Raw genomic sequence first — 71,578 nt, 5'->3', positions numbered from 1 at the left:
CAAAAAATAAACGTCTATATCTCAACATTAGATAAAGTATGACACAATGACCATACAAGAGTCATCAAAAGTCTACATTAGTGTATCTCAAGTCATCACAAATTAACACGAATAAAGACATACAACTGTATATAAACTTATAGGGTCATTGGCGCGGGTCTAGCGGGTTTGCGGGTGCGGATATCATTTTTCCATGCCCACGAGCAAATATTCATCGGGTTTAGAATCACACCCATGCCCGTGCCCATGGGCACAAACTTAAACCCATATCCATGCCCATCGGGTTTTCTATCCGCGGGCACGTGGATATTTTGTGCCCGTTGCCATCTTTAGACCAGAGAGCCGGAGTCTGAGTCACGGTCTCGATCATGGAGATGATAAGGCCGACTGGAAGTGGAAGATCAAGCATAAATAAGATGGACATGGTTTCTATATTATTTTAGAACCATCAATATAAATGATATTATAATATATACTCAAAAGTGGCAATACATGGCATTCATACATCCAATGGCTGATTACCTGATTGTGAAACTTAAATCTCTGTTTAAATAAGAACCCCAATCACATAATCCTTGAAAAGTACTCCCATTGTCCAACGGCTAAAGAACACGACTCTATAAACAAGAACCCCAATCATATCCACAGACAGCACTTATCCTAATTAACATTACATAAGAATAGATGTATAGGCTTCATTTCTGAATACAACTCTTCAGATGCTTGGTGGCACTACTACGAACAACGCTGCCCAAGTCCTCCATTCCAACTCAAAAACTAGCCACAACATCAACGATCAGAGGTAAGTAAGCTTATGTATGTACATGTTCACCTTAGAACTAGAAGGTAGTTTACAGTGACAAATCTTTAGTTGGTAGATACAGAGAAGTCTCTTAACAATAATCAGATGAAGCATTCAGCAGTGGAACTAGTAGCACCAGTAGGGAGACAGGGAGCTGAGAACAAATCATTCTGCTGACATGAATGCCATATCAAATGAGGCTAAGAAAATCTAGATTTCAGTAAACTACATAGACTAAATTGTGTTATCAGTTATTCGCAGCGGGTTGGAACATCACCATGAAATTCAGTCTGACCCACAGACAAACAAAATAATTTAACTAATTGATCAATGCAAGCAAATTACAACTATCGATGTAAAACAGGAAAACGTCACTGCTTATGAAGTAACATATAAAAGACAAATCAGCAGCAAAAATAAAATAAAATCTCTTCTTAATCCAGAAATGGGAGTAACCCACGCTGACAAAACATTATCGACTGTGCTCATCAGCTACTTTATACTAAAAATGCGAATGGATAATCTGGCCATTCCCTGTTCGGTTCTCAGCTATTCAAGTGTGAATTGTGGAACGTCAGAGTCGGATGCAGAGAGCAACCTCGACTCCTCGAGCTACACACAGTTCCACAAGCAAAGAGGAATTGTTGTGAAACTTGGCTGAAACTGGCTGAAAAATACTGTTTCGGCTGAATGGTTGTGAGAGAAAGATACTGTTCCGGCTGAAAAAAGAAGCCGTACAAGTCATTTTTAAGACAAGCGAACAGGGCCACAGGAAACAGCTCGCCTCGCTTGCAGGAAACAGAAGAGTAGCGAGCAATCAGGAAGGGAAAACAACATCAGAAGTCCCCACAGCGTTCCTGGATCCGCAAGGAGCCGCCGCCGTGGCGACGAAGAGCCTGGGCCTGCTTGGCTCTCTCCGTGTGGCACCGGCGCACCGCCGGTGAAGGGCAGCGGGAGGCCGGGTTGTGCATCACCGCCAGCCGCGGCGGGCACTCGGGGTCACGGGATACGCGAGATCCGTGAGCGCAGATGGATCCGCGTGCGTCGTCGAGACAAGAAGACGAGACATACAACGCTGCTCCTCGCCGCGCTTGGGCCTCGGAGCATAGGCCCTCGTCGTCGTCTCCTGAGACGACGGGGCAACCGTCTCCAAGCCAAACCGAGGACTTTTTTCTGCAAAAAAAAGAACACGAAGATAGAGACGGGCTGTGTGTTAACAGCCAGGGGGGTTGGGATCAGAAGAACTAGAATCGGGGATGGGTAGCAAGCATAGGTTTTGATTCAGATAGAGGTGTGCTTGGAATATTACAAGAGTTTACAGGTTCTTTCATGAATCCTCCCTCAGCTCTCTCTCGTGATACTAGTTTTTTTACCACAGAGGGCCGAAGTAGCGAGTACTGGGCTTCCTAGGACGGCGCACTCCTAGGCTCGACGTCCTGCCTTAGGTCGAAGCTTCTTCTGCCTCGAGTCGGCGCTCTCCTGGGCTCGACGACTCGGGCAGCCCATGATGATCGCGGCCCGGGTTAGCATTGGTGCTAACACTCCCTCCTCCTTGAGAAGCGGCATGACCCCATGCCGACGCCCGAGGAAACAACGCCCGTAGATGATCAGCAGCTTCCTAGGTAGCCAACGACACCGGCATATGGGACCATTTGGCAAAGACTTGTTCCACCGGGTGACCACCGGACGTCCAGCGGCGCTGCAAGATTTGCTCTGGCGCCTGGTACATCACAAGGTCAGACGGTAGCGTTGAGCTTACCTGATTGCCTCTGGGTGAGCGCTTCAACTGGGACACATGGAAAATGGGGTGCACCGAAGCAGTTGAAGGGAGGTCCAGTAGGCCACTACGCCAATTTTCTCTAGGATACGATACGGCCCAAAGAACTTAAATGAAAGTTTGTGATGGGGGCGACGAGCCACTGATGCTTGGACGTAAGGTTGAAGTTTGATAAAAAAAAAAACAAATCACCAACATCAAAAGAACACTCTGACCTATGCTTGTTTGCCTGTCGGCGCATACAGTCTTGAGCACGCTGGAGATGAAGACGGACCAAGTTATGCATAAGTTCCCGCTCCTCCAGCCACTGTTGCAAGTCTGGCACCAGAGCGGCATCAGCAACATCGATTCCCAGCAGGTGGGGAGGATACCCGTAGAGCACTTCAAACGGTGTACGGCCCAACTCTGAATGTGTACTAGTGTTGTACCAGAACTCCGCCACAGACAGCCAATGGCACTAGCATGTAGGACAAGCGTGAATGAAACACCGGAGAAAAGTTCCCAAGCATTGGTTGACCCTTTCTGTCTGGCCGTCCGTTTGAGGATGGTAAGACGGGCTCATGCGTAGTTGGATGCCAGCCAATTGGAACAGCAGCTGCCACAGCCGGCTTGTGAAGATCCGATCCCGGTCAAATATGATAGACTTTGGCAACCCGTGCAGCCTGTAAATATGGTCCATAAAGAGCCGAGCCATGGAGGCTGCAGTGAAAGGGTGCTTTTAATGGGACAAAATGGGCAAATTTAGTATATTTGTCGACTACCACCGGTATAACGTTGGCATTTCCAGACAGCGGCAATCCTTCTATGAAATCCATAGAAATGATCTCCCAAGCAGTAGATGGCACGGGAAGAGGCTGAAGCAAACCGGGGTAACGGGCCCTATCAGGCTTTGGCTTGTAGGCAAATGGCACAATTCTGCACAAAGTGTATGATGTCCTTGCGCATCCTTGGCCAGAAGAACAAACTGCGGATTTTCTGCAAGGTGGCTAGAGCACCTGAGTGACCCCCGACCGGACTGTCATGAAGAGCTGACATAATTTGCTGCTGTAAGGACATATTTGAGCCCAGCCAAATGCGCTGTTTGTAATGTATGATCCCTTGCTGCAAGGAAAAAGGAGGCCAAGCATCCAGTGCCAGCTGAGAAAGCAATGTTGCGGCTTTTGAATCCGTTGTATACCAGCCTTGCAAGGAGGACAGCCACTGGAGTGAAGGAGCGGATATAGCCAGCAGCGTCACAGAGTGTTGCCGTCGAGAAAGAGCATCAGCTACTCCATTATCCACTCCACGACGATAAACCACTTTGTATTGAAGGCCCAACAGCTTGTAGAAGACCTTTTGCTGCCGTAACACCCTCAGTGTTACCGCTTAAACAACTTGCTAAACTATGTCATGAGCATCATGTTTTTATGATAATGCATATGATAAAGTGTGTAGATCAATTTCCGTAACTCAAAAATGAGCAATAAAAATGCTAAACGAAAGTTGATTCAATAGTCATGTTATATCGCTTAAGGTTGAAAACCATTTTTTATTAAGCAAAAATGTTATAGAACATATATGTGACACCTTAATAAAGGTTGAAGTGCAAACTTTGTAGGTAACAATGAAATACTTGCTGAAGAAAAATAATGTTACTAACTGGTATTTCTAATAGTCTAGAAACGGAACTTGTAAACAAATCCAACTCAAAAACTTAAAAATTTTCAAGACCGTCAACAACTAGACATTGCTAGGTTTAGCAATTTATTGTGAGAGATTACGTTAAAGGGTGGTATAGTGTTATAGCTCAATTTGATAGTCTCATATGTCATCTTGAGCATGGTAAAGATGGTTTAGGTCCTAAAGCAACCGTTTCATCGTGTTGAGCGCTTTAAAATTCATGCGCGTCACTGTCTCGAGTTGGTTGGTGTCGGATGTGCGATCACCGCGCGGCCTCCTCACGCCACACACATGGTTGCGCCTCGCACGGTCGCTCTGCGCCGCCGCGCCGTTGGCCCCGCATCCTGCTGCCCTGCCTAGCGCTACCGCCATTGATGACGCCGTGGCCACGCTGCCGTTGCCGTCGCGTCCGCCACTGCTGCCTCACGTCGCGATGCTGTCACTGTCGTCGTGTCGCTCCCCTACTCACGTCTGCTTGCTGCATCGTGCTGCCCCCTCCTTGGTCTGGTTGGGTGCCGTCCGCACGTGGCCATGCACGCCGCCGTCGCTTTGTCAATTATGGCGCTGCGGCCGCGTGGGCCACGTCGATCGGACGTGCGCGCCTATCGGCTAGTGCCGGCGCGTGGGCCACCCGATCTTGTCGCTCGCGTCCCGCCAAGGCGAGGACGAGCCAAGCCCACCGTCGCGCCCTGTTTCTCTCTTTCTTCCTCTGTTTTTCCGCTGCCGTTGAGTCACGTCACGGTGAGCCAGAGAGCGAGCACCTCTCATCAATTCCTCTGCTCGCGTCTCCGCCTTCACATCCCCTCTCCAATCGCCCCTAGCCCGCTTTGATTGCAGCTCAGTCGAGCTCCAATTTTGGAGATTTGCCCGTCACCTTGTCGTTAAGGCCCGTCACCACCCACGCCGTGGCCAGCCTCCACCACTTCACCCCATGCAAATTTCTCTTCACCACTAGCTCGCCTTGGCTCCCTCTCCACCGTGCCTATGCCAGTGGGAGCGCTACCGCCTCCCCGCTACCGCTGACACGGCCGTGTCCGCCGTGGTTCGTCGCCGTGCTCATCGCGTGCATGTGGCCAGCACTGCTCAGGTAGTCGCCGGCCAAACCACCACTTCGGCCGGGTTCGCGGTGTGCCCCTGGTGCTTATCCCCCATCTCTACCATCCTGTTAGCGTTGTGGCTCACTGGAATGCGGTTACCGTCGTTGCAGGTCGCTCGCCATCAGGGAGAGCCCGCTCTGCTTTCACCCCTGTTCATGCCATCACCGCCAATCGTCGCGCGTCGGCCCATAGGTGAGCATCGGTTCCCTAGCTAGGTTAGCATGGGTCCTGAGTGCCTGGTGTTGTCGCCAGTGCCACCGCTCGCCGCGCCGGAGCGCGTAGGGGAAGCCAGGGACCACGCCGTTGTAAAGAGAAGAGAGTGCAAAGGTGTTTTTGCATAGACGTTGTCTCTAGAAATAGTAACGTGGACAACAGGTTGTTTTGTTCATAGTCTAGGGGCGTTTTTGCTAATATGCCAGCACGCGCGGGATTCCCCCGCGCGCGGGCCGCCTTGACTTGCAGGCCGGCCTCACGTGGGCTGCGCCTGTGGGCCATCGCACGCTTGCGCACGCGCTGCATCACGTGGGCCGTGCGTGTGGGCTGCGCGAGAGAATACGTTTTTCTTTTTCATAAGAAATTAGAAATAGTTTTCTAATATAATTTTTGAGCTGATCTTTGGTAAATCATATAAAATCATATAGGTATCCAAAAATTATGAGACAAATTTTGTTAAGTTTCTAAAATTGTGCTCTATCTGTTAGTGTATTTAGTTCATATATATACTTGTTGATACGAGGAGCTATTAAATCAATTGAGAGTGCTTAATATTATTAGGTTAATTATTATAGGAATTTTTGTGATAAATTGGTGATAGCAAAAATCCTAAAATTTTTATAGCAGCATTGTGGTATTATTATGTGCTAGCTATAATTTTTGTAGCCTTAGAACAGGCTAAGTACTAGGGTAGTTAGGTACTCCTTGTTGTAATATAAGTTAAATCGCTAATAAGATTAAGATTACATTTTAGTTGCTAAGTTAATACCTGTTAGATGAATCCATACCTGTTTTGTGGAAATGATAGGTAGTTAGTATCTTAACCATTAGAGCTAGGTTAGTGGCTCAGTAGATGTATTCTTATTTTAAGAATTGATGTTGCCTTAATATTAAAGTGTTGCATCATCATCGCATGTATGTAGAGAACAAGTTGGTGGAGATCGTGATCATCGGAGATCATGAGTTCGAGGAGGTGATCGAGGACTACGAGTAGAAGATCCTCGTGCAGGAGGAGATCTCGAAGCCACCACTAACTGACTCAGCTGACACCGCGGCTACCCAAGACAAGCCCCAGTGCATAACCCTTATTTTGAATGATCATTGGATATATATATATATATATATATATATATGTGTGTGTGTGTGTGTGTGTGTGTGTGTGTGTGTGTGTGTGTGTGTGTGTGTGTGTGTGTGTGTGTGTGATGTGCATTTACGTTACAGGATTTATATTGAAACTGCATGCATAGATAAACCTACCACGAGTCTTACTAGCATAGGTCGAGTAGCTGCTATGCTTAGGCTATCGGTAGCGTGAGTAACCTGTCATTACTCACAATAGGTGATTATTATTATTATAACTCTCATGATAAAATGGTGAAAGAAAATAGAGATCAGGCAGGGATATAGTATGGGTATTGGTGGGTGTAAAAGGTTGTGTCCCACAACCAATGAGGCATAACTTGGTTATATTGTTTTCCCTGTCAGTGTCGGTTAAGGACCGTTCATTGCATTGGATTCTAGTCAGGTTATAGATTTATTATCCTGAACACATACTTGCTTATGGGAGCGGGAAGACTCGTTGCTCTCTTGTCGTGAGTTCTGGCTCTTTCTGGACTGACTGGTTGAAGGCGAGGATGGTGGAGGTCTAAGCACCACACTGAGTCCGGGACTCAGGAGTGGAGGCTTAGAGTCCAAGTTTGAACGGAGACCTAGACCCCTTGACAGAAGAGTGGTGGGTTGGTCCTGCTTGTGCCTAGGGTACAAGCGGGTGAAAGCTCTAGTTTGGTTTTAGAGAATTGATGAAACCCTAAGTGCTAACCTACTTTATCAAGTGATCATGAGATAGGTAGCACATTCCAAATGATGAAGCAAATAAAGATCATGACATGAAGATGGCGATGCCATGGTGATGATCAAGTGCTTGGAATAGAAAAGAAGAAAGAGAAAAACAAAAGACTCAAGGCAAAGGTATAAATGGTAGGAGCCATTTTATTTTGGTGATCGAGACACTTAGTGAGTGTGATCACATTTAGGTTTGATAGCCGTACTATTAAGAGGGGTGAAACTCGTATCGGAATGCGGTTATCAAAGTGCCACTAGATGCTCTAACTCATTGCATATGTATTTAGGATCTAGTGGAATGCTAACACCCTTGAAAATGTTTGTGAAAATATGCTAACACATGTGCACAAGGTGATACACTTGGTGGTTGGCATATTTGAGCAAGGGTGAAGAAGTTAGAGGTGAAAAGGAGTTAGTCTCGCTGGTCACAAGGTGACCAGACGCTGGTCTCAGAGGGACCGGCGCGTCCGATCAGTTGTAGCAGCATAGACGCTGGCGTCGGTCAACTGACCGGACGTTGGGTCGCTCAACGACCGGACGCTGGAAGGCTGTGTCATGTCGTGTTGTCGGACAGCGCAAAAGAAAGTCACCGTGTGACCGAACGCTGGATGTGTCCGGTCAAAGAAATTCGTTTCTAGAACCTTACTGGAAACAACCGGACGCTGGAGGTTCAGCGTCTGGTCACTTATGCCGCAGCGTCCGGTCGACTATTGACCGTTGAGATCGGGCGAACAGTATTCAAAGAGAGGGGACACATGGCATATATCACGTGACCGGACGCTGAGATCTAGCGTCCGGTCAATATGACCGGAGCGTCCGGTCACCCCACGCTGTGCCCAGCGAAGGGGTACAGCAGCTCTATTTTGTGGGGGTTTCTATTTAAGCCCCAAGACAGGTTGAAGGTCACACTCTTGGCCATTTGCATTGACATAGCAACCTTATTAGCTTAGCCAAAGCCCTCCCACTCATCTCCATCATTGATTCATCATCTTTGTGAGATTGGGAGAGAATCCAAGTGCATTGCTTGAGTGTTTGCATCTTGAGGCACTTGATGTTCGTGTTTCGCTGCGGGATTCGCTTGTTACTCTTGGTGGTTTCCGCCACCTAGACGGCTTGGAGCAGCAAGGATCGTCGAGCGGAGGGTGGTGATTGTCTCCGGCTCCAATCATGGTGATTGTGAGGGGTTCTTGACCTTTCCCCGGCGGAGAGCCAAAAGGTACTCTAGTGGATTGCTTGTGGCTTGTGTGATCCTCATCTTGTGTTGGTTGTGTGGCACCCTATTGAGGGTTTGACGTGTGAAGCCAATTAGCGCGTGAACCTCCAAGTGAGTGAATCGCCACAACGAGGAGTAGCTTATCGACTAGCAAGTGAACCTTGATAAAAAATCATTGTGTTCATCATTTGATTCCGAGGTGATTGGTCTTCATTGTTATTCATCCTTGTGATTGATTGGCTCCATCATCTATACGGCGGTATAACTATCTTGCTTACTCTCTTTACTTTACCGTAAACTAGTTGTCAAGCTCTTTAGTATAGCTAGTTGTGAGAGCTTAATTGCTTGGTTGGTATGGCTCTTTAGTTAGCTTTTGAGAGCACACTTAGGGTAGTGTCATCGCTATTGTGTGGATAGATATTATCTAAACTAGAATTGTGGTAGGTGGCTTACATCTTGAGTAGGCTAGCGCAACACTTGCTTCGCCTCATAATTGTCTAACCCTTTTGTTAAGTGTTGTTGTAGAAATTTTTATTAGGCTATTTACCCCCTATAGCCATTAGGATTTTTCAGCGGGGCATGTGTTTTGGGGTATCCAACTGGGATATATTGATTCATGAATCGCCACGTGATACGGTACGACTTGTCTATGATCTAGCACCGTACTAAGAACTAGAAGATGAAAGAGAATGAATGAATCTGATTGCTCAACTCTTGCTTGAAAGTAGAACATGTGCGTACCTAGAATGGTTAGCTAATGAACTAATCATGACTGCTAATAAAACACATATATAAGGATTCACTACTAGTAATATTTTTCGCAAACAAAAAGGAAACCCAGCAAACCATAAAGCTTATCATATCCTTTAGAGTCAGGAAATTATTCCCACTAGTCAGGTAAGTCTTGCGAGTATATTGTATACTCAGGGTTATTTACCCCTATTGCAGGTGCAACTTGAGGAGTGGTTGTTGTGTGGAGGATTCTTCTGACGGACACAGACGAATCCTTGTATCTTATCGTTAGATGTTTATTTTAATTCCGCTATTTAAATTCTGCACTCTGAACTTGGTATTTTAATAATGTATTTCCGAGAACTCTTATTGTATGAAACGGACTAAGTATTGTAAGCTCGTTCTTATTATTGGATCTTGGAGGAAAAACGTGGATTGTTCGAGTTCTCCCTTGTGGTGTGCTCGATGAAACTATCCAATGTAGCTAACTTTCGGGGTGCTTAGCGTCTAGTGGAAGACGAGCGCCTCCGAAAACGTATTATTTTGGGCGGTTCTACCACGGCTACCAAGGTGTGTGGAGGCTGTCGATGTTTGACCACCGATAGCCTGCCACGGGGGTACCCGGGGCAGTATGTTCGGGTTTCAGCGTATGCGGAACTCGACGGTTAACGCAAGAGACAGTCGATTTATCCTGATTCGGACCCTCGATCGTTGATCGAGTAATAGCCCTACGCCTAGTCGACGTTAGCCTTTGCGTTGGATTGATCGTAAAGTGTTGTGTTGTAAAAGTCTAAGTCTCACTTGCTCTCCCGATCTAAGGAGCCTTACCCTCCTTTATATAGTCAGAAGGCCAGAGTCCTAATCGATTTACAATGTAGAGTCCTAGTAGGATTATAGGGTAATATTACTACTAGGATTACATGGGAGGAATCCTAATCAAACTAGATCTCCTCTCTTCCTTGCGGTGTATCCCGTGGGTCCTACACCGACAAGCCCCCGAGCATTTCATGGTTGAACTCCGGAAGCCTTGTCTTGTTTCTCCAGGTCTTGCCGAGCAGGAACAAGCATCGTCCGAGTACTTTTTTGAGTGAAACCATGTAGCGCTTCTTGGGATCTTCGGGTGGTGTGCACTTTTTTGAGAGTGATGTACGCTTTTTTGAAGAAAAAGTGCACTCACTGAGTGTAGCCCCAGAGCCTCTTGCTATTTGGAACAAAAAGTTGGAGGGTCTTGAATCTGAGTTGTTCAAAGAACTGAAAACCTATTCTGAGGATATGTAGGATCTTGCCAAGTAAGACAGCCAGCGGTGGGCGAGCTCCTTATTTGATGACGTGGTCCAGAAAATGGTTCCATGCAAAGTAATCATACAAAAGTATGTAATAATTGATATACAAGATATCAAGTTGGAAGTATGTCCAATATTATAAAATGCATATTAATTTTTTTCACGTCTTACTCTTATTAGGCTATGTAATTTCCCTAGGTAGGTAGCCTGTTACGTTTAAATACCTCTCGCACCTTTCCGACAAGTAGGCTTCACGGATTAAGGCCTCAGCAACCCGGGTAAATTAACAACCGTTAAGAGAAGACATTATAAAATGCATATTAAATTTTTTCACATCTTGCTCTTACTAGGCTATGTAATTTCTCTAGGTAGGTAGCATGTTACGTTTAAACACCTCTCACACCTTTCCGACGAGTAGGTTTCATGGATTAAGGCATCAGCAACCCAGGTAAATTAACAACCGTTAAGAGAAGACTTTAGTAGTCGGGGATACAACTATAGTAGAGCCACGGAGACATATGGATAATATCCGGAGATATATGATAATTAAAGAATATTTGAAAAAAAATATTAAATTATGACTTAGCTTGATTGACGGTCGTGTGGAAGAGTCGGTGAGCTGTAGTATCCAAGTAGATGGACGTCGTGCTCGTGGCAACTCGACAACTTGCTTGTGGCTCGATGCAGTCGGACAGCGGTCGGACAACTTGATGCAGTCGGACAGCAGTCGGACAACTTGACGCTCGCTTCCGGCTTGGACAGCTTGAAGCTAGCAGGTACATCACGCAGGTGTGTTTGAACCGAACTCAGGAACTCGCGCTGGTGGCTTGTACCTGGCATGTGGATTTGCTCCATACGCGCGTATGCTGTGTAGATGCACACGTACTCTTGGTGCGTATGGTGATTATAACCAATGACCATATCATGAAATCGAGACGGATGAGGTTAGCACATCCAAGTTGGACTTTTGACCCGTGTGATCCGTGTCCCCATCGGCTAGTACAGACTGAGGTTAGCACATCCGAGTTGGACTTTTGGCCCGTGTGATCCGAGTCCCCAACGGCTAGTACAGACCGCCTCGGAGTCCTTGTCGTGTGCTTGACACAACGCTTGATCATTGTTGCATGCCATGCACTCGTTTAGCATCTTGGCATCTGCGTGTTGATGTTTATGTGTTGGTGGAAATCACGTCCAATTAAAGGCTTGGACGATCATGGGGCTTCAATGTATATACTTTTGCCGTCCACCAATAATACTCGCAGGTGTTGACATCTGGATGAGACATCGGCCTGAGAACGAAGCACATCGTTGCTGAGCCAGATCTGTCGGGTTGATCCAATATGCGGCAGCCACGGGGTCGCTCCGGGGCTTCGCACACAGAACTCGCTCATGCGAGTTGTGTTTCGGCGTTAGCTGTCGGTCATAGTTGCCGTTACCTAGCATGTCGCCGCCATCAGCCGAGTTGTCATACATGATGTTGACTTGTCTGCTGAGCTCTCGAACGTCCGTGGATAGCAGGAACACGGAATAGCTTGAATAATAATCGAAACGGATTCCTGGTAGGACTCTGGCCCAATGCCGTTGCCTTGATCCTGCCGTGGACAGCGGCGGGTCAATTGCCTCTCTCCGGTCGGCCGTGGTATACGACCTCGGACGGCAGCACGTACTCAAGTCGGTCTTGTAATAACGGGGAATTTCATCCGGTCGGTGAGTTGTGATTGTCGGCACGTAACAGCAACCACGCCGTGCCGAGTAGATTGATCTTGATGACGAGGTCCTTCAAGCTCTCGGATGCAAATTCGCCGAAAGCCCCTACCTGGCGCGCCAGCTGTCGATGTTTGACCACCGATAGCCTGACACGGGGGTACCCGGGGCAGTATGTTCGGGTTTCAGCGTATGCGGAACTCGACGGTTAACGCAAGAGACAGTCGATTTATCCTGGTTCGGACCCTCGATCGTTGATCGAGTAATAGCTCCACGTCCAGTCGGCGTTAGCCTTTGCGTTGGATTGATCGTAAAGTGTTGTGTTGTAAAAGTCTAAGTCTCCCTTGCTCTCCCGATTTAAGGAGCCCTGCCCTCCTTTATATAGTCAGGAGGCCAGAGTCCTAGTCGGTTTACAATGTAGAGTCCTAGTAGGATTACAGGGTAATATTACTACTAGGATTACATGGGAGAATCCTAATCAAACTAGATCTTCTCTCTTCCTTGCGGTGTATCCCGTGGGTCCCGCACCGATAGAGGCGCCGTTCATTAAGGTGGACTAAGCTCTTCTGGTCAGTATGAATAATAAACTCACTTTGCATCAAATAGTGCCGCCAAGAGTCCACTGTTAACAAGATTGCCAAGTATTCTTTTTCGTAAGTTGAAAGACTCTGATTGCGTGGACTTAAAGCCTTGCTAATGAAAGCCAAGGGGTGACTGTTTTGCTATAGAATGGTGCCAACTCCATAACTTGAAGCATCTGTCTCCACATGGAAAGGAATGGAGAAATCGGACAGAGCCAACACAGGTGCAGAAGAAAGAGCCAGCTTCAAGGCTTGGAAAGTAGAAGCATACACCGAAGTCCAAATGAAGAGGGTATGCTTCTTGAGCAGATCAGTCAGAGGTCGAGCTATAATACCGAAGTGACGGACGAACTTGCGGTAGTAACTGTTAACTTTCTTTGGATCGACTAGAGTAGATCTAGGCAGATGAACTCATAGATCCATGAAACACATGCACATTTAGACCTAGAACACTACACCGAGAGGGAGATAGGGGAGAGAGGGCTGGTGATGAACCTGAGCCTCCAGATGATGTCGCGGTTGTGCTAGCCATCGCGGGTTCGGTGATGGAGGCAGCACACGGGCAGCGACGGGTGGAGTAGAGGTTGCACGGACGTCGATGCAGTGCGGTCGGGCGTAGCAGTGACGACGGCGAGGATCAGCAGAGCTTCCCATCGCTGGCTGCGTGCCCTCTCGAGATCGGTCTAGGGTTTGTCGGTGGGGTTTGCGGCTCACGGCGAACCTCGTACTTTGAGCCGCCGGCCCCCACCTCTTTATATAGCGCAGTGCGACGAGGGCCCACCAACCATGTAGGGTTGGGCGCTCCCGATCAGGGCGCGAGACCAAGGCCCAATAGGCCGTTGAGCTTATTGGTCAGGAGATCAATCTAACATTCTCCCCCTTGATCTAACTATTACTTTTATCTTTAAACTTTAAAATTTCAATCCTTTTATCCTTACTTATTTCTTCACAGATGATGCATAGAGCATGTCTCATCGTCACGGTCAATCGCCGATAGATTTAACAGCTACAATGCACGTCTCTGATCTGAAATAGTTACTTTAACTTTTGGGCCCTTTATAGTCCAGGAATCATAGGCTTTCCCTTAAACCCATGCCGGCTACATGTTCTCTGAACACGTTGGGTGGTAAGCCTTTTGTAAGCGGATCCGCGAGCATCTTTTCGGTACTTATATGCTCAAGACTTATCATTTGATCCCGGACTTTATCCTTCACAACATAATACTTTATGTCAATGTGTTTGGCAGCACCACTTGACCTATTGTTGTGGGCATACTGTACTGCTGGATTATTATCGCAGTATAATTTCAGTGGTCTATTGATGTCGTCAACCACCTTCAAACCGGGTATGAACTTCTTTAGCCAGTTCACCTGCCCCGTTGCCTCATAACATGCTACAAACTCGGCATACATTGTGGACGATATAGTGACGGTTTGCTTTGAGCTTTTCCATGAAATAGCTCCCCCTGCGAGAGTAAACACATATCCAGACGTGGATTTTCTATTATCTCCCGCATAATCAGAATCTGAATATCCCACTATATGGAGTGAATCAGATCTTCTATACGTCATCATGAGGCCTTTCGTTCCTTGCAAATAACGCAAGACTTTCTTTACTAATTTCCAATGTTCTATTCCAGGATTGCTCTGGAATCTGCCAAGTAACCCGGTAACAAAAGCCAAGTCAGGACGCGTACACACTTGAGCATATTGCAAGCTTCCGACAGCTGAAGCATATGGAACCACTTTCATTTGATCGATCTCATATTGGTTCCTGGGGCATTGAAAATCCCCATATCTGTCGCCCTTGACTATAGGAGCAGGTGAGGGACTACATTTGTGCATACTGAATTTCTTTAAGACTTTTTCTATGTATGCCTTTTGTGACAGTCCTAATACCCCTTTACTTCTATCTCAGTGAATCTCGATCCCTAGAACGAACGAAGCTTCACCAAGATCTTTCATATCAAATTTTGAAGACAAAAACTTCTTTGTTTCCAGTAGTAGACTGACATCACTACTAGCAAGTAAGATATCATCCACATACAGGACAAGGAAGATAAACTTCCCATTCTTAAACTTTGCGTAGACACAATTATCCTCAACATTATCTTTAAACCCAAAATTCTTTATTGTCTGATCAAACTTCAAGTACCACTATCTTGAAGCTTGTTTTAATCCATAAATAGATTTCTTTAGGCGGCATCCCAAACGTTCTTTTCCTTCCATGACAAAACCTTTCGGTTGTGCCATGTAAACATTTTCCTCTAAGTCTCCGTTGAGAAATGCCGTCTTTACATCCATCTGATGTAATTCCAAATCGTAATGTGCCACTAATGCCATTATGGTTTTGAAGGAATCCTTACATGAGACTGGAGAAAAGGTCTCATTGTAATCAATCCCTTCTCTCTGTGTAAAGCCTTTTGCCACAAGTCGGGCTTTATATCTCTCTATATTCCCTTGAGAGTCAAGTTTTGTTTTGTAGACCCATTTACAGCCTACTGTTTTGGCTCCTTTAGGAATTATCTCCAAATCTCAAACTTTATTTGCATTCATTGATCTCATCTCATCTTCCATGGCCTCAAGCCACTTTGATGAATGGTCACTTTTCATGGCTTCTTCAAATGAGGTGGGATCATCCTCCATTTGAAATTCTTCAGTGTTGTACACTTCATAATCAGCAGGAATAGCTGATTTTCTAACTCTTTGAGACCTTCTAGGGGCCTCCTCAATTGGCACATTTTCTGTTTGAGGCTGTTATTGCTCCCCCTCATGTGTGGCAATAGGTTCTATAGGATCCTGAGCCACAGGTTCCTCATCATCATTCATTGTTGCCACAGGCGGGATAACAACAGGTGCTGGCACCACAGTGTCTTGTACTGTTGGTGCAGCAACAGCAGGTAGTGAGAAAAATGGCTCATGAATGATCGGAGTGGGTGCATACACCCGCTTCTCTTCAAGGTCAATTTCTCGAGCTACCATGCTTCCCCTAATCATTTCATCCTCTAGGAAGACAGCGTGTCTCGTTTCCATAAACTTTGTATGTCTGTTAGGACAGTAGAAACGAAAACCTTTTGACTTTTCTGGGTAGCCAATGAAATGGCAACTTACTGTTTTGGGATCTAGCTTCCCAATGTTTGGGTTAAAAACTTTAGCCTCAGCAGGGCTCCCCCACACACGCAAGTGGTTAAGTGAGGGTACTCTTCCTGTCCACAACTCATACGGTGTTTTGGGCACCAACTTACTTGGTACTCTATTGAGAATATGAATGGCGGTTTTTAACGCCTCCATCCACAGACTCATGGGTAAAGTGGAGTAACTTATCATACTACGCACCATATCCATCAAGGTACGGTTACGCCTTTCAGCTACTCCATTCTGCTGAGGTTCGCCCGGTGTTGAATACTGGGCGACTATACCATTCTCCTGTAAGAACCTTGCAAAAGGTCCAGGAACTTGTCCATATGGGGTATGCCGACCGTAGTACTCTCCTCCATGGTCAGACCTGACTATCTTAATCTTTAAATCATGCTGATTTTCAACTTCTGCTTTAAATATTTTAAATTTATCCAACGCTTCTGTTCTTTCTTTAATTGGATAAATGTAGCCAAACCGAGAGTAATCGTCTGTGAATGTTATGAATGAATCATAACCATCCACACTTTTTACAGGAAAAGGACCACATATGTCTGTGTGAATAATCTGTAGAATTCCTGCGCTTCGTTTGGCATCTTTCTTAATTTTCTTTACATACTTTCCTTTTATACAATCTCTACATTGTTCTAACTCTGAGAGCTCTAATGGAGGAAGAATATCATTCTTAACTAGTCTTTCTATTCTCCCCCTCGAAATATGGCCTAAACGACAGTGCCATAATTTTGACAACGCATCTTGAGCTCTCTTTCGTTTTCTGTTTCCATTGTTCGATGAGGATACATTTTCATTCACATCACATACAGAATTAACATTTTCACGAAGTGATAACAAATAAAGCTCGTCTTGTCGGAAGGCAAGACCAATACATTTATTATTAAACAATATCTGACATTTGCCATTTCCAAAATGGCAATCATAACCATCATGATCCAACTTTGATACACTAATCAAATTTCTTTGCAAAGAAGGTACATAAAGAACATCTCTAAGAATAATTATGAAGCCATCAGCAAGCTCTAGCGGAAGATCACCAACGGCCTCAACATCTGCTTGTTCTCCATTTGCGACTTTAATGAAACTTTCGCTTCTTTGCAAAGTTCTCATCGAACGGAATCCCTATAATGAATTAGCAACATGAATAGTTGCACCTGAATCAATCCACCAAGTAGATTTTGAAAACTTTACATACAAGGATTCATTTACGAATGTAATAATGTTCTCACCTTTATTCTTCATTATCATCTTTAAGAAATCAGGACAATTCTTTTTATAATGTCCCGTCTTCTTGCAGTGGTGAAAGCTCTAGTTTGGTTTTGGTGAATTGATGAAACCCTAAGTGCTAACCTAGTTTATCAAGTGCTCATGACATAGGTAGCACACTTCAAGTAGAAGAAGCTAATGAAGATCATAGCATGACAGTGGTGATGGCATGGCGATGATCAAGGGCTTAAACTTGAAATGAAGAAAGAGAAAAACAAAAAGCTCAAGGCAAAGGTATAAACCATAGGAGCTATTTTGTTTTAGTGATCAAGACACTTAGAGAGTGTGATCACACTTAGGTTTGATAGCCGTACTATTAAGAGGGGTGAAACTCGTATCGGAATGCGGTTATCAAAGTGCCACTAGATGCTCTAACTCATTGCATATGCATTTAGGATCTAGTGGAGTGCTAACACCCTTGATAACATTTGTGAAAACATGCTAACACATGTGCGCAAGGTGTTTGCAGGGTTGAGATGGGTTTGGGTCCCTCTCTCCCTCCCGCCGAGCTTGCGAGGCGGGATTCGGCGCTTTTGGAAAAATGAAATGTCTATTTTCTATTGCGCCGGATGCAAAATTCTTGGTGATTGGCTCATTTGAGTAAGGGTGAAGAAGTTAGAGTTGAAATGGAGTTGGTCGAAATGATGCTGGCGTCGGTCTACTGACCGGACGCTGGGTCACTCAGCGACCGGACGCTGAAAGGCTGCGTCCGGTCGAGCTGTCAGACGGCACAGTGGATAGGGTTGAGCACCGGACGCTGGTCTGTGTCCGGTCAAGGTGGACCGGACGCGTCCGATCGGAAAAACATGCCTCGGGGAGCTTACTGGAAACGACCGGACGCTGGGGCTTCAGCGTCCGGTCAGTTTATACCGGAGCGTCCGGTCAGGTCAAGTGACCGTTGGAATCAGGACACGTGGTCGTCTGCGAGCGACCGGACGCTGGGGTCCAGCGTCCGGTCAACACGACTGGAGCGTCCGGTCAGAACGCGTTTTGCCCAGTGAAGGGGTATAACGGCTCTATTTGATGGGGGCTCTATTTATAACCCCATGGTCGGCTCAAGGGATAGCTCTTGCACATTTTCATTGACATAGCAACCTTGTGAGCCTAGCCAAAGGACTCCCACTCATCTACATCATTGATTCATCATCATAGTGAGATTGGGAGTGATCCAAGTGCATTGCTTGAGTGATTGCATCTAGAGGCACTTGGTGTTCGTGTTTTGCTGCGGATTTCTCTTGTTACTCTTGGTGGTTGCCACCACCTAGACGGCTTGGAGCAGCGAGGATCGTCGAGCGGAGGTGGTGATTGTCTCCGGCTCCGATCGTGGTGATTGTGAGGGGTTCTTGACCTTTCCCCGGCGGAGCGCCAAAAGGTACTTTAGTGAATTGCTCGTGGCTTGTGTGATCCTCATCTTGTGTTGGTTGTGCGGCACCCTATTGAGGGTTTGGCGTGTGAAGCCAATTAGCGCGTGAACCTCCAAGTGAGTGAATCGCCACAACGAGGACTAGCTTGCCGGCAAGCAAGTGAACCTCGGTAAAAATCATTGTGTTCATCCTTTGATTCCGAGGTGATTGGTCTCCATTGTTATTCATCTTTGTGATTGATTGGTACTTCATCTACACGGCGGTATAACTATCCTAATCACTCTCTTTACTTTACCGCAAACTAGTTGACAAGCTCTTTAGTGTAGCTAGTTGTGAGAGCTTGCTTGCTTGGTTGGTGTGGCTCTTTAGTTAGCCTTTGAGAGCACACTAACATAGGGTAGTGTCATTGCTCTTGTGTGAATTGACACTATCTAAACTAGAATTGTGGTAGGTGGCTTGCATTTTTAGTAGGCTAGCGCAACACTCGCTTCGCCTCTTAATTGTCTAACCATTTGGTTAAGTGGTGTTGTAGAAATTTTTATTAGGCTATTCACCCCCCCTCTAGCCATTAGGACCTTTCAAGTGGAGACACTGGTCTTTAGCCACTGGGAATTGCTGGTTCTGAGACTGTTGCATGGGACCTTTTCCAGATGATTTGGAGGAAGAACTGTTATTATAGTTCTTTTTCTTATCTTTTAGGTAGTTGACAGAACCACCTTGTGAAACTTTTATTCTTTCCTCCTCCTGCACACACATGGCAATGAGCTTTTCTAAATCCCATTTTTCAGGCTGTATGTTGTAATTAACAACAAAGGTGTCAAATTCTTTAGGCAAAGAAGGAAAAATCAAATGAATAAGAAACTCATCCTTGAGTGCCAAATCCATTGGTTTGAGCTTAGATGCCAGATTGCTCATTCTCAGTATGTGCTCTCTAATGCCACTGCCGCCACCAGAGTACCTTTCTGTAACCAGCTGCTTGATCAGCTGGGTTGCATATGTCTTTGAAGAGCTAGTGAACTGACTCTTTATTCTGTCTAGGTACTCTGTGACCGTGTCACAGTCTAGAATTGAGCCCACAATAGCAGGCTCAATTGTGTTCTTTATCACTGCCAGACACTTCTTGTTGGCAGTGATCCATTTCCTATGCTCAAGGTCATAGGACATCTTTACGGGAGCAAAATCCCGCTCTCTGTTCTGCCATGCAGCATCAGTCTCATCTGTCTCCCTCACCGGTGCCACAGGTTCTTTAGGGCACGGTGTGGTGACAACCCAGTCCACCTCAGCGAGGATAAAGGCCAGGTCTATCTTTTTCTTCCACTCAATATAGTTATCACCTTTTAGAGTGGGGATTTCTTTGATACAACTCATCAAGTTGTATCCTCCTGAAAACATAATTCAAATAGGGTGAGAACAGAAATAACAACAATAATTGCATGCCTTAATTTAACGTTGGTCAAAATTAAAACATACAATTATTTTCTACACTAATTCTACATCACCGTTGGGCAGAAATAGAATTAATGTATAACAAAACATTATAATATTGCCATTAATCAATGTTGGTCAGAATAACAACAATATTATAATCAATTTAAAACATATCCATTTTTCAAAATTAAATTCTCTCGTTGGTTCGAATTTAATAATGAAAATCACATCTTTAAATACGCAGCGGAAACTTTAACATTTAATAATCTTTTTCCTATTTTCCAGAAGCAAATTTACTATTTACTGAACAAAAAATATCGTTGGATAAATTTTGTACAGAAAATTATCATAAAAAAATCAATTCAAATTGATCAAACTGTTTTCTGGAAAATAAGAAAAACAAAAACTGTGACAATATCTGTTCATTTGACCATTTCGGCCTAGCCAGCACACGCGCGGCCCACGCGCGCGCGCGCGCCAGCGAAACCAGCCCAGCAGCCGCGGCCCATCCGCGCGCTCAGCGCACCCCCGCGCCCAGCCACGCGCGCTCTCTCCCCCGCGCCCAGGCCGCAACCTGGGCCTAGGCCGGGATTTTGGCCTTGTGCCCTATCCCGCCTGGGCTGCGGCGCTGGCCCAGTCGCCCGTGGCCGTCCATCTCCATCCGACGGCTGCCCGCGTGCGTCGCGAGATCAAAACCCCAGCGACCGGCGCGGCGCCCTTGACCTAGCATCATTCGGCTTCGCTCTCTCTCTCTCTCTCTTCGCCCCTCTCTCCTCTCCACTCAGTCCCGCCGCAGCAGAAACCGAGCGAGGAGCTTCGACGGCGAGAGAGCTCAGCAAGCCCCGGCGCCGTCTCCGGCCCCCTCGCCGGCGTGCGCGCTCCCCAGCGGGTGAACGCGCCGCCGTCGAGCGGCCTGGTCGCGGCGCCCTAGTGGCCGTTCCGGCGAGCAGATCACCCCCGGCCGGCCCTTTCTTTTCCCCGCGCGGTGGCGTGCACGACGGTGAGGTGAGCCGAGCCGAGCCACCCTCTTCCTTTTCTTTCCCCTTTCTATTTCTTTGATTCGGATTTGGCCCGATTTTCCGATTAGGGTTAGGGTTTGCTTTACCGATTTGAAATCGGTTCTTTTCCCCTTCTCAGTCAATCACCGAGCGGGTTAGGGTTTGGAGACGGCACTGTTTTCTTTTCCCCGAATCACCTTCGGGTTTTAGGGTTCGTTCTTTGCATGAAAACCGAGCCCTTCTTCTTTTCTCAGATCCGACGGATTGAGTTAGGGTTCAACCGAACGTCGGGTGACCCCTTTTCTACTTAGATCCACACTGGATCTAATCAACTTTTCCTTTTCTAATCGGTACCCGTTCTAGATCTACGTGCTAGTAGGCTCTGGTACCATTGTTAACTTTCTTTGGATCGACTAGAGTAGATCTAGGCGGATGAACTCATAGATCCATGAAACACATGCACATTTAGACCTAGAACACTACACCGAGAGGGAGATAGGGGAGAGAGGGCTGGTGATGAACCTGAGCCTCCAGATGATGTCGTGGTTGTGCTAGCCATCGCGGGTTCGGTGATGGAGGTAGCACACGGGCAGCGACGGGTGGAGTAGAGGTTGCACGGACGTCGATGCAGTGCGGTCGGGCGTAGCAGTGACGACGGCGAGGATCAGCAGAGCTTCCCGTCGCTGGCTGCGCGCCCTCTCGAGATCGGTCTAGGGTTTGTCGGTGGGGTTTGCGGCTCACGGCGAACCTCGTACTTTGAGCCACCGGCCCCCACCTCTTTATATAGCGCAGTGCGACGGGGGCCCACCAACCATGTAGGGTTGGGCGCCCCTGATCAGGGCGCGAGACCAAGGCCCAATAGGTCGTTGGGCTTATTGGTCAGGAGATCAATCTAACAGTAACCTCCTAAGCCTAGGAATCCCGGAACAGCGCAGACATTTGTTGGAACCAGCCAGTTAGTAATTGCCTTCACCTTAGCGGGGTCAGTTGCAACGCCGGCCTCACTAATAATATGGCCGAGGTAAGAAATAGAGCGTTGGGCAAATGTGCACTTATACAATTTGACTTTCCACTGATCTGCTGCGAACCAGGAGAAAACCGAGGCTAGATGCTGCACATGATCTTCAAATGTTTGACTGTAGACTAAGATATCATCGAAAAAAGACGATCACGAAACGACGAAGGCCCGACGCCAAAGTAGTGTTCATTGCGCCTTAAAGTTCCAGGGGCGCCTGTCAAGTCGAAGGCCATGACGTTGAATTCATACTATCCTAAGTGAGTTTGAAACATCGTCTTGAATGATTCCTAAGGTTGCATAAGGATTTGATGGAAACCAACACGGAGATCCAGTTTTGAAAACCAACTACCGTGAGCAAGCTCATCCATAAGCTGGTCAAATACTGGCACATGAAACTTAGACTTGGCTGTCAAAGCATTTAGCTGCCGAAAATCGACACAGAAATGGTATGAACCATCTTTTTTCTTGAGTAGCAACATCGGGGATGAAAAGGAACTTATGCTCGGTTGGATGATTCCCTGGTCTAGCATCTCCTTCACTTGCTTTTCAATTTCATCTTTCAAGTTCGGCGGGTACTGGTTGGGCTCCTAGCAGTAATGGAATTGTGTGATTGCAACTCCGAGACAACAGCAATGAAGTTGGTGGCTTGAATAATGATGCAAAAGAATCCACCAAATGCTAAATTTGAGGGTGGAGTGGAACCGGCGACTGCACAGGTTGATCCTTGTCCTCAACAGCAAACAACTGCAGACACAGAGAACTGGCCTATACAAAATCGAGGCCCTGCAGGACTGACCAATCACCCTGGTATGGAATAGCTATCCATTTTTTGCTCCTAGTGAACTTGCATTGGACTGAAGGCCTAAAGCCAATCCATGCCCACAATAGCATCAAAGGCAGAGAGTTCAAGGATTCTGAAATCCGAGGAAACCTGACAGCTATCCACCGACCACGGAACAGACTACAATGTTCCAGGACTGTGCAAGAACCCGCCTCCAACAACTTGAACTTGAGCACTCTAAGGAATAACGCTGAACTGCAGCAACTGAGCAGCTATAGACTGACTGGCAAAAGATGTGGAATTGCCAGAGTCAACCAACAACACAGCAGGAATACCCCCAATGGAACCCTAGAAGCGTATTGTACACGAAGCAGGAGTACCACCTGATGTAGCCTTAGACAGAGCCAAACACAGCTGCTCATCTAGACCGGTGAAAGTATCAGTAGTAGCCTAAGCAGACTGATCATCTTCATCAAGAAGGGACTCCCAAAGAATTTTCACGGTGTTCAATACCTCAGGGGAACACTTGTGGTCTTTAGACCATTTCATACCACATTTGAAACACAAGCCCAATGCCCTCCTGTATGACTTGATAGCGGCCAGCTTGGAATCAGTAGTTGGCAGTGCAGCTTGCATAGGTTGGAGATGCTTGTCCGAGCGAGGTGTTGGTGGTAGTGGCAATGGTAATTCTGTGCGTGGAATGGCAACAGACTTTGACGATGAAGAGTAATCACCAGTACAGAAATTCCGTGGCACCGACACTGCGCCTGCTTCCTCCTGCAACATGGCAACGGTATAGGCAGCATCCAAGTATTTGGGACGGAGAACTAGCATGATTGCTTTAATGTCAGCACGGAGGCCACCAATGAAACGCATGATATAAAACATGGGATCAGTGGTTTGAGAGTAAGCCTTCAGCTAATCGACAAGCTCGGTGAATTGCTTGACATAGTCAGCCACAGAGGTAGTTTGTTTGGCTTGAAAAAGCTGGCGAATGAGAAGTTCCTTTTGATCGCGGTCGAAACGATCGTGAAGGAGGTGGCAAAAGGCTTGCCAATCGGAGAAATCAAGCTCGGGTTCGATGGATTGAAACCAACGAGCTGCTGCGCTGTCAAGATGTTGTTTGGCAGTTCGAATCCAGAGCGAAGGGTGAACACTGTACATCTCAAAATAGTCAGTACAGAGGGAGTGCTAGTGACGAGGATTGTCACCGTCAAAACGAGGGAACGATGGCTTAGGAAGACGTCCGGTGGCATGTGGTGCGGTGGGGTTAGCGGCAACAACAAAGTCATGGTGGACGAGAGGTGGCATCGGTGGAGGCGGGTGGATGTGTGGCGGCGTGCAGGGATTAGGATGTGGTGACGGTGGTGGAGGAGGAAACACAAAACCAGGCGGATCAACTGGAGGAGGTGCGGTGAAAGGCTTACCCATGGCCGGGACATGCATCCAGGGCATGATGACCCCGGATCCCATATCTTGTGTAGTCGTTTCGACGCTGGGCCCCTTGGGCGATTTGATGTCGGAGCCGGAAGCAGCATTCGCGGGCGCCAAAGTTGGATGACGGAGAAGACCAACGCTGTGAGGCATATTGTCGAACACCACCCGGCCACACTTGGAGTCTATCTTCTCGAGCGTCGCCACCCGCTGTGGGGGTTATACCCCCGGGTACCATAAGATGGTACATGGGCCGCACCATCCGAGGTGGCCCGACCCGTAAGATCAAGGCGTGCACGGCAAGATTACAAGTTGTACTAGATATTGTAATAGTACCAAATAGGATACTTTACTTGTAACCCTCCTCCTCCAGAGTATATAAGGAGAGGCAGGGGTCCCCCTCAGAGATCACCTCAATCAATACAGAATAACAGGACACAGGACATAGGTATTACGCCAACACAGCGGCCGAACCTGTATAAATCTTGTGTCTTGTGCCTTCTGTAACCATCTGGTTCGTGTCTTGCGCACCATCTACCAACAATCTACCATCATGGGCATACCCCTAGATGGACTGCCAACCATATTTTGTCGACAGTGGCGCGCCAGGTAGGGGTCCTCTAGGCAAATAGGGGGTGTGCGTATGGACTCCCAGACGAGCCACATGGCGTACTTCAAGATCAGCCCACGTCGACAACAAGCTACGGATTACGTCAGCAACATCAACAACTCGTCATGGTCTCAATCGGCACAACAGAGTCGGTGACTTTAGGCACAACAGTTTTCGTCAAATCCGATCATAATCTTTCCTGAAGTGCATGCGTTTGTGCCCTATTCGACATGCGATGTGACTCCTCTAGACTTCCGTCAAATTGCATTCACAAGAACATAAGAGCCATGTAGCTACACGTACCATTGTTCCAAGATGAGATCCAATCTACATGCAAGACTAACCATCAGACATGCGCAGCGGCAAGGTGCACCACGTGTGAACTTAGGCCCACGAGGATGCTGAGTTCGACTCCGACCCATGCACGCTCGCTAGCCTGCCGAAGACCAATTCCGAGTTCAACTCAAGTCCAGCAGATGCCGACTACAACTCCAACCCAGACAAGACAGCATTAAAGACAGCAAATCAATCTAATTATGGATATGCATGTGTGTGTTCGTTCTCATGCACATGTATATCACGGAGCCAAGACCGAGTACTTCACAACTACAGCAGGCCAGATCCGTACACCATGCAAGTCAATCAATTACTAAGGAGCTCTACTGCACTCTTCATGGCCATACATTTCGACCACGTCTCGAGCGACTCCGTGGAGCTCCGACCACATCGACCACGGACCACGTCTCGAGCGGCTCCGCCGAGCTCCAACCACGTCGACCACGGACCACGTCTTGAGCGGCTCCATCGAGCTCCGACCATGTCGACCACAGACCACGTCTCGAGCGGCTCTGCCGAGCTCCAACCACGGACCACGTCAACCATGTCTCGAGCGGCTCCGCCGAGCTCCGACCACCTCAACCACCAGACCACGTCGCGATAATGATCGCCACGAAGAATGGTGCTATGACAACCGCGACCACCGCCACAACAGGCCGAAAAGCACGAGGACCGGACAACTTTATCGCCATCGACCAGATTTCTCTCCAAAGATAAGTACACTTCTAATATTTATATTTAATATAATTTTTTATTACGACGTTTTTCCACAAACGTCCTCATCATGATTATTCTTCAAATAACGTTTGTCCATGTATACAATCTTAAATATAGCATACAGCTATACTTAATGCAAATCCTCGAACAGTCTTGTTGACGCTCAATGTCTCCAGAAGTGGCCCTATCTCTGGCTCCTCCCTACACGTGCACGAGCGTCTGCCCTCTGCGTTATGGGTGGTCAGCAGCGGCTCCTTAGCGACGCTTTGTTATTCCTACATGTGCACAGGCTCCGCGCCCCGTGTTATAGTTAACAGGCTAGCTTGGGCTGGAGATTTAGCTACATACTAACTGGTCAGGCAGTTTATATTAAGTACAAACACAAACTTCACATTAACATTGATGTTTACAAAGCACCAACTGCTTTATCACATCATGCTCATTTGCAAATGACTGCTGAGCGTCATACGCTATTTCTTCACCGCTGATTTTTTCTCCATAATTTATTATTTTGTACATCATGTACTACCATTCTACATATTTATATTGCAGGAATTTCGAGCTACGCACGGGGACTTCGTTGCTCCCTCCTCGACCTATGCTCGGGGACTGCCTCGATCACTCTCCGACCACAGCTTGGGGCCTTCGCGTCTCGACTACATGCGACTGGCGACTCGCATATAGTTGGGATATTTTTTCTCACTTAGACCTTGCTACAAGGCTCATGCCTCGCCTTCTAGCAAGCTCGGGGACTACATCGGTATGATGCACCTGCCGGTGCAGCTCGTATCGCCTATACGACGATTGGATTCTCAACTTAACTGGAAATTCTTTTTAGACCCTGGCACCACGTGCCTACGTCACCTACTACCAGGCTCGAGGACTAAATGAGCACACTTCACCTTACGGTGAATGTGCTTGTTTTTCGACCTCTACGCCTCTGATGATCAAAGACGCTACGCTTCAAGACACCCTTACGTTTCTTCACATAAACCCAAGTGGGCACACTTCCCAGGACAGAAATCTTTTTCTTTCTTCTTAAGAGCACCATACATTCTTCGGACAACCGGAAAGTGCATCTAGCCCTTTAGTGGGTTTTGGATGATTGAATGACAATGTGATTAAAGGACTAACCCGTTTGCTAAGTGTGGACAGGTAATAGGTTATCTCATAGGTACTTAGTGAAAGCCAAAATGATGTGTTGTTGTATAAACAATCTAGTTCAAGCACAAGACAACAATACAAATAGAATTCATGTGAAGGCTTATTTATTGTGGGATTTCCATGTACTATGTGAAAGCAAGCTCGTGATTATTAGTTAATGAGATATGAGGGATTGCATATGGAATGGTCTCATATTTGAAGCTTGCTAAATTAAAATAAAAAAGATAACAATACATATGAATGGATGATTCAACAACAAGATGTGACTTGATGGCTTGAGATGGTGAAGATAGCAAGGAAAGGCTTTGAGGTACTAAGCAAGGGTGAAGGGCAAGCGATAGCTTGGCGGCCGAAGAACCTAGCTAGGGTGAAGAAGAAAGTACTTGCATTTAGTTGAGGTACTATTCAAGCTAAAGATGGTCATATTGATGTGAAGAATCAAATCTATAATGAAGTATTTGATGAAAGTGACTTGATACATTTGGGATTATTCAAATTTGATGAATGGAATCAAGTCACATGCTCAAGATGGCTATGCTAAAGTAAAAAGATCAACATCAACTTGTTAGCACCCTTACTTGATGAAGATTGGAAGGGACGGCATCAATTCAAAAGAAATCAACTCAAGTGGTATAAATTCATTTTTCCTTTGATCTTGAGTTTAATAGGTATGCCGTACTATTAAGAGGGATGCATCATATTGATAGATAATGTTTCATAAGTGCTCAAGCCAACCCATGTGAGTTTTGAGTATTTGAGCGACAAAAGAGCTAACTGATTTGTTGCTGGTCTGGCAATACCGGACGTATCCGATATTCACACCGGACGTGTTCGGTATTTGTCCAGCAGCTGTAAAATTGTTGTTCTCGGGTTGGTTCGTCAGGAGTTCCGACATAGGTCGGGAGTCCCGGCATGGGTCGGGAGTTCCGACGTCTCGCACTTCAATTAACTTGGAGGGTTCACTGTCCTGGTCATACCGGACGTGTCCGGTATGGATGACCAAGAAGCCAACGGCTAGTTTTCAAAAGCCTTGAGGGTCGGGAGTTCCGACGTGAGTCGGGAGTTTCGACATGCGTCGGGAGTTCCGACACCTCACTAACTTTAACTCAGTTACATGTTTTTCAAAATTGCTGAGGGTCGGGGGTTCCGACTTGAGTCGGGAGTTCCGACGGTCGGAAGTCCCGGCATTCTTCGAGAGTTCTGATGCCTCACAACATCACTGTAACTTAGTTACCGTTGGCGCAGTATGAGTCATACCGCATACCGGACATGTCTGGTATTGCAACGGCTATAAAACAGCTAGTTTTCTAAGGGGGCTATAAATACCCCCAAGCCTCCACCTTTGGATGCTGCTGATTCTGCTGAGATAGACACACGTTTTTCAGCCTTGCCAACTCTCCTAAACCCTCTCTTAGTGAGTGTGTCATCCAAATTGCAAAATCAATTTGTGGGTTGAGAAAGAATTTGAAAAAGAGAGCAAGCCACCACTTGAGCACTTGTGCATATTGTCAATCTTGTGATTCGCATTTGTTACTCTTGGACTCTTCGGTCCTAGATGGCTAGGCGTCGCCGGAGAGCAACCGAGAGATTGTGGTTGCTTCGGAAAGTTTGTAATGGTCGATTCCACCGCCTCGGAATCATCTAGTGGAAGGAGGAAAAGGAGTTGGAAAAGACTCCGGCTAGAGTGACCTTCGTGGTACCCTCTAGGGCTGACCTTTGCTGAGTTACCCGCAGCCCCCTCAACGGAGAGTAGGACTCGAACGAGTTCGAACTTTGGTAAAACAAATATCGTGTCTTAATTCGTATTTCATTTGATATTTGTGTTGCTTTAGCTATTCTGCAGGTTCTCTGTGTATTTTACTATCTCTAATAGTTTCCTGCAATTTGAATTGAAGATAGAAATCAAAAGGAGCAAGTTAGGGGCTGTTCCACTAAAGTCGTGAATACCGGACACATCCGGTATACCTACCGGACACGTCCGGTATTAACCCCTGCGCCAAACTGAATTGAATTGTGTTCTAACTCTTTGGTTGTAGGCGTTTGACTCCTAGATTCATTTAGTATCTTTTATATACTCTGTGGCTAACTTGTGAGGGGTGGTACTCTTTATTTGGAGTTTTTATTTTTGGAAACTCACTTTATTAATCGTTTCCGCTTTTAAAGGTGTTAATTTTTAGAAACGCCTATTCACCCCTTCTCACCTAAAGCTTCACCGCCGTGAGAAAAGGATGTCGACGCCTATCGAGTTGAAGCCGGCGCTTCTCCAAAATGATGGTTCAAACTTTCTAACTTGGTCAATACATGTACTCAATGCTTTTAGAGATATTAGTCCTCTTATTGAGCATATTATGGATGCAAGCATACCTCTTCCTATAGTTGATTGGAGCAACTATAAAAATTTGTCAAAAGAGGAAGAGATATGCGTGCAACTCAATGCTCAAGCTATTAATATTATTTTGAGTACATTGAGTGTAGAGGTTCAAGATGAGGCAATCTTCAATGGACAACCACCTCCGGAGAGTGCTCATCTCATTTGGACTAGACTTTTTGATTTATATGGAAAATCCAAATGTGATGATGCATTTGAGATCGAGTCAATGAAAAGTATGTCCATTGTGTCTTCATGCAGCGAAGAAGCCTCACAAGACCTCAAGAGTGCCGAGCCGGAGCAAGAAGTGTAAGCAGCGCATGACTTGCTGTCTACCTGCACATACCGGACGTGTCCGGTATGGCCGAGGCAGCAGACCAGCAAACATCTATTTGCAACGATGCTCAAGCCCGGTGGCAACCAAGTAAAGAGTCAACCTCAGTATCTCATGATTCTCATCACTTGTGTCTCATGGCCAAGAAAAGCAAGAAGAAGGTTAACAAGAAAGATCAAGAAAAGGAGAAAGCACAAGTAGATGATCAAGATAAGAGTGATGTTGAAGTTGAAGACAACTACAACCTTGATCATCTTAACCATAAAGACAAGTTCATTATCATGAAGATAGTTGAAAAGAATGATGAGCTTGAAGAAGAGATAGAGAAGCAAGAGCAATCGCTTCAAAATCAAGAAAAGTTTCTCATCTCCAAATTGCAAGAGCTAAAGGCAATAAATGAGAGGTATGAAAAAAATATCAATTGAGCATGCTTTAGTTACTAAATCCTCTTCTAGTGTTCCACAACTAGAGAAGGAAAACTTCGAGCTCAAGGCAAGGCTAGATGAACTATCAAGCAAGTATAATGTGCTACAAGCAAATTATGTTCATCTAAAGTGCTCTCATGAGGAAGTAGTAGAATCAAGCATTATACTTGAGGTGGCTCATGAGGTTGTGATTACATCGGTAAAATTTTGTCAACCTCTCACACATCCGCTCACTAGTACTCCATCTCAATTAAATATTTCTTATACTAATGAGTATGCTTCTCAAGTAAGCCAATCTTCGATTGAGCTAAATCTTATAGAAAACATAGAGCTCAAAGAAGAAGTGCAGAGATTAAAGAAAGATGTGATTCGGTTGAAGGGTAAGGAGAAAGCACAACCTTCTCAAGATAACCATGATAACATGGTAAAGAAGCTTGAGAAGGGTTCAAACCTTGCTTCCTCCAAAGCCCAACAAAAGAATCACATCTCAAGCAAGGCCAACACAACCAAGAGCAAGAAACATGGAAAAAGGATGTGCTATGGTTGTGGATTGTATGGACATGAGTGGGCTATGTGTCCACACAAGAGTTGGGCCGACAAGGTTGAAGCCACCAATCAAAAGGCTTCTACCAAGGAGGCCAAGCAAGTGAAGAGTCATGGACAAAGTGCTTGTCTCATGAGCAAGAAATTGGGGCATCCTATCAAGAAATGCTCAATGTACAAAGAAGCGAGAAAGGAAGCCCAAGTTGCAACTAGAAGATGCTATGGGTGCAATGAGATGGGCCACAAGGTTGATAGATGTCCATACAAGCAAAGCAAGCATAGAGCACACAAAGGCCGCATATGCTATGCTTGTAGAAGAAAGGGGCATCTAAGCTATGAATGCCCAAATGGTAAAACTCCTAAGCCAAACACATTTGTTTATAATGATATGCTTAGGAAGACCACAAATGGAGTTAGCACTAGTAAGGTGATGTGTTCACCATAAACTAATGCTAAAGCCATTTGGGTGCCTAAGCACTTGTTGACTAACTCAAAAGGACCTAACAAGAGTTGGGTACCAAAGTGTGCTTAGGTTAATGATATAGGTACTTGGTGATGAGATGAAGGTTTCGGGGTGGTTGAGCAAGCAAATTGACAATATTCACTCAATCTATCAACCAATTCTCATCATAATCTCTTATATGGTTAACCCGAAGATAATTCAATGAACATATTATATATTTCATCCTCACCATTGGTAACAAGTACCTAAACCTTTTAGGATAGTCACTTTGTTCGTTTCGTGTTCTATAGTTCACAAATAGGTACATTTGTGAAATAATAAAAGTGGCTAATTAGATTCAATTAAAAAGAATTTTACTTTGTCATATGATGCTTTTAACGGCTCTCTAGTAAACCAATTCATTTGTTGAGATGCAAGTTTACAATAAATACTAGAGCTAAAATTACAAGCAGTGAATTAATTGGTTCTGTCATGAACCTATCGGACATGTCCGGTATTACTATCGGACGTGTCTGGTATGGCCAGTTACAGAAAGTCAGTGTTTCTGTTGTGTATTCCGGACGTGCCTACCGGACGTGTCCGGTATTACAGGAACCAGAACACTGATTGGATTCCAACTGAGTTTTTGATTCATATATTTTTATATATCACTAATTCACTAAGAAGCTTGTGATTTTATTAAATCTAAGTGGATTGTGAGCATCTCCCGAACTTAATTTTAAATCTGGCAATTTTATTTGATTTATGGTCAAAATAGAAAATTGACTCCCAAATTCTTAAAAGAATAAAGTGCTTGTTGAAAGTCATTCAAATTACTTGAAGCACTTATTTAGGGGGAGCTAAATTTCTATTTTGCACCATTGTGAACTAACAATTTTATCTGGCATCCTAGGTCCTTTCAATTGGCATCCTAGAATGAAAATATTTGATGTGATGCCTTTATATTTATTCTTGTATGATATATCTTGTCATATGCATCACAGTTTCTCTTTGTCACACACACATGCACCCCACGGATGCAATGATTTAGGGGGAGTCTCCTATTTGTTTTAGTATGTGCAATTGACATTTGAGGTCAGTTTGTGAATTCTAATCATAAGCACATATTAAGGGGGAGCCTCTCATAAATCATTGAACCCAAAAGTTTAAATGTTTATATCATTTTATAAGCTTTAATCAAGTTGTCATCAATCACCAAAAAGGGAGAGATTGAAAGTACATCTAGCCCTTTAGTGGGTTTTGGATGATTGAATGATAACATGATTAAAGGACTAACCCGTTTGCTAAGTGTGGACAGGTAATAGGTTATCTCACAGGTACTTAGTGAAAGCCAAAATGATGTGTTGTTGTATAAACAATCTAGTTCAAGCACAAGACAACAATGCAAATGGAATTCATGTGAAGGCTTATTTATTGTGGGATTTCCATGTACTATGTGAAAGCAAGCTCATGATTATTAGTTAATGAGACATGAGGGATTGCATATGGAATGGTCTCATATTTGAAGCTTGCTAAATTAAAATGAAAAAGATAACAATACATATGAATGGATGATTCAACAACAAGATGTGACTTGATGGCTTGAGATGGTGAAGATAGCAATGAAAGGCTTTGAGGTACTAAGCAAGGGTGAAGGGCAAGCGACGGCTTGGCGGCCAAAGAACTTAGCTAGGGTGAAGAAGAAAGTACTTGTATTTAGTTGAGGTACTAATCAAGTTAAAGATGGTCATATTGATGTGAAGAATCAAATCTATAATGAAGTATTTGATGGAAGTGACTTGATACATTTGGGATTATTCAAATTTGATGAATGGAATCAAGTCACATGCTCAAGATGGCTATGCTCAAGTAAAAAGATCAACGTCAACTTGTTAGCACCCTTACTTGATGAAGATTGGAAGGGACGGCATCAATTCAAAAGAAATCAACTCAAGTGGTATAAATTCATTTTTCCTTTGATCTTGAGTTTAATAGGTATGCTGTACTATTAAGAGGGATGCATCATATTGATAGATAATGTTTCATAAGTGCTCAAGCCAACCCATATGAGTTTTGAGTATTTGAGCGATAAAAGAGCTAACTAATTTGTTGCTGGTCTGGTAATACCGGACGTGTCCGGTATTCACACCGGACATGTCCGGTATTTGTCCAGCAGCTGTAAAATTGTTGTTCTCGGGTTGGTTTGTCGGGAGTTCTGACATAGGTCGGGAGTTCCGACGGTCGGGATTCCTGGCATGGGTCGGGAGTTCCGACGTCTCGCACTTCAACTAACTTGGAGGGTTCACTGTCCTGGTCATACCGGACATGTCCGGTATGGATGACCAAGAAGCCAACGGCTAGTTTTCAAAAGCCTTGAGGGTTGGGAGTTCCGACGTGAGTCGGGAGTTCCGACGATCGGGAGTTCCGACATGCGTCGGGAGTTTTGACACCTCACTAACTTTAACTCAGTTACATGTTTCTCAAAATTGCTGAGGGTTGGGAGTTTCGACTTGAGTCGGGAGTTCCGACAGTCGGAAGTCCCGGCATTCTTCGAGAGTTCCAACGCCTCACAACATCACTGTAACTTAGTTACCGTTGGCGCAGTATAAGTCATACCGGACGTGTCCGGTATGCATACCGGACATGTCCGGTATTGCAATGGCTATAAAACGGCTAGTTTTCTAAGGAGGCTATAAATACCCCCAAGCCTCCACCTTTGGATGCTGCTGATTCTGCTGAGATAGACACACGTTTTTGAGCCTTGCCAACTCTCCTAAACCCTCTCTTAGTGAGTGTGTGATCTAAATTGCAAAATCAATTTGTGGGTTGAGAAAGAATTTGAAAAAGAGAGCAAGCCACCACTTGAGCACTTGTGCATATTGTCAATCTCGTGATTCGCATTTGTTACTCTTGGACTCTTCGGTCCTAGACGGCTAGGCGTCGCCGGAGAGCAACCGAGAGATTGTGGTTGCTTCGAAAATTTTGTAATGGTCGATTCCGCCGCCTTAGAATCATCTAGTGGAAGGAGGAAAAGAAGTTGGAAAAGACTCCGGCTAGAGTGACCTTCGTGGTACCCTATAGGGCTGACCTTTGCTGGGTCGCCCGTAGCCCCCTCAACGGAGAGTAGGACTCGAACGAGTCCGAACTTCGGTAAAACAAATATCGTGTCTTAATTCGCATTTCATTTGATATTTGTGTTGCTTTAGCTATTCTGCAGGTTCTCTGTGTATTTTACTATCTCTAATAGTTTCCTACAGTTTGGATTGAAGATAGAAATCAAAAGGAGCAAGTTAGGGGCTGTTCCACTAAAGTCGTGAATACCGGACACGTCCGGTATTAACCCCTGCGCCAAACTAAATTGAATTGTGTTCTAACTCTTTGGTTGCAGGCGTTTGGCTCCTAGATTCATTTAGTATCTTTTATATACTCTGTGGCTAACTTGTGAGGGGTGGTACTCTTTATTTGGAGTTTCCATTTTTGGAAACTCACTTTACTAATCGTTTTCGCTTTTAAAGGTGTTAATTTTCAGAAATGCCTATTCACCCCCCCCCTCTAGGCGGCATCCTAGGTCCTTTCACAACCTACTTCTCCGGCGACAACGGTGGTCGAAGATGTCAAGAACTCAAGCCTCACTGTTCGGAGAAGGTTAAAATGGCGTGTCGCATCAGAATACATGGCGCTCGGGGACTAGCTGTGGGGGTTATACCCCCGGGTACCACAAGATGGTACATAGGCCGCACCATCCGAGGTGGCCCGGCCCGTAAGATCGAGACGTGCACGGCAAGATTACAAGTTGTACTAGATATTGTAATAGTACCAAATATGATACTTTACTTGTAACCCTCCTCCTCTAGAGTATATAAGGAGAGGCAGGGGTCCCCCTCAGAGATCACCTCAATCAATACAGAATAACGGGACACAGGACGTAGGTATTACGCCAACACGGCGGCCAAACCTGTATAAATCTTGTGTCTTGTGCCTTCTGTAACCATCCGGTTCGTGTCTTGCGCACCGTCTACCGACAATCTACCATCATGGGCATACCCCTAGATGGACTGCCGACCATATTTCATCGACACCCGCTCATCGCTACCATCGGTCATGTGGGCGACGCGGAGGGCTTCGAGCTCGGTGAAGCGACTGGAGAACTCGGTGTCGCAGTCGATATAGCTGGCTTCGAGGGCGGTGAGTCGCTGCTCCAACGCGGCGACGGTGGAGGTTACCACTGATGTGGCCGCCGCCTGGTGGGCTGCCAGCAGGTCGAAGCGTTCGTCGACTGCCGCGGCGCGAGTTGCTGAGGCGCTGTCCCGGTCAGCGAATCAACGGTCGAGGTCGTCAAATCGGCTGTTCATGGTGCCCAGGATGAGCTTGAGGGCAAGATCCATGGCACCACGACGGCGTTGAAGACGAGTAAAGTGATGGTGAGGAAGATGGGGTTCCAGGATCGAAGGAATCCGATACCAACGGTTAACAGCAAGGGGATTGGGATCAGAAGAACTAGAATTGGGGATGGGTAGCAAGCATATGTTTTGATTCAGATAGAGGTGTGCTTGGAATATTAAAAGAGTTTACATGTTCACTAGCTATTCCATGTCACTCTAGTTGTTGGACCACAGAGGGCCGAAGTAGCGAGTACTGGGCTTCCTGGGACGGCACACTCCTGGGCTCGACATCCCGCCTTGGGCCGAAGCTTCTTCTGACTCGAGTCGGCGCTCTCCTGGGCTCGACGACTCGGGCAGCCCATGATGGTCGCGGCCCGGGTTAGCATTGGTGCTAACACTGAGACGACGCGTTGTACGTATGCCATGAATACTCATGACTCATGAGGTACTCATGTCATGATAACCGTCCCTCTGTTTTTTTTTTTAAAAAAAAATTACCGCCAAAAGGCTCCAGAATCCAGATCTATCGCAACTGACGACGCGCATCTCGTAATCTTGAGGAACGACTCATGACAAGGACAGACAGGCTCTGTTCCAAGGAAACAGAGACCTCACCAGTCCCCTGTTGGGTTGTTTCAGGCCACCTAAACTAACCGCCACCTAACCACCCGAACTGGAAGCCGTTTTTTTGTGCGCCAAATCTCAGCGACCCTTCTGACTCACGTCCAGCCATCCATAGCTAGCTTAGCTTTGCTTGCGTACACACGGTACACGGACGGACGAATGCCGGACAAGGTGAAAAAAAAAACTGGCGAGAGTAGTGAGGAGACCCCTGTTGGTTTAGCTACCTTCAATCTAGCTGACTGACTGACTGAATTAGATGTTACTACTAGAGACCACAACCACCGTCAGACGACCAAACACCTGCACCCGCACACTCCCTCAGTCTCCCCTCCCACATCAACCCAGCCACGGCAAGGAATCCGATCGAGAACAGTTCATCCATCGTCCAGCGAGCCATCTCTCTGTCTGTGTCCTTGGTCCTTGCTCCTATTTCCATGGAGACCTCGACCTCGGACTAGCAGCAGCTAGGAGGCCACAGTCCGGTCACCTACTCCCATTCCCATCGTTGTCTGCCTAGCTATATACCGCACTCAGCACAGGCCTGCTTCCTGCAGTAGCCTGCGCGCCTGCAAGGAGTGTCCACCAGAAGCTAGCTAGCATGGTTCATCGAGCGGTGGCGATGGCCGCCGTGGCGGCGGTGCTCTTCGTCACCGCGGCGGCGGCGGGAGTAGGAGCGGCGGAGGTGGTGAACGAGTTCGGGGGCGGGGCGTCTTTCATCTTCGGGGACTCACTAGTGGACGCCGGCAACAACAACTACATCCCGACTCTATCCCGGGCCAACATGACCCCGAACGGCATCGACTTCGCGGCGACGGGCGGGACGCCCACGGGTCGCTTCACGAACGGGCGGACGATCGCGGACATCATCGGTGAGATGCTGGGGCAGGCGGACTACTCGCCGCCGTTCCTGGCGCCCAACACGAGCGGCGGCGCGATCCTGAACGGCGTCAACTACGCGTCGGGCGGCGGCGGGATCCTGAACGGCACGGGGAAGGTGTTCGTGAACCGGATCGGGATGGACCTGCAGGTGGACTACTTCAACATCACGAGGCAGCAGCTGGACGCGCTGCTGGGGAGGGACAAGGCCCGGGAGTTTCTGGGGCAGAAGGCTATCTTCTCCGTCACTGTTGGGTCGAATGACTTCCTCAACAACTACCTCATGCCCGTGCTGTCTACTGGCACAAGGATCAGTGAGTCGCCTGACGCCTTCGTGGACGACCTCATCTTCCACCTCCGGGACCAGCTCACGGTATGTACGTGCATTCACCAAGCATGGCATGTAGTAAGTGGCAGCAGCTAGCAGTGGCCGGCTGCGCCAGACCCTGATCCTCCCATGGATATGATGGATGCAGAGGCTGCACACGCTGGACGCGCGCAAGTTCGTGGTGGCCAACGTGGGGCCGCTGGGGTGCATCCCGTACCAGAAGACCATCAACCGGGTGGGGGAGGACGAGTGCGTGAAGCTTCCCAACCAGCTGGCGGCGCAGTACAACGCTCGGCTCAGGGAGCTCATCATCGAGCTCAACGACGGCCTCCCCGGCGCCAGGTTCTGCCTCGCCAACGTCTACGACCTCGTCATGGAGCTCATCACAAACTACCCCAACTACGGTGAGCCGCCGCGCGCCGTGAGCATGCATTTCATTATTCAGCAAGCAGAGAATAAGGACATGGATGCATGAATGAATCCATCACATGCATGCATGTTGCAGGGTTCGAGACGGCCAGCGTGGCGTGCTGCGGCAACGGCGGGTCGTACGACGGGCTGGTGCCGTGCGGGCCGACGACGAGCCTGTGCGACGACCGGGACAAGCACGTGTTCTGGGACCCCTACCACCCCAGCGACGCCGCCAACGTGCTGCTCGCCAAGTACATCGTCGACGGCGACACCAAGTACATCTCGCCCATCAACCTCAGGAAGCTCTACTCCCTCTGATCTAGTTGCCCGGCCCCTCGCTCACCGACCATTTCATTTGGCCGCCGTCGACGCGTCGAGCCAGCTTTCATTTGCATTTTCCTGCGTGCAATGCAATGCAACTGTGTGCAGTGGTATCTTAATTGTTGATCTTGGGCAAACTCTCAATTGGGACCTGTATTTTTTTTGGTGCGAGGAAATTAATTTAGCATGTGATTTTCGAGTGTATGTAATTTGTACGGTAGCCAAACTAATATTTGCTTTTAAAGACATCGAAGGATATGAAACAAGTTTTGGAGAAAACATAGCAAAAACCAATGAAACATCTCCAGAAAATATATAATTCAAACCATCAAATGTGCTTTCTTACAAATGGATCATTGCCCACTCGAAAAATGAACCTACGGTATGCAAATCATGGAGGAACACAATCTTACTGATGGCAGAGACCAACGCCGATGCCCAATGACCAAAAAGAACGGTGACCTTGATGCTGCAATGCTATACCGTGCACTCAAGAGTGCACGTGGCAGGGCCGTCCCGGGAAAATCCGAGGCCTTGTACGAAATTAAAAAATAAGGCCTACTAGCTTGAGAAAAAATAGGACTAAAATAAGATGTATGATATAATATATTACATTGCAATAAGTTATTTCAAGAATGGTACCTACGTTGCATAATCTTTACTTGAATAGCATCATTCTTTTAGTGTTCTTTGAATTTTTTTGAGATTGGATTAAATCCTCTATTCTTTGTTTTTTCTTACGCTTTTCCCAACCTGATTCAAATTTTGTAGACCGATTTATAGAAGACATGGCTTCAATATTTGAACACAATTGCAGTAAGCGTCTAGATGAAAATATCAAAAGAACAAAATTTAGAGATCGACCCACTACTCACTATAGTTTGCTGTGATTGTGAATGAATTGAAAAAAATATATACAAATGATTAGTATTACCTTTAGGGCCTCAGCGCCTCGCCTCGCCTGGGGTCTAGGTCTGGGTGCCTCGCCGCTGTCAGGTCAGTTCATCACGCTCGACCCGATACACGGCCGATAGGGCGTCAGGGTGATAGGAGACGTCGAGTATAGGTTTAGGAATTGGGATCGCAGCAATCCGGAGACAAAACAACGTCCGTCCGGCGATCAGGAAATCATTTTCTATTAGGTTAATAGGCTTGCTAATAGCGATGTTGCTATTGGGCCAACGCTACTGTGCTTACTGCTTAGCTATATGGGTAATGAACTATATATTTGAAGGCCTATGGGATTTGGAGGCCTTGCGCGGTCGCACAGGCTGCACGCCCCAAGGGACGGCCCTGCACGTGGGTCTCCTAATCCATGGGCAAAGTTCGTGTGTCAAAACAAAGCACCGCCGCGCGTCAAGTTCTTCGCGTGGCTGCTGTCACAGAATAAAATTCAATCCAAAGTTGCTTTGAGAAACAAGAACATAGTGGACAACACAGTCTGTGAAGTTTGCCAACATCCAGAGGAGACGGCTGCACACATCATATTTGGATGCCCCAATGCAAAGCAGTTCTGGAGCGCCCTACAAATACCTACCGAAGAAGATTGGCCGATTCAAGCAATTTTAGAAATCCAAACGCCACCTCAACTTCCAAGCAAACACTTCAGCACCTTTCTGCTCCTCTGCTGCTGGCACATCTGGAAGCGGAGAAACAACAAAGTATTCAGAGCCGAGCAGACTTCCATCGCCGCAACAATAACAGCCTGCAAGACTGAAGCTTATCTACCGCGGGATAGTAGAGACATTGCCACAGCTTGGTGCTCAGCGTTGTCTAGCGCAATGTAATAATTCAGCAGTTGTTTTCAAAACTGAAACCAGCATGGCTAATTGGGCAGCCAGCCAATCATCAATATATCCCAGGAGGGGGACTTTCCTACGGCCCATTAAGTTGAGCCCAATTACCAAAATGACACGAACCCAATTAAACTCACAGCCCAACTCCTCTCCTCGCCCTCGGCTGACTTCGGTTCGGACTTGCCCAGTTTCTCCCCTCCGGCCGCCGCACGGAGAAGCAGAAGCAGAAGCCATGCAGGCCGCCGCCGGGCGCGCCCGCCGCCTCCTCGCTTCCCCGGCGGCCTCGGGGATCCCCGGAATACTCTCCGGACCGATCCCAGGGCGCGCATCCTGTGCCGAGGGCCTTCTCCTTCACCGTCTCGATGGCGCCCCCGCCTCGCCGTCCTCTCCGCATCATGCCAGGGGCTTCTCCTCCTCCTGCTTCGCCTCCCGATCGCCCTGTGAGCTCCCTCATCTCTTACCTATCAAATGTGTGCTCTGCGCCTTGCTTCCCAGTGCGCTGCTCGCGGGTTTGCCTGGCGCTGCATTTCGTCGAACTGGTGGTGGGCGCGCGGAGTGGCATGCCCACCGGACGGCCTCGAATGTCGAAGGGATCTCGCTTTCGCTTGGATTTCATTTTTCTTATTCTGACTGGAAATGGTACAGGTTTTGGGCAGCGGAGATGTTGGGCAGTGCATCATTCTGTCGACCTTGTGGCTAGCGCGTGTGACTATGTCATAGTTTTAGATGCGTGTGCTCCATTAGTAGGTTCCTTGGGGATTGTGGTCTACAGTTGAGGTCAGGTTTGATGAGAGACAAGTTCGTGAATGTAATGAGCATGAGTCAGCTGTTGCCTTACGGGACTCTAATTTGCTTCATTTCCTTGTACTGATATATGCTTCCGTCCTATCACTTTAAACATCCTGTGGCCTCTTGTCCATCTTGAGCATTTTTTGCTTGCTCTGGATTATACTGAACTTTCCTTAAAGAAAGAGGGTGTTCCAAACACTCTGCAAAGCATCTGAACTAACTGACCTTTAAGTGACTATAGCTATTGCAGTGAAATGTTTCACTAATGAACAATTTTTTGGTCCATCATTGATTAGAATAGTTTTGATTGATTAAACCATGCTGACTAATTATTGTTTTTATTATTTTAGGTAACCTCCTATCGCCGACCATAGCTTCTCAATGGTTGAGTGAGAAATCAGTACACTATCACATGACAACAGCACACTTCTCAACGGAAGCAAGTGACATGGACCACCCTACAGGTTATTTATTAACTTATTCGGTTTATTCAAAGAAGGTCCACTATCGAGATAAGTAGCAGCTTTTCCATACCATTGCTAAGTTAGCAACAAAAGATCCCTTGCATAGGAATTATCTAACCAGCAACCATTTGCTAACTGGACGTTTCGATGTAGACTCATCATTCTACTTTACCATCTTGCTTGTTATCTTTGTAATATCTTTGAATCAAGATTTTCTCATGCAGTAATACATTATTGTAATCCAGAAAATGCAGTGTTTTTTTTTCTAACCCTAATGCTAATTGAAGTTTATGTGTGATCTTCTAATTTGCCCCAGTTGGCTCTTGCTAGATCCATGAAGTGACATTTTGTTTTTGTTTCTAGATGTTTTTATTTGTGTAAAGTTACATTGTTGCAGATAAATCCAACAAATACAGAGTTATTAAGTCTTTGAGATATTCGGTTGAATTTTATTATGTATTTCTTTTCATGTACATTTTTCTGCATGATTGCTATAATTATTCATAGAATGGATTTCCTGAAGTTCAATACTACCATTTGTCCATGTCATGGTTCGCCACAGAAGCTGTAGAGGAGATGTACCAGAAAATGTTGAAATCTGTTGAAGCTAAGACCATGCCTCCAAATGCCTGGTTGTGGTCGATGATCGATAGCTGCTCCAATAAGGAGGACATCAAACTTATTTTTCAAATTTTGCAGAAACTCAGAGTATTTGTAAGTCTCCTTCATATTCGTCATACATGTAGAATGGTTCATTGTATATTTTGTCTACCAAGTTACAGTACCAATTATGAGTGCATATGCGAATTTGTTGGTATCATCATCACTCTTGTGGTGATGGCTACAGATATCCAATCTTGATCTCTAGAGTTATTTTCTTTATTTATTTGCAAAGAAGTGTTCATTCAGCTGAGTTAACAGAGTTTCTATTACATTTAGCCGTATTGATAAATTTCAACACACGTATGGAATAAGGGTATGTGGTCTGGAATTGTGATGTTGACTGAATCATCAAGATCCTTTTAGATTGGTGACGCAGGATAAGAAAGATAAATGGTTTCTCTGTCTGTCCTTTTTATTCCTTGTACTTAGGACTTAGTAGCTTTCATTCAATGTAATTGTTGTTCTCTGGAATCTGGACATAGATGAGCAAGTATGTTCTTTCTCTCCTAAATTTTGTTCTGTTACTATAAGCTATCTTAAATTGACACTTATTGATCCAGAGACTATCTAATCTTCGCATCAGCGCAAACTTCAATGAGAATCTCTGCAGGAAAGTAACTGAGGCTTGTGCTCATGTAGGCGCCATCGACTATGGTACAGTCCCTTTTAAACACCAACGAGATTTTTTTATTTATCTGATACAGGCTGAGTGCATATTTCCATTTTTTAACCATTTCTGTTGAATCTGGTTTCTAATGGATTTTCTATGTATAGATGTAGGATTTGCTGAGAGAAACTTGTGCCTTGCATCTTAATGAAAAGAATGCTGCATCTATTTTTTCTGCTAATGATATGATATATTGAAGACATTGCTTTTTCTAATAATCTTTTCATGTGTTATCAAGTTCATTTTTTAGATGATAATATTAGATAAGGTCGAAATGCTAAAGGATATATGACATCTATTCTGGTTCATAAAGGCATTAACTTTGATGTCATGTCACTTCTCAGTTTTGTGTATTCTATAATAACTATTACTTAATTACACCCCCCCCCCCCCCCCCCCCCCCCCAAAACAAATCATGACAAAAATAATTCAGTAATTCAGTTTGATTAAGGAATGTGATTATGCAGGGTTGAAGGCTTTATGGAAGCATAATGTCTATGGAATAACACCAACGATTGGTTCTACTCATTATCTATTGGTATTCTGTTCAAGAGAAAAAGTCTTCTGGTATCCATTTTTCCTAGTTACTTGGTTATGATTCTCTCCTTTTGCAGCAACATGCTAAAGAGCAAAATGACACCAAACTAATGGAAAACGTAATTCATGTCCTATTGAGAAATTCCTTACCGCTGCAACCAGGCACAGCTGATATAGTCTTCAGGTATGTCATTGTCTGTTCTCAGTTGTTATAATTTTCATATTACAGTACACCATGACCTAGCCTCTATAAAATTGATTTCAATGTTTCATTGCATCATATTAGTCCTATCTTTTTGCAATATAGTTCGGACTCACATTAGCCGTGTAACAAAATAAAGACTCGAAATATTATTATGATACACTACTAATTAGGTATCTTACTCAATAAGTCAACATTTCCGTGATATGTCTAATTAGCAATTATGTGAATTTAGCAGAAATGGTAACCTCGAGAATTTGTTGCGGTTGATTTGTATTTTATTTTTTCTTGACTCGTTCTTTCCTTTCAAGATTTCATGCTCCTTTCAATTATTGATTTCATGGATTTATATTGTCTTGTGCAGCATCTGCTATAATGCTGATAGATGGGATTTACTCTCAAAATACGCGGAGAGATTTGTTAAGGCAGGTGTCAAACTACACCGTGCTGCATTTGACATATGGATGGACTTTGCTGCCAAAGTTGGTAAGCAGTTTGATTCTTCTTACTGATCTCAGCTAAATATGACAGCCGACCTAAACCTAAAGCCAGCATTGGAGGTGCATTGCCATTGCAACTGCAGCCAAATTAGTTATGGATGAACTGAACATCTTTCATTGCTCGTTTCAAGCGGTATGGGTTTGGACCAGGGGCAGTTACCTACTTACCTTACCTGCATGATGAAATCCAGGAGGGATTGTGATGTTGTTAATTTTATTTATGAAATAGTAGTTTTTGTTGTTGTTTGGTAGTTAAATCTTAGTTTCTCTATAACATTGTTGTTAATGTATTAAACCATGCTTCTGCAGGGGATTCTCAGTCTATTTGGAACATTAATAGTCTAAGAGGCAGGTCTATCAAACATTATACTCTTGCATCAGGTTTTGCATGTGCAAAGGTAATTGTACCTGGAATGGACATTATTACACAAGAAGCAATAAATTACAGTATTTCTTCCTTTTGTTTTATTTTGTGTCAAATTGAACTAACTAATCTAAATCTGTTCTCCAACGTGCCATGTTAAGTTGCAATAGCACATTAAGTGGTTCTGTAGCATATCATACTAATTCATGATCCATAGTCTGTAGTTAGCACTTTGGCCTTTTGTGAAACATAGCTACATAGGCACTGTTGGTGATTTGTTCAGTTGTGTGCACTGCTTCAGGTTTCTGTTCTCAGGCTTGTTATTTGTCTTATTGCAGGGGTCTCTGCTTGATCGGAAGCCAGAAAATGCCGCTGCCATGATTAAACTCCTTTACAAGGTTTGGCACAGGATTATTATTGCCATCAGACCTGTATTACTAAAATACTGGATTTGCTTCATGCCAGCAGCATATTCCAAAATATTTCTGGATAAGAGATATTTTTTCCTTACTCTGAATATCCTGCTGCATCTATGCTGGCCATGCTGCTCAAGCATATCAAACTCAAGCTATTTTTTTGTTTGGCATTTTGAATGTTAAAATAATACATTTCACTATTTTACAGAATCCTTAAGCTAAAATAGTTTGATAGAGATGATTTTTACATATAAAACCTTGAATTGGCGTGATCACCTGATGAGAATTTATGGTTGGGCGCAGCATTTGCCTGATCAGAAGAAACCATTTGTGAAAGATGAACTCGAGAAACTTATTGCTGAATGGCCTACAGAGGTGGTAAAAAGGCAGAAGAAAGATAATAGGAAGGTGAGATACTTGATCATCTTTGGTTCTATTCCTCCACAATCAGGCATTTGGTTAGTCTTGTATTCCCCAGCCCGGCAGAAGTACACTTTCTCCTTGTGACACTACATCTTGGTAAATCTGACTGGGGAGTGCCTTTTTCATTATTTATTATGTTGAGCAAACTCTTGCTGCTTTTCAAAACTGCTGAGCACTCCGTGTTTATCCTATCTGTTATATACGAACCTATCTATCTAGTAACAAAACATCTCTGCATCTATCAGGCGTTGGAGGAAGCTTTGATCAAGGACATCCCTACGATGGTTGACTGCCTGACAAAGTCCGGCCTCGACATCCCTGTGGATCTGGACAAGCTTGCCACCCCACAGCTCCAAGTGGCGTAGCTAAACAAGACGCATGGCTCGCCAGATGAATGGATGATGTTACAACTGGAACACACTTGAGTCTCGCCAGATGATGTTACAGCGGGGATGCAGGCACAGACAGCGCAGATGGGCGGCCGGCCATTTTGATCCCATTTGTTTTGATTGATGTAAGTGTAATTGTAGCGCTCGCTCAGCTTCTGGAGTGGGGATAATACACGCTTGTATGCCCGTGCGTCCTAGTTGGCGTGCCCTGTTTCTGTTGTGCGTTGGCCGTTGAGGATTTGTGATAGATATAATAACATGTTTATTTTTATTTGTTTCTGAGAAGCAAATGCCGTCGTACCCTGGCATTGTGGTGTTACCGCACTGATTACTTTGAATTTGTACGTGCTAATCAACAACACTACGTACTTTTTTTTTTTAAACTAACAACACTACATACTTGAGGTGATGATACTCGGCCTTAAATCCAGGGTGTAAAGTTTTGGGGCGTCACATCGGGTGTTACATGAGGGTGTGGCATGAGATGTTCGAATATTAATAAAAAAATAAATTACAGAATCCATCAGTAAACCGTGAGATGAATTTATTAAGCCTAATTAATTCGTTATTAGCACATGTATTACTATAGCACTATATTGTCAAATCATAGCCTAAGCCTAATTAGATTTAAAAGATTCGTCTCATAAAGTAGTTGTAATCTGTTCAATTAGTTATTTTTAAGTCTATATTTAATACTTCATCTAAATATTTAATGGAATAGGGTGTAAACTGGAGGAACTAAATAAGGCCTCAAAAGTGCAGTTGTCAGTAGTAGTAGAACCAAACCAACACCTGTGCAGTGCAGTGCTACGGTTGCGCGTTGCCCGACGAGCATGCAGGCCTGCCGGGCATTGCGGCCAGCCGTTGGCCACTCAGACATGAGTTGTGAGTTGTGACCTGCATGCTAGAAGAGAAGCGCAGGCAGGGGCGACGAGCTGGCAAACCATGGCCTGATAGCCATGCCTGCCGGCGACGCGTGAATGCCGCCTTTGGGTAACCGGCGGCGTCTCTCCAGCCTTCCAGCCTCTAGGGCGGTGAGAACGCATCCGCCCGACCCGACACATGAGTCTCCTCTGTAGTTGGTTTCCTCCAGCACTTGAGTCAGTGGCAGGTGGGCCTGCCCGCTGCCGCCGGCATAGCACCCCGGTCCCCGGTGGCCTCAACCGACGACGAAGCAGAAGCTAGGACTAGGACCGTTGTCGCTCCGTCTCCTTCCTTGCCGGGAACGCGCGTGGCAGCCGTACGTTCCCAACTGCTTTGGCCCACGATCGAGCCATCGAGGCAGCCACCCAATTAACTACACGACCAACTGTCAATGAACGAACGCCCGGCCCAACAGTTCTCTTAACAAAAAACTCTACCCGCCCATTGTAAGAGTCTGTTTGGATCCTATTACGATTACAATAATTAATTCAGATAAAATTATTTAATTGGTGGGATCCAAAAAGACCGACTAATAGGGATAATAGATAGTTATTACTCCGCGTTCTAAAAAATATATATAATTCTCACTTCCCGACGAGTCAAAATTTCGGCCTCTTTAGAACGCAGGATTTAGAAACACAAGAATAGAAAAAACTTGGAATAGAATGCCCTGACATTTTGAATCCTATATATTGAGAAAACATAGGAAACATAAGATGTTTGGGTGGAGTGCAAGAAAACACAAGAATTCGATGAGAGAGAGTGACACAAAGGAAATTCCTATTAAACAAGACATTTCATAGGAATTTCATAGAATTCCTAGGAACCAAATCCTTTGTTTCAAAAGGGCTCATAGGAAATTTTCCTATAGTATTCCAATCCTCTAATTCCTCCATTTTTTCTTTGTTCCAAAGGGGGGCTGAATGTAATTCTTACGTGACCAAATGACTAGTACACAAATTGACCAAATTGTCCTAACCTTTTCATTTCATGTGTGCTTTGCAACTAAGCACTGTGTAACTGTCATACCGGTACAGATCTGACCGAGCTTCCCTGGTCCAGGAGACATGGCGTGTGGTGTGATCCATACAGCTCAGAGGGTGACGGAAGCCTTGGCAGCTACTCCCTGGTCCACGAGCTGCAGGACGAAGTGGACAGCAGGATCGACCTGGACTTCGTGCAGCCCCAAGGAATTCGCCCCCAAAACGGCGTCTTGCTACAAGAAAGCTGCGAAATTTTTCCATCACCATATCAGAAGACTCAAAGGAGATACATACAACCTTCGGCCACGCATTAGGCCGCGCTTGTAGCACACAGATTACAACATTTCTGGCATAGAACTTGACAAATGTCAGATCTGGGCTGTAGAACATAACAGCAGAAAGCATTTGAATTTTGCGACGCTTTTGATTCTGTTTGAAGATCTTGTAGATGAAACAAAGGAAAAACTGATGATGTAACTTACTGACAAAATAGCAGGTAAAAATATTCAATTGATTGGAAGTAATCTATGTAGAGTGATGACTTGCTAAGTTGACCTAACAGTTCCATTCCTCACTCAAATTAATTAACCTAACATGACATGTTGCTGCTTACTAGCTATTCCCTGTCACTCTAGTTGTTGGACCACAGAGGGCCGAAGTAGCGAGTAACCGGGCTTCCTGGGATGGCGCACTCCTGGGCTCGACGTCCCGCCTTGGGCCGAAGCTTCTTCTGCCTCGAGTCGGCGCTCTCCTGGGCTCGACGACTCGGCAGCCCATGATGATCGCGGCCCGGGTTAGCATTGGTGCTAACACTGAGACGACGCGTTGTACGTATGCCATGAATACTCATGAGGTACTCATGTCATGATAACCGTCCCTCTGTTTTTTTTTAAAAAAAAATTTACCGCCAAAAGGCTCCAGAATCCAGATCTATCGCAACTGACGACGCGCATCTCGTAATTTTGAGGAACGACTCAAGACAAGGACAGACAGGCTCTGTTCCAAGGAAACAGAGACCTCACCAGTCCCCTGTTGGGTTGTTTCAGGCCACCTAAACTAACCGCCACCTAACCACCCGAACTGGAAGCCGTTTTTTTTGTGCGCCAAATCTCAGCGACCCTGCTGACTCACGTCCAGCCATCCATAGCTAGCTTAGCTTTGCTTGCGTACACACGGTACACGGACGGACGAATGCCGGACGAGGAGAAAGAAAACTGGCGAGAGTAGTGAGGAGACCCCTGTTGGTTTAGCTACCCTCAATCTAGCTGACTGACTGACTGACTGAATTAGATGTTACTACTAGAGACCACAACCACCGTCAGACGACCAAACACCTGCACCCGCACACTCCCTCAGTCTCCCCTCCCATATCAACCCAGCCACGGCAAGGAATCCGATCGAGAACAGTTCCTCCATCGTCCAGCGAGCCATCTCTCTGTCTGTGTCCTTGGTCCTTGCTCCTTGCTCCTATTTCCATGGAGACCTCGACCTCGGACTAGCAGCAGCTAGGAGGCCACAGTCCGATCACCTACTCCCATTCCCATCGTTGTCTGCCTAGCTATATACCGCACTCAGCACAGGCCTGCTTCCTGCAGTAGCCTGCGCGCCTGCAAGGAGTGTCCACCAGAAGCTAGCTAGCATGGTTCATCGAGCGGTGGCGATGGCCGCCGTGGCGGCGGTGCTCTTCGTCACCGCGGCGGCGGCGGGAGTAGGAGCGGCGGAGGTGGTGGACGAGTTCGGGGGCGGGGCGTCCTTCATCTTCGGGGACTCACTAGTGGACGCCGGCAACAACAACTACATCCCGACTCTATCCCGGGCCAACATGACCCCGAACGGCATCGACTTCGCGGCGACGGGCGGGACGCCCACGGGTCGCTTCACGAACGGGCGGACGATCGCGGACATCATCGGCGAGATGCTGGGGCAGGCAGACTACTCGCCGCCGTTCCTGGCGCCCAACACGAGCGGCGGCGCGATCCTGAACGGCGTCAACTACGCGTCGGGCGGCGGCGGGATCCTGAACGGCACGGGGAAGGTGTTCGTGAACCGGATCGGGATGGACCTGCAGGTGGACTACTTCAACATCACGAGGCAGCAGCTGGACGCGCTGCTGGGGAGGGACAAGGCCCGGGAGTTTCTGGGGAAGAAGGCTATCTTCTCCGTCACTGTTGGGTCGAATGACTTCCTCAACAACTACCTCATGCCCGTGCTGTCTACTGGCACAAGGATCAGTGAGTCGCCTGACGCCTTCGTGGACGACCTCATCTTCCACCTCCGGGACCAGCTCACGGTATGTACGTGCGTTCACCAAGCATGGCAGGCATGTAGTAAGTGGCAGCAGCTAGCAGTGACCGGCTGCGCCAGACCCTGATCCTCCCATATGGATATGATGGATGCAGAGGCTGCACACGCTGGACGCGCGCAAGTTCGTGGTGGCCAACGTGGGGCCGCTGGGGTGCATCCCGTACCAGAAGACCATCAACCGGGTGGGGGAGGACGAGTGCGTGAAGCTTCCCAACCAGCTGGCGGCGCAGTACAACGCTCGGCTCAGGGAGCTCATCATCGAGCTCAACGACGGCCTCCCCGGCGCCAGGTTCTGCCTCGCCAACGTCTACGACCTCGTCATGGAGCTCATCACAAACTACCCCAACTACGGTGAGCCGCCGCGCGCCGTGAGCATGCATTTCATTATTCAGCAAGCAGAGAATAAGGACATGGATGCATGAATGAATCCATCACATGCATGCATGTTGCAGGGTTCGAGACGGCCAGCGTGGCGTGCTGCGGCAACGGCGGGTCGTACGACGGGCTGGTGCCGTGCGGGCCGACGACGAGCCTGTGCGACGACCGGGACAAGCACGTGTTCTGGGACCCCTACCACCCCAGCGAGGTCGCCAACGTGCTGCTCGCCAAGTACATCGTCGACGGCGACACCAAGTACATCTCGCCCATCAACCTCAGGAAGCTCTACTCCCTCTGATCTAGTTGCCCGGCCCCTCGCTCACCGACCATTTCATTTGGCCGCCGTCGACGCGTCGAGCCAGCTTTCATTTGCATTTTCCTGCGTGCAATGCAATGCAACTGTGTGCAGTGGTATCTTAATTGTTGATCTTGGGCAAACTCTCAATTGGGACCTGTATTTTTTTTGGTGCGAGGAAATTAATTTAGCATGTGATTTTCGAGTGTATGTAATTTGTACGGTAGCCAAACTAATATTTGCTTTTAAAGACATCGAAGGATATGAAACAAGTTTTGGAGAAAACATAGCAAAAACCAATGAAACATCTCCAGAAAATATAAAATTCAAACCATCAAATGTGCTTTCTTACAAATGGATCATTGCCCACTCGAAAAATGAACCTACGGTATGCAAATCATGGAGGAACACAATCTTACTGATGGCAGAGACCAACGCCGATGCCCAATGACCAAAAAGAACGGTGACCTTGATGCTGCAATGCTATACCGTGCACTCAAGAGTGCACGTGGCAGGGCCGTCCCGGGAAAATCCGAGGCCTTGTACGAAATTAAAAAAATGAGGCCTACTAGCTTGAGAAAAAATAGGACTAAAATAAGATGTATGATATAATATATTACATTGCAATAAGTTATTTCAAGAATGGTACCTACGTTGTATAATCTTTACTTGAATAGCATCATTCTTTTAGTGTTCTTTGAATTTTTTTGAGATTGGATTAAATCCTCTATTCTTTGTTTTTTCTTACGCTTTTCCCAACCTGATTCAAATTTTGTAGACCGATTTATAGAAGACATGGCTTCAATATTTGAACACAATTGTAGTAGGCGTCTAGATGAAAATATCAAAAGAACAAAATTTAGAGATCGACCCACTACTCACTATAGTTTGCTGTGATTGTGAATGAATTGAAAAAAAAATACAAATGATTAGTATTACCTTTAGGGCCTCAGCGCCTCGCCTCGCCTGGGTCTGGGTCTGGGTGCCTCGCCGCTGTCAGGTCAGTTCATCACGCTCGACCCGATACACGACCGATAGGGCGTCAGGGTGATAGGAGACGCCGAGTATAGGTTTAGGAATTGGGATCGCAGCAATCTGGAGATAAAACAACGTCCGTCCGGCGATCAGGAAATCATTTTCTATTAGGTTAATAGGCTTGCTAATAGCGATGTTGCTATTGGGCCAACGCTACTGTGCTTACTGCTTAGCTATATGGGTAATGAACTATATATTTGAAGGCCTATGGGATTTGGAGGCCTTGCGCGGTCGCACAGGCTGCACGCCCCAAGGGACGGCCCTGCACGTGGGTCTCCTAATCCATGGGCAAAGTTCGTGTGGCAAAACAAAGCACCGCCGCGCGTCAAGTTCTTCGCGTGGCTGCTGTCACAGAATAAAATTCAATCCAAAGTTGCTTTGAGAAACAAGAACATAGTGGACAACACGTACAGTCTGTGAAGTTTGCCAACATCCAGAGGAGACGGCTGCACACATCATATTTGGATGCCCCAATGCAAAGCAGTTCTGGAGCGCCCTACAAATACCTACCGAAGAAGATTGGCCGATTCAAGCAATTTTAGAAATCCAAACGCCACCTCAGCTTCCAAGCAAACACTTCAGCACCTTTCTGCTCCTCTGCTGCTGGCACATCTGGAAGCGGAGAAACAACAAAGTATTCAGAGCCGAGCAGACTTCCATCGCCGCAACAATAACAGCCTGCAAGACTGAAGCTTATCTACCGCGGGATAGTAGAGACATCGCCACAGCTTGGTGCTCAGCGTTGTCTAGCGCAATGTAATAATTCAGCAGTTGTTTTCAAAACTGAAACCAGCATGGCTAATTGGGCAGCCAGCCAATCATCAATATATCCCAGGAGGGGGACTCTCCTACGGCCCATTAAGTTGAGCCCAATTACCAAAATGACACGAACCCAATTAAACTCACAGCCCAACTCCTCTCCTCGCCCTCGGCTGACTTCGGTTCGGACTTGCCCAGTTTCTCCCCTCCGGCCGCCGCACGGAGAAGCAGAAGCAGAAGCCATGCAGGCCGCCGCCGGGCGCGCCCGCCGCCTCCTCGCTTCCCCGGCGGCCTCAGGGATCCCCGGAATACTCTCCGGACCGATCCCAGGGCGCGCATCCTGTGCCGAGGGCCTTCTCCTTCACCGTCTCGATGGCGCCCCCGCCTCGCCGTCCTCTCCGCATCATGCCAGGGGCTTCTCCTCCTCCTGCTTCGCCTCCCGATCGCCCTGTGAGCTCCCTCATCTCTTACCTATCAAATGTGTGCTCTGCGCCTTGCTTCCCAGTGCGCTGCTCGCGGGTTTGCCTGGCGCTGCATTTCGTCGAACTGGTGGTGGGCGCGCGGAGTGGCATGCCCACCGGACGGCCTCGAATGTCGAAGGGATCTCGCTTTCGCTTGGATTTCATTTTTCTTATTCTGACTGGAAATGGTACAGGTTTTGGGCAGCGGAGATGTTGGGCGGTGCATCATTCTGTCGACCTTGTGGCTAGCGCGTGTGACTATGTCATAGTTTTAGATGCGTGTGCTCCATTTGTAGGTTCCTTGGGGATTGTGGTCTACAGTTGAGGTCAGGTTTGATGAGAGACAAGTTCGTGAATGGAATGAGCATGAGTCAGCTGTTGCCTTATGGGACTCTAATTTGCTTCATTTCCTTGTACTGATATATGCTTCCATCCTATCACTTTAAACATCGTCCATCTTGAGCATTTTTTGCTTGCTCTGGATTATACTGAACTTTCCTTAAAGAAAGAGGGTGTTCCAAACACTCTGCAAAGCATCTGAACTAACTGACCTTTAAGTGACTATAGCTATTGCAGTGAAATGTTTCACTAATGAACAATTTTTTGGTCCATCATTGATTAGAATAGTTTTGATTGATTAAACCATGCTGACTAATTATTGTTTTTATTATTTTAGGTAACCTCCTATCGCCGACCATAGCTTCTCAATGGTTGAGTGAGAAATCAGTACACTATCACATGACAACAGCACACTTCTCAACGGAAGCAAGTGACATGGACCACCCTACAGGTTATTTATTAACTTATTCGGTTTATTCAAAGAAGGTCCACTATCGAGATAAGTAGCAGCTTTTCCATACCATTGCTAAGCTAGCAACAAAAGATCCCTTGCATAGGAATTATCTAACCAGCAACCATTTGCTAACTGGACGTTTCGATGTAGACTCATCATTCTACTTTACCATCTTGCTTGTTATCTTTGTAATATCTTTGAATCAAGATTTTCTCATGCAGTAATACATTATTGTAATCCAGAAAATGCAGTGTTTTTTTTTTCTGACCCTAATGCCAATTGAAGTTTATGTGTGATCTTCTAATTTGCCCCAGTTGGCTCTTGCTAGATCCATGAAGTGACATTTTGTTTTTGTTTCTAGATGTTTTTATTTGTGTAAAGCTACATTGTTGCAGATAAATCCAACAAATACAGAGTTATTAAGTCTTTGAGATATTCGGTTGAATTTTATTATGTATTTCTTTTCATGTACATTTTTCTGCATGATTGCTATAATTATTCATAGAATGGATTTCCTGAAGTTCGATACTACCATTTGTCCATGTCATGGTTCGCCACAGAAGCTGTAGAGGAGATGTACCAGAAAATGTTGAAATCTGTTGAAGCTAAGACCATGCCTCCAAATGCCTGGTTGTGGTCGATGATAGATAGCTGCTCCAATAAGGAGGACATCAAACTTCTTTTTCAAATTTTGCAGAAACTCAGAGTATTTGTAAGTCTCCTTCATATTCGTCATACATGTAGAATGGTTCATTGTATATTTTGTCTACCAAGTTACAGTACCAATTATGAGTGCATATGCGAATTTGTTGGTATCATCATCACTCTTGTGGGTGACGGCTACAGATATCCAATCTTGATCTCTAGAGTTATTTTCTTTATTTATTTGCAAAGAAGTGTTCATTCAGCTGAGTTAACAGAGTTTCTATTACATTTAGCCGTATTGATAAATTTCAACACACATATGGAATAAGGGTATGTGGTCTGGAATTGTCATGTTGACTGAATCATCAAGATCCTTTTAGATTGGTGACGCAGGATAAGAAAGATGAATGGTTTCTATGTCTGTCCTTTTTATTCCTTGTACTTAGGACTTAGTAGCTTTCATTCAATGAAATTGTTGTTCTCTGGAATCTGGACATAGATGAGCAAGTATGTTCTTTCTCTCCTAAATTTTGTTCTGTTACTATAAGCTATCTTAAATTGACACTTATTATTGATCCAGAGACTATCAAATCTTCGCATCAGCGCAAACTTCAATGAGAATCTCTGCAGGAAAGTAACTGAGGCTTGTGCTCGTGTAGGCGCCATCGACTATGGTACAGTCCCTTTTAAACACCAACGAGATTTTTTTTTAATCTGATACAGGCTGAGTGCATATTTCCATTTTTTAACCATTTCTGCTGAATCTGGTTTCTAATGGATTTTCTATGTATAGATTTAGGATTTGCTGAGAGAAACTTGTGCCTTGCATCTTAATGAAAAGAATGCTGCATCTATTTTTTCTGCTAATGATATGATATATTGAAGACATTGCTTTTTCTAATAATCTTTTCATGAGTTATCAAGTTCATTTTTATATTAGATAAGGTTGAAATGCTAAAGGATATATGACATCTATTCTGGTTCATAAAGGAATTAACTTTGATGTCGTGTCACTTCTCAGTTTTGTGTATTCTACAATAACTATTACTTAATTACCCCCCCCCCCCCCCCCCCCCCACACACACACACACAACAAATCATGACAAAAATAATTCAGTTTGATTAAGGAATGTGATGAATGCAGGGTTGAAGGCTTTATGGAAGCATAATGTCTATGGAATAACACCAACGATTGGTTCTACTCATTATCTATTGGTATTCTGTTCAAGAGAAAAAGTCTTCTGGTATCCATTTTTCCTAGTTACTTGGTTATGATTCTCTCCTTTTGCAGCAACATGCTAAAGAGCAAAATGACACCAAACTAATGGAAAACGTAATTCATGTCCTATTGAGAAATTCCTTACCGCTGCAACCAGGCACAGCTGATATAGTCTTCAGGTATGTCATTGTCTGTTCTCAGTTGTTATAATTTTCATATTACTGTACACCATGACCTAGCTTCTATAAAATTTATTTCAATGTTTCATTGCATCATATTAGTCCTATCTTTTCGCAATATAGTTCGGACTCACATTAGCCGTGTAACAAAATAAAGACTCTAAATATTATTATGATACACTACTAATTAGGTATCTTACTCAATAAGTCAACATTTCCGTGATATGTCTAATTAGCAATTATGTGAATTTAGCAGAAACGGTAACCTCGAGAATTTGTTGCGGTTGATTTGTATTTTATTTTTTCTTGACTCGTTCTTTCCTTTCAAGATTTCATGCTCCTTTCAATTATTGATTTCATGGATTTATATTGTCTTGTGCAGCATCTGCTATAATGCTGATAGATGGGATTTACTCTCAAAATACGCGGAGAGATTTGTTAAGGCAGGTGTCAAACTACACCGTGCTGCATTTGACATTTGGATGGACTTTGCTGCCAAAGTTGGTAAGCAGTTTGATTCTTCTTACTGATCTCAGCTAAATATGACAGCCGACCTAAACCTAAAGCCAGCATTGGAGGTGCATTGCCATTGCAACTGCAGCCAAATTAGTTATGGATGAACTGAACATCTTTCATTGCTCGTTTCAAGCTGTATGGGTTTGGACCAGGGGCAGTTACCTACTTACCTTACCTGCATGATGAAATCCAGGAGGGATTGTGATGTTGTTAATTTTATTTATGAAATAGTAGTTTTTTTTTTGTTTGGTAGTTAAATCTTAGTTTCTCTATAACATTGTTGTTAATGTATTAAACCATGCTTCTGCAGGGGATTCTCAGTTATTTGGAACATTAATAGTCTAAGAGGCAGGTCTGTCAAACATTATACTCTTGCTTCAGGTTTTGCATGTGCAAAGGTAATTGTACCTGGAATGGACATTATTACACAAGAAGCAATAAATTACAGCATTTCTTCCTTTTGTTTTATTTTGTGTCAAATTGAACTAACCAATCTAAATCTGTTCTCCAACGTGCCATGTTAAGTTGCAATAGCACATTAAGTGGTTCTGTAGCATATCATACTAATTCATGATCCGTAGTCTGTAGTTAGCACTTTGGCCTTTTTGGCTTTTTGTGAAACATAGCTACATAGGCACTGTTGGTGATTTGTTCAGTTGTGTGCACTGCTTCAGGTTTCTGTTCTCAGGCTTGTTATTTGTCTTATTGCAGGGGTCTCTGCTTGATCGGAAGCCAGAAAATGCCTGCTGCCATGATTAAACTCCTTTACAAGGTTTGGCACAGGATTATTATTGCCATCAGACCTGTATTACTAAAATACTGGATTTGCTTCATGCCAGCAGCATATTCCAAAATATTTCTGGATAAGAGATATTTTTTCCGTACTCTGAATATCCTGCTGCATCTATGCTGGCCATGCTGCTCAAGCATATCAAACTCAAGCTATTTTTTTGTTTGGCATTTTGAATGTTAAAATAATACATTTCACTATTCTACAGAGTTCCTTAAGCTAAAATAGTTTGATAGAGATGATTTTTACATATAAAACCTTGAATTGGCGTGATCACCTGATGAGAATTTATGGTTGGGCGCAGCATTTGCCTGATCAGAAGAAACCATTTGTGAAAGATGAACTCGAGAAACTTATTGCTGAATGGCCTACAGAGGTGGTAAAAAGGCAGAAGAAAGATAATAGGAAGGTGAGATACTTGATCATCTTTGGTTCGATTCCTCCACAATCAGGCATTTGGTTAGTCTTGTATTCCCCAGCCCGGCAGAAGTACACTTTCTCCTTGTGACACTACGTCTTGGTAAATTTGACTGGGGAGTGCCTTTTTCATTATTTATTATGTTGAGCAACTCTTGCTGCTTTTCAAAACTGCTGAGCACTCCGTGTTTATCCTATCTGTTATATACGAACCTATCTATCTAGTAACAAAACATCTCTGCATCTATCAGGCGTTGGAGGAAGCTTTGATCAAGGACATCCCTACGATGGTTGACTGCCTGACAAAGTCCGGCCTCGACATCCCTGTGGATCTGGACAAGCTTGCCACCCCACAGCTCCAAGTGGCGTAGCTAAACAAGACGCATGGCTCGCCAGATGAATGGATGATGTTACAACTGGAACACACTTGAGTCTCGCCAGATGATGTTACAGCGGCGATGCAGGCACAGACAGCGCAGATGGGCGGCCGGCCATTTTGATCCCATTTGTTTTGATTGATGTAAGTGTAATTGTAGCGCTCGCTCAGCTTCTGGAGTGGGGATAATACACGCTTGTATGCCCGTGCGTCCTAGTTGGCGTGCCCTGTTTCTGTTTGCGTTGGCCGTTGAGGATTTGTGATAGATATAATAACATGTTTATTTTTATTTGTTTCTGAGAAGCAAATGCCGTCGTACCCTGGCATTGTGGTGTTACCGCACTGATTACTTTGAATTTGTACGTGCTAATCAACAACACTACGTACTTTTTTTTTTAAACTAACAACACTACATACTTGAGGTGACTGATACTCAGGCTTGTTTAAATCCAGGGTGTAAGGTTTTAGGGACGTCACATCGGGTGTCACATAAGGGTGTCGCATGAGGATGTTCGAATATTAATAAAAAAATAAATTACAGAATCCATCAGTAAACCGTGAGATGAATTTATTAAGCCTAATTAATTCGTTATTAGCACATGTATTACTATAGCACTATATTGTCAAATCATAGCCTAAGCCTAATTAGATTTAAAAGATTCGTCTCATAAAGTAGTTGTAATCTGTTCAATTAGTTATTTTTAAGTCTATATTTAATACTTCATCTAAATATTTAATGGAATAGGGTGTAAACTTAGGGAGGTAACTAAATAAGGCCTCAAAAGTGCAGTTGTCAGTAGTAGTAGAACCAAACCAACACCTGTGCAGTGCAGTGCTACGGTTGCGCGTTGCCCTGACGAGCATGCAGGCCTGCCGGGCATTGCGGCCAGCCGTTGGCCACTCAGACATGAGTTGTGAGTTGTGACCTGCATGCTAGAAGAGAAGCGCAGGCAGGGGCGACGAGCTGGCAAACCATGGCCTGATAGCCATGCCTGCCGGCGACGCGTGAATGCCGCCTTTGGCGTAACCGGCGGCGTCTCTCCAGCCTTCCAGCCTCTAGGGCGGTGAGAACGCATCCGCCCGACCCGACACATGAGTCTCCTCTGTAGTTGGTTTCCTCCAGCACTTGAGTCAGTGGCAGGTGGGCCTGCCCGCTGCCGCCGGCATAGCACCCCGGTCCCCGGTGGCCTCAACCGACGACGAAGCAGAAGCTAGGACTAGGACCGTTGTCGCTCCGTCTCCTTCCTTGCCGGGAACGCGCGTGGCAGCCGTACGTTCCCAACTGCTTTGGCCCACGATCGAGCCATCGAGGCAGCCACCCAATTAACTACACGACCAACTGTCAATGAACGAACGCCCGGCCCAACAGTTCTCTTAACAAAAAACTCTACCCGCCCATTGTAAGAGTCTGTTTGGATCCTATTACGATTACAATAATTAATTCAGATAAAATTATTTAATTGGTGGGATCCAAAAAGACCGACTAATAGGGATAATAGATAGTTATTACTCCGCGTTCTAAAAAAATATATAATTCTCACTTCCCGACGAGTCAAAATTTCGGCCTCTTTAGAACGCAGGATTTAGAAACACAAGAATAGAAAAAACTTGGAATAGAATGCCCTGACATTTTGAATCCTATATATTGAGAAACATAGAAAACATAAGATGTTTGGGTGGAGTGCAAGAAAAACACAAGAATTCGATGAGAGAGAGTGACACAAAGGAAATTCCTATTAAACAAGACATTTCATAGGAATTTCATAGAATTCCTAGGAACCAAATCCTTTGTTTCAAAAGGGCTCATAGGAAATTTTCCTATAGTATTCCAATCCTCTAATTCCTCCGTTTTTTCTTTGTTCCAAAGGGGGGCCTGAATGTAATTCTTACGTGACCAAATGACTAGTACACAAATTGACCAAATTGTCCTAACCTTTTCATTTCATGTGTGCTTTGCAACTAAGCACTGTGTAACTGTCATACCGGTACAGATCTGACCGAGCTTCCCTGGTCCAGGAGACATGGCGTGTGGTGTGATCCATACAGCTCAGAGGGTGACGGAAGCCTTGGCAGCTACTCCCTGGTCCACGAGCTGCAGGACGAAGTGGACAGCAGGATCGACCTGGACTTCGTGCGGCCCCAAGGAATTCGCCCCCAAAACGGCGTCTTGCTACAAGAAAGCTGCGAAATTTTTCCATCACCATATCAGAAGACTCAAAGGAGATACATACAACCTTCGGCCACGCATTAGGCCGCGCTTGTAGCACACAGATTACAACATTTCTGGCATAGAACTTGACAAATGTCAGATCTGGGCTGTAGAACATAACAGCAGAAAGCATTTGAATTTTGCGACGCTTTTGATTCTGTTTGAAGATCTTGTAGATGAAACAAAGGAAAACTGATGATGTAACTTACTGACAAAATAGCAGGTAAAAAATATTCAATTGATTGGAAGTAATCTATGTAGAGTGATGACTTGCTAAGTTGACCTAACAGTTCCATTCCTCACTCAAATTAATTAACCTAACATGACATGTTGCTGCTTGTAAGAATGGAAAAGAGAACCTAATGTACATAATTGACTAATCCAGCTCCCTCTCCAGCCTATACATTGACCGATGTTCGGAAAAAAAATCCGTACATGAATGGATCCGAGAAAAAAAACAATTAATTGTTGTAGCTCTTGATTCCGAATCAGATATCCCAGTTTGTTGGAACCACTGCGAAGTATTTTCCTTTTTTGGGGGTATTGAAGACTTGATTTGCACTAAGCATGACATGATGTATCATCTAGCACGGGAAGTTGCTGGTTGTTTTGAGGAGCGGCCAGACTTGTGTTTCCGCTTCTGGTTGCCAGCTGCAGAGTCCGCCAATGGTCCGGACCAGGTAGGCACTGCGCTTTTATCGAAAGGAAATACAGTGCTGAAGGAAGAAGGGTCCGGGGGCTCAAATGAAGGTTCCATGTGATTCGAACAGCCCAAGGGAAATCCAAGCGCACCATCCTGGTGCGGCGGAGGGAACTTTTCACTCTTGCTCTTCGCATTTGCATGAGTTATTAACCTTCTTTTCTGTAGATGAAAAAAAAAAGATTTGTGTCAGCCAAGAGACTAAATTTGCCCCCCTTCCAGATGCTATGCAACGCAGTATATGCAAATTCATGCCAATGAACTGCTAAGTAACTCAAATAAATAAGGAATTAACATACATCAATATTTGCTTGCAGTTCGGCGTTTGCCTCGGGAGCTGGAACAGCCCTAGGCCGATCCCTGGTCCTTGTCTTCCTTGTTCCATCTCCATTAGCTCTACCACCAGCAGCCCTTAAGCTGTTGTCCATCCAATAAATAAGCCAGTCAGCCAAAGAGCAACCAGAATGTTAAGATAAATTAGTAAGACAATTGCATCTAACAAGGACAATATACAACAGAAAAGAAGGGAGACAAATTGTTTCATGACTCATCATGATGTGTAACCAGTATTCCATGATGATGTCTAAGCATTATTCTCAACAAGTTCCCAGAAATCCTGGAATCTTGGCACGACAGCCAAGTCTCCCACTTTAGTATACTCCTAGATCAGTACATGTCCTAGCAGTGGACCAAAGTTACTTTTGAGACAAGAAATAAAATTTTCGTAAGCTGAACACATTTTTGTCATGTTTTGTCTTCCGGTCAATAGCATGAGCACAGTTGCCCCAAGTTTTGTCACCCATGGAAGATGCGGATGTAGGCAAAGTATCAATTACAGATTTCACATCACTACACATTATTTTGCATAGATGTTCAGAACAACAAATGCAAAACATAGATAGAAATTTGTGAGTGTTAGGGCAACAAACCGTCTAGCTTCTTCGTCTCTTCGTTTCGCATCCATCTCTTTGCTTGGCGGGTATTGGGGCAGACTTGATGGTTCACACGCATAAGGCTCTGTTGCAAAGAACTGCATGTGTAGTGAAAATAAGGGTCTTGCTTTTGAAAAGAATTGTTCACAGTACCAACGTATAGCACAATATATAAATTACTGACATAAATTCAAACAAGACTAGTAATATTGTATTTAAAAGGAATAACATTTGGATTTAGGTACCAAGGGGCCTTCGTAAGTCTTAACTAAATTTTAAGGATCAAGGCGGTTTAACTAAATAGAAATATCTTGATCAATACATAGGTAACAATTTTAAGTTGTTATGGCTACAAGTCATTATACTTCCATGTCCCGTAAAAAATGAAGTATTGTTGCCCCCTAGAAATCTGGAAACAATGAACACCTTTTTTCAAGGACTATCATAGAGTAATGACCTGTTAACGTTATCTATAATCTCTCTTCCAAAATTCAATTTGAAAACCAAAGTGGTCAACAAGTCATATGCTTCTATGTCCAGTAAAAATTGAACTACCGATAACCCTATGAAAATCTGGGATTTTTTTTTCAAGGACTAACATAGAGCATTGACCTGGTAACTAACTTCTATCTAATCTCTTCTGAAAATCGGTTTGAGAGACCGAAGTGGTTATTAGTGTCAACCTTTGGGTTCTAAGATTCCTGGTGAACTAGTATGCTGTCGTTAATGACATCAGGGAAGGTAATTAATCCATAAAGCAAAGTCGGTGTTTTCTTTGGGAACCCTCTTAGCGACGCGCCATATCGAGGTGTGGAGATGCCTCGAGGACATAGCTGTAGTATGGTTAACCAAGCTGTTCAACCATATTTTTCGATCGAACAAGATGCCTGATGAGTGGAGGAGAAGTATATTGGTACCGATCTACAAGAATAAAGGGGATATTCAAAGTTGTACAAATTACCGGGGAATTAAGTTGATGAGCCATACTATGAAGCTATGGGAGAGAGTTATCGAGCATCGCTTAAGAGCAATAACGCGGGTCTCTATGAACCAATTTGGTTTCATGCCCGGAAGGTCAATCATGGAAGCCATTTTCTTAATAAGACAAGTTATGGAGCGGTATAGGGGGAAGAAGAAGGACCTACATATGGTTTTTATTGACTTGGAGAAGGCTTATGATAAAATACCAAGGAATGTTATGTGGTGGGCTTTGGACAAACATAAAGTCCCAACGAAGTACGTCGGGCTCATTAAGGACATGTACAGCAATGTTGTGACTAGAGTTCGAACAAGCGATGGAGACACGGATGACTTCCCGATTAAGATAGGACTACATCAAGGGTCAGCTTTGAGCCCTTATTTGTTTGCTTTAGTAATGGATGAGGTCACAAGGGACATACAAGGGGACATCCCTTGGTGTATGCTTTTCGCGGACGATGTAGTGCTAGTTGATGAAAGCCGGATAGGAGTGAATCAGAAACTGGAGTTATGGCGGGAGACCTTGGAGTCCAAAGGTTTTAGACTTAGTAGAACTAAAACTGAGTATATGAGATGTGACTTCGGCACTACTACTCTGGAGGAGGAAGATGTTAGTTTGGAAGGTCAAGTAGTGCCTAGGAAGGATACCTTTCGATATTTAGGATCAATGCTACAGAGGGACGGGGATATTAATGAAGATGTTAGCCATAGAATCAAAGCAGGGTGGATGAAGTGGCGGCAAGCGTCTGGTGTCCTATGTGACAAAAGGGTACCACAGAAGCTAAAAGGCAAGTTTTATAGGACGGCGATTAGACCTGCTATGTTGTATGGTGCAGAATGTTGGCCTACGAAAAGACGACATATTCAACAGCTAAGTGTCGCGGAAATGCGTATGTTGCGTTGGATTTGCGGTCATACAAGAAGGGATCGAGTTCGGAACGATGATATACGTGAGAGATTAGGGGTAGCACCAATTGAAGAAAAGCTTGTCCAACACCGGTTGAGATGGTTTGGACATGTGCAACGGAGACCTCCAGATGCACCGGTGCATAGTGGAATCCTAAGTCAGGATAGTAACGTGAAGAGAGGCAGAGGAAGACCGAAGTTGACTTGGGTAGAGGCAATAAAAGGAGACTTGAAAGGATGGAATATACCTAAAGACTTAGCCTTAGATAGGAGTGCTTGGAAGACAGCTATTCACATGCCTGAACCTTGATTGCTTCTGTTGGGTTTCAACTCTAGCCTACCCCAACTTGTTTGGGACTTAAAGGCTTTGTTGTTGTTGTTGTTGTTGTTGTAAAGAAAATAAGAACAGAATGATAACAACTCAGACAACTTACATCACTGTTTAATGCAGAACTTGCTGTTAAACGATCAGCTGGATCAATTGCAAGTAGTGTCTCGATCAGTCGAATTGCTGTTTGAGGGAAATCTTTGAATGTATCCGCTATTCGTCTTTTGTATGGCTGTTGAGGCTTAAATATAGTTGCATGAGGCAACTTTGATTTTTTCCAATATTCTTCCGTCGGAGAGCCACATAGCTTAAAAATTTTATGCAGCTGTTCCACCTGAAAGAAAGACACCAATCAAAAAAGGGAAATATCATGGAAAGCAATGGATCAAAATAAAAATTGTGACTGAACAAATGACCATCACTGAACTGTCTGAAATTAAAAAAAAAAACAGTTGCATTTCCAAATTATTTCATTGAATTGTCTGGTGTGAACAATAATTCAGCATCAGAGCTCTGAAGAAAGGCATGTGATTCAGGGTCTACCATGTAACAAAGGTGGCAAGAGACACTAAGCAGATAAAGATTTTCAGATGATTGATATGTTCTTTATTCCCATGAATCAGGTATAGGTCTGCATTGTCAAAAAAGTACATTTGTAGTAAAACTATCAACCCTGATGAAAACATGTCCGTTTTAATCATCACACAAAGGTCATTTTTTATATGATTTTGCTCAAAAATATGAAATATGATTTTCATCAAGGACATTTTGTATGACACCCAGAGTTTGAATAGGTTAAGCTATTGCTCAATTATCTAACAAGATAACAAAACCAATATAGCTTCGGTAAGAAATTGAAAATTTGAAGGTTTGCCTCCCCATGAGAAGTAGTGCAGTACTGCAGCAGGATCACTACTAAATAAAATACACTACGATTCCCTTGGTAACAAAAATTTCACAGCCTTGGTAAACAGAATCCTTAAATGGCGAGTGCTGACAGCCAGATGGTATTTCAGGGACAATATATAATGCAACAGTCAAGCATTCTGTAGCTAACCTCAGTTCGTCCAGGCATAATAGGCTTTCCAGCCAGCAATTCAGCTAGTATACACCCTGCACTCCACAAGTCGACACCAACTCCATAATCGGTGGCACCAAGCAGCAACTCTGGTGGGCGGTACCAGAGTGTCACCACCCGACTTGTCATTGGCTGTTTATGGTTGGGGTCGAAGAAGGACGCCAGACCGAAATCACCAATCTTCAGCACACCGTTGTTGTCCAAAAGCAGATTTGACCCCTTGATGTCGCGATGTAGCACTCCCCGGTTGTGGCAGTGCTCGAGCCCTGACAACAGCTGATGCACATAGCACTTGACCTGCCCCCATATAAACACCTCAATCTCAGTCGCATTTCACATAATTGAGCGCGATGCTGTGTCAGGCTGTCAGCGGAATGGGATCTCGACCTGGGGCAGCGTGAACTTGATGTCGGGGCTGGCGGCGAGGCCGGCGAGGTCGTGGACCATGTAGTCGAAGACGAGGTAGAGGCTGCAGGACATGCGGGAGGTGACGAGCCCGTCGAGCTTGATGACATTGGGGTGGTCGAGGCGGCGCAGGATGAGGATCTCGCGCGCCATGAACCGCACGCTCTCGGGCTCCAGGTTGTCGAAGCGCACCTTCTTGAGCGCCACGATCTTGCCGCTCAGCGAGTCCCGCGCCTTGTACACATTGCTGTACGTGCCCTGGCCGATCTGTGAGAGACAGGAAGAGAGGGAGAGGGTGAGGGGGAGAAAAAAAAATGCAATTTTTTCACCTCGGCGTTCGCGCTGCACGGACCACGGAGGCTAGGGAGGCGGAGGAAAGGGCGCACCTTGTCGATCTTCTCGAAGGAGTCGGCGCGGCGAGGGGTCCAGCCATCGATGGCCTCGCCGGCGACGGCGGAGAGCCAGGCGGGCCAGCCGGCGGCGACCTGCTCGCCGCGCGCCTTGTTGGCGAAGCTCCCTCCCAGGCGCACCTCGGCGTGCGCCGCCGCCGAGCGTGACGACCGCGACCGCCGCTCCCGCTTGACCTTCTCGGGCTTCTCGGCCGCCTGCTGGTCCGGCGCCGCGGCGTCCGCCGGCGGCACCGCGGCGGCAGCGTCAGGAGGAATCGACCCCTTCCTGCTGCGTCTGGGTGACCGCGGGATGGTCCCGGCGGCGGGAGGAGGTGGCGACGGGCGCGGGGCTGGAGGTGGTGGGGCGGCCGTGCACACAGCCCATGGCCGGCCGTGAGGGCGCTGGTCACCGGCGGCCGGGCATGGGCCGGGACTGGCGCGCGAAGCTTCGGCGCAGGAGGGAGGTCCGGCCGCGATCCGGAGGCGGCGGCGCGGGGAGGCAGGCGGGTGGGAAGCGGAAGGCGGGGTTGGAGGTGGTGATGGTGGGGGCGAGTAAAGTAAAGCTTGGGCGAGTGAGGAACGGCACGGGCACGGAGCTGGTGGCCAGTGGAATGCAACGGGACGGGACGGAACGCTTTGACTCTGACGGGTCTGCACCACATGCTGTCCTCTTCCTCTTCGATGTGCCTACTCCCAATGCACAAATTCAGCAAGGACAGGAGGGTAATTTACTAGTAGCAGGGAGCAGAAACTGAAAATTAATTTATGGGACTTGGCTATTTTCTAGGTGGCTGAATTTTCAAACAATAATCTTAAACAGCTAACTAGTATAATTAAAAAATAACTTATATAAGATTTATATTTTTTTATAGTCAAACAATGATAATATTATATACTGTCTGAATAACTAAAAGAGAAGTGTAAATGTATTTATTCTTACTATTCTATTACTCACACACCGAAGCATAATCCTACTTAATAGTACTTTTTTTTGTAAGATGCTAGGGGGAGAGAGGATCCCCACCTGCAAATATATTGCTTTTGTGGCCATGATGTCTTAGCAAATTAGGGAATTACATTGTTAGTAGCCAAGAGGCATTATTTACAATCTTGAGACTGTCAAGTATTATATATCCCCTCATTGCAGTAATTATGAAGCTCCGACTGTCAAGTTTGTCTTTTTGCTTGAGTATTCGAGACTTGAGGGAGTATATATAAATGAATGATGGTAAACAAATTCAAAGTTGAGGGAAAAAAAGAGCTTGTATGCTAATTGAGCATCTAGGGGAACAGTGCTATTTTTTCGTATGATGTTTTGCTTATCCAGAGGAAGTGATTATTTGTTTTGGTAGCTTTTGTGCACGCTTTTTTTTTTCTTTCTTTCTATATATGCATGTTGGTTCTTGAGAGATGTTTTCTTTATAGGAGTATTTCCCTAGGGGATGTGACCACAGCCATGAGAAAGAATAAAAGATGAGGGGCAGGCACCAGGCATTGGAGGGCCCTTGGGGGTTTTGTCTCATGGGGAAGGAGACAGGGAGACAGGGTGCCTATAATGCATTATGCATGCATGGGATGGATTATAAAACTGCAAAAGGGAACAAACAAAAGGGCAATCACAAGCAGGGTTATGCTATGTATTATGTGCTTTCAATCACATGCCCTCTTTTCAACAGAAAATTGGGATCAAAACCCTTTTCCACGTAAGAGAAAGAATTTCACCGTGTTCCTTATGTTGTTGTGTGTGCTACTCTGCTGTCATCATTTCTTGGTGAATCATGGAGGAGAGCTGGATGAAAACCTGAAAGCAATGCTAATCTCCCTTTGACACGCAACAGTTGCTCTCGAGACAATATTGTTTATTGACGACAACTGAAAGAGGATGCGAATTAACCCAACAACAACAACAAAAATTCATGTTAGGCCTTGTTTAGTTCCTCCCCTAAAGTTTAGTCCTTATCCCATCGAATGTTTAGGACACATGCATAGAGTACTAAATATAGATTAAAAAATTAACTAATTGCGCAAATTACGACTAATTTGCGAGACGATTTTTTAACCCTAATTGGTCCATGATTTGACAACGCGGTGCTACATCAAGCTACAGTAACATGTGCTAATGATAGTCTAATTAAGCTTGATAAATTCGTCTCGCAGTATACCGAGGACTTCTATAATTTATTTTATAATTACTATCCAAATACTCTCACGTGACACATCAATGTGATATCCAATATGACATCCTAAATTTTAGCTCTGGATTTAAAAAGTCCCGAATACTGGCGCCCTGTGAGTGTACTATTTGCCAGAAAGATCCAAGAGAAAACGACGAGCAGCGGAAGGTCACCAGCTCACCACATGATGTCTCTCTTTCTTTCAGTCATCCATCCATCTTCTCTGAAACTTTGTCATGGGTGAATCCCGAGGAGGAGAGGGGATGGCAGGGAGATGCCTTGGAAGAGACGGACATGTCTGCACTGCACACTGGCAGCTTGGGGTGCTCGGCCATTGGAGCACGGACCCATTCGTCGCCGGCTGCTGCTTGCTGCTCCTCGCCCTGGCCTCGCCCATACCCGTACGGCGCCACCTGCCCACCTCTCGGAGTTTTTTCTTTGAAACAATCCACCTCTCGGAGTTTACTCCTGCAAACCGTTGCGTTGCACATGCACTGCATTTGCACAGGAGGTAGAGGAACACGGCGGCCCTCAGGCCCTGGCCCGGCCTAGATGCATGTGTCGGTGATTTTTTCTTCTTTTTTTTTGGCAGAAGCAATGTTTACTTTAAATCCTATGGATTCAGACAATATAAAAAACCGTAAGATGGAATGTTTAGATATTGGAGTGCGGTAAAAGAATATGATTTCAAGAGAAGGTGATACACAGGCCCTATTTGGAGGGGCTCTGGCCGGTTTCAATACTGTAGTGGAGCCGTCGAAACCCAGAACATTGGCTCCTCTAGCTTCTCCACTTTACCAATTATATTTTGTCTGAGCCGGAGCCGTTTTGCTTCATGGTACACAGCTACAGTGCACATGTGCATGGAGCCAAAGCCGCTAGCGGTGCCAAACAAATCCAAAGGAAACTTTCTTCGAGGTTCAACCTTTTGCAGAATTCCTCCAAACCATCCTATAGTAATTCCGTAAGATCTCCCCTGTTTGTTTCGCTGAAATTTGGCTTATGCTAAAATATTATGAGAGAAAAACATTGTTCGTTCGTTGAAAAGTACCTGCTGAAGTAGTGCTACAGAATAAGACCGGAGGAAATGACTTCATATAATTTTTTATGTAAAATTCCAGATCCTCTAGAAATTCCTTAGTTACAAAGTTTGTAACAGTTCCAATTACAAAGTTCGGTTTTGATACCAAAAAAAAACTGGTGAGGGGATCAATATTGTGCCGTGTCATCCTGTGCGTCTGTGCATGACTTGAAGATGGATTCACTGGTATTATCAGCAGTATTAAATTTTCCTCCCACGGAGTATGAATGAGTGAATGATACTGCTGTTCTTCGTCCTCTTCTCTATCCCCTTTCTCCCTGGGTATATTCTGTGGTGCCTTCAGCCAATCTTGGCCAAGGTGTGAACTGTGAACTATTAGCACAGTGAATGACTCCCACGCACACTCGCACTCACAAACGTGGCACGTGCTAGTATGCTGCTCCTACCACTGACTACCAGCCTGGTTCGTTTCGTCATAAACGATCATGGATTATTTACTGTTGACTAGTTTGATGTGAGAGAAAAATATTGTTCTACCTTATAATCCACGATCGTATACGAGGAAGCGAACAGGCTGTATGAGGCTCCGACACTCTGCCCCAGCTTCCTTGGCAACCTTGAACCTAAGGTTGACTCTTCTTCCTTTTTCTCCCTGGGAATTTCTTATTATCAAAGCAGAAAGCTTTGGCCAGCAACCAGATGGTCCACGTCGCCCCTGTTTTTTTTCGTCCGTCCGATCTCCCATCGTGCGGTCTAGATTGATTGTAGCCGCTTCAGTTTCCTTTGACCGCATCTTAGGCTATCCACGCCACTCCATCGTTTACAGCCGTTGGATCTTCGATCGTGTGGCCATGGTTGTCTAGAGCAGATTCGGTCGGGAGCGGCTTCTGCCGCTCTGGCTTCGCTTCCACAGCTTTCCCTTCCCTTCTCTTGGTGTTGTGCAGCTTCTGCTCCGAAGCTGGCCCATCAGATATATACGCTTGTCTTCTGATGCTGCCTTCCCGATCCTTCACCGCTCCCTCTCGCGTCCGCGTCCTGCATCCGCGACTCTTCCCTCTCCCTCATCTCTCACAAGCGGCGGCTAGGGCAAGGCCCCCAGCCCGGCGGCCAGGCGAGCCCATGGCCCGACGGCCCCCTAGCACTGGACGCGCAGCGGCCAGGCGAGGCCGCCAACCAGCGTCGCGCCGCGGGTGCGGCCCCCACGCACGGCGGTGCGGCAGAGCGGGCCGAGTGCTCCCGTCGGCACAGTTGTGCGGTGCGGCGGGTGGGCCCCAATAGCGCACCCAGCACGCAGTGGCTCCGGCGTGAGCAGACGCAGGTGAAGGTGGCCTCTCTCCTTGCTCCTCCTCTCTTTCCCTCGCCGGTGCCCAGCGTCGATCTGTGCGGTCTGTGTTTGTTGCCTTCTTTGCTGGGTCGATCCAGGGCCTCCATGGCCGAATCCGGTCGTTCCCCGCGAGAGCACCCAGCACGGCCAGCCCGGAGTCATGAGCGGCCCCCGGCTGACGCAAGCCACCGAACGACGTCTTCTTGCCCCTCTTCCACGAAACCCTACCTACCTGTGCTCCACTGGCTCCGGCTGCGCGTGCCATCTTCGTCGTCCGACGGCCACGGTGGCGTCTCAGCTCCGAGTCTAGGATCTAGGCGGATCTCTTGTCTCCTCGTCGATTTATGGGACGCAAGGTACCCAGCTAACCCCACCACACTTCTGCTGGCAAGTGCATCGCTCAATTAAATCTAGGTTTGGCCGTAGGTAGAAGCTGTGAAGGAATCAGTTGCCGGCTGACAATTTCCTCTGAAATCGTCTAATAGTTGTTTTTGTATTCTGTGTTGTTCTATTTTTTCGGATGTTCTACTACATCCAGTGTGTTGGAACAATCACTCAGGTTCAAAGATGCAGCTGGCACCTAATCTGCAAGTTCAGTGCAAAAGTCTTGAGAAGTCTAGACAAGCCAGATCAAGCAGCGGCGATCACGTCATCTTCAGTTTGTTTCTGCTACAAAGTTAAATTAGTATATGTATTACTGTATGCATATAATGGGGTATCATTTAGTGGTTCACAATCATCGCTCTCATGTCTGCCTTGTTCCTAGCCTGTAGCATTTGAGCTTGCTGTTCCTCGTGAGGACATCATTGCAAACCATCTGCTCTTTGCCATTTCGGAGGAGTACACCTGGATTTCTTGCCACAGAGGCCACTTCACGCAGTGGGGGTAAAGTTGTGATGATTTCGTTCTAACACCAGTAAAAAATTATCTTCAGCTTTTTCTTTGGGTCATTTTGCAATTTGCTCCATGCACATCTTCAGTTTGTTTCCAACTAAAAAATTAAATTAGTATAAATGACATGAATGAGCTACAAATTGCTTCATGAAATATCTCTAAGGTTGTATTTAAAAAATAGATATGGCTTAATTTATATTTATCCATGCACACATAAAAACAGTAAGGTTTATATGTGCGACACCTGAATGGGTTAGTTTGTATTTGCACACCTAAAATGATGTCGTGTTTAACAAAATGGAATTTGGGCCTGTTGCTGCAGCTCGGTACCTCAATTTTTTGTCTATGTGCTGAATCTATAACATACATGCCTTCTCTTTGTGTTGTCTTATTTACAGGCTTATTTTCTTGCATTAGGTAATTTCATGTTCGCGGCAGCTTCTATGCAGATGCAGTTTCCTGGATGTGCTCCAGCAGACCCTACACGCACCCTCCTCGACCTTATTTGCATACTCTTGAACTGCTCCTGTGGTATTGAATGGTCTGTCTTGCTGATTTTTGTGCCAAAAATATTTCATACATTCTACTGTTATTTAATATGTCTGCATCTCAACCTCACATAACTGGATTAAAGCTATATTAAACCTCTACAACCAAATAATACATTAGACTTTTAAATTTATATAATTATTTTCTGCTACAGATACTTTCAA

At 45.6% G+C, this 71,578-nt stretch overlaps 3 protein-coding genes and 2 pseudogenes across 3 annotated transcripts; 4 read left to right on the top strand and 1 right to left on the bottom strand.

Moving 5' to 3' along the window:
- Positions 1-36,769: 36,769 nt before the first annotated feature.
- LOC136552887 (GDSL esterase/lipase At2g23540-like) lies at positions 36,770-38,431 on the top strand. The gene is made up of 3 exons (XM_066544464.1): positions 36,770-37,535; positions 37,639-37,894; positions 37,996-38,431. The coding sequence occupies exons 1-3, from the start codon at positions 36,885-36,887 to the stop codon at positions 38,217-38,219; spliced, it is 1,131 nt and encodes a 376-aa protein (XP_066400561.1). The 5' UTR covers positions 36,770-36,884; the 3' UTR covers positions 38,220-38,431.
- A 1,737-nt stretch (positions 38,432-40,168) lies between these two features.
- LOC136552886 (uncharacterized) lies at positions 40,169-45,705 on the top strand. Its single transcript, XM_066544463.1, has 11 exons — positions 40,169-40,458; positions 41,158-41,271; positions 41,834-41,985; positions 42,495-42,588; positions 43,069-43,139; positions 43,216-43,322; positions 43,705-43,826; positions 44,150-44,238; positions 44,543-44,602; positions 44,924-45,028; positions 45,289-45,705. Exons 1-11 carry the CDS (start codon positions 40,251-40,253, stop codon positions 45,406-45,408), a joined length of 1,242 nt encoding a protein of 413 aa, XP_066400560.1. The 5' UTR covers positions 40,169-40,250; the 3' UTR covers positions 45,409-45,705.
- Positions 45,706-48,765: 3,060 nt separating this feature from the next.
- On the top strand, positions 48,766-50,531 carry LOC136552884 (GDSL esterase/lipase At2g23540-like). Its single transcript, XM_066544462.1, has 3 exons — positions 48,766-49,629; positions 49,739-49,994; positions 50,096-50,531. Exons 1-3 carry the CDS (start codon positions 48,979-48,981, stop codon positions 50,317-50,319), a joined length of 1,131 nt encoding a protein of 376 aa, XP_066400559.1. The 5' UTR covers positions 48,766-48,978; the 3' UTR covers positions 50,320-50,531.
- A 1,722-nt stretch (positions 50,532-52,253) lies between these two features.
- On the top strand, positions 52,254-57,829 carry LOC136552885 (uncharacterized; annotated as a pseudogene).
- Positions 57,830-59,858: 2,029 nt separating this feature from the next.
- LOC136550554 (probable serine/threonine-protein kinase At1g54610) lies at positions 59,859-65,955 on the bottom strand (annotated as a pseudogene).
- Positions 65,956-71,578: the final 5,623 nt, after the last annotated feature.

The sequence above is a fragment of the Miscanthus floridulus genome, chromosome 4, assembly GCF_019320115.1.
Source record: "Miscanthus floridulus cultivar M001 chromosome 4, ASM1932011v1, whole genome shotgun sequence".
NCBI lineage: Eukaryota > Viridiplantae > Streptophyta > Magnoliopsida > Poales > Poaceae > Miscanthus > Miscanthus floridulus.
Note: the sequence above shows the minus strand (reverse complement) of the source record. Positions and strands in the feature narration are given on the sequence as shown.

Excerpts from the sequence above, each read along its gene's own strand:
- LOC136552887 (XM_066544464.1), top strand. The coding sequence starts at position 36,885 with ATGGTTCATCGAGCGGTGGCGATGGCCGCCGTGGCGGCGGTGCTCTTC. Across the intron at positions 37,536-37,638 it reads ACCTCCGGGACCAGCTCACG|AGGCTGCACACGCTGGACGC; the intron begins GTATGTACGTGC and ends TGATGGATGCAG. Across the intron at positions 37,895-37,995 it reads CACAAACTACCCCAACTACG|GGTTCGAGACGGCCAGCGTG; the intron begins GTGAGCCGCCGC and ends TGCATGTTGCAG.
- LOC136552886 (XM_066544463.1), top strand. The coding sequence starts at position 40,251 with ATGCAGGCCGCCGCCGGGCGCGCCCGCCGCCTCCTCGCTTCCCCGGCG. Across the intron at positions 44,603-44,923 it reads TGATTAAACTCCTTTACAAG|CATTTGCCTGATCAGAAGAA; the intron begins GTTTGGCACAGG and ends GGTTGGGCGCAG. Across the intron at positions 45,029-45,288 it reads AGAAGAAAGATAATAGGAAG|GCGTTGGAGGAAGCTTTGAT; the intron begins GTGAGATACTTG and ends TGCATCTATCAG.
- LOC136552884 (XM_066544462.1), top strand. The coding sequence starts at position 48,979 with ATGGTTCATCGAGCGGTGGCGATGGCCGCCGTGGCGGCGGTGCTCTTC. Across the intron at positions 49,630-49,738 it reads ACCTCCGGGACCAGCTCACG|AGGCTGCACACGCTGGACGC; the intron begins GTATGTACGTGC and ends TGATGGATGCAG. Across the intron at positions 49,995-50,095 it reads CACAAACTACCCCAACTACG|GGTTCGAGACGGCCAGCGTG; the intron begins GTGAGCCGCCGC and ends TGCATGTTGCAG.